The 72,089-nt window shown below is 39.3% G+C and overlaps 1 protein-coding gene and 5 long non-coding RNA genes across 9 annotated transcripts in view; 2 read left to right on the top strand and 4 right to left on the bottom strand.

Moving 5' to 3' along the window:
* LOC145436499 (solute carrier family 23 member 1-like) overlaps positions 1 to 124 on the bottom strand; it is an 11,727-nt gene extending 11,603 nt beyond the window's left edge. Inside the window, exon 1 of the mRNA XM_080313861.1 lies at positions 93 to 124. The gene's annotated coding sequence lies outside the window, so the exon portion shown is untranslated. The remainder of the gene's footprint in view (positions 1 to 92) is intronic.
* An 11,319-nt stretch (positions 125 to 11,443) lies between these two features.
* LOC145435837 (uncharacterized) lies at positions 11,444 to 15,078 on the top strand. The gene is made up of 5 exons (XR_013914061.1): positions 11,444 to 11,838; positions 12,075 to 12,235; positions 12,294 to 12,393; positions 12,653 to 12,800; positions 14,744 to 15,078. It is a non-coding gene; the product is annotated as an uncharacterized LOC145435837 (long non-coding RNA).
* Positions 15,079 to 48,950: 33,872 nt separating this feature from the next.
* LOC145435836 (uncharacterized) lies at positions 48,951 to 52,746 on the bottom strand. Of its 2 annotated transcripts, XR_013914059.1 has the most exons (5): positions 51,987 to 52,746; positions 51,872 to 51,928; positions 51,587 to 51,814; positions 49,138 to 49,236; positions 48,951 to 49,062 (listed from the first exon to the last, which is right to left on the bottom strand). It is a non-coding gene; the product is annotated as an uncharacterized LOC145435836 (long non-coding RNA). The 2 variants fall into 2 exon arrangements; XR_013914060.1 differs by having other exon boundaries at positions 51,587 to 51,928; positions 51,989 to 52,176.
* Positions 52,747 to 55,860: 3,114 nt separating this feature from the next.
* On the bottom strand, positions 55,861 to 56,743 carry LOC145435843 (uncharacterized). The gene is made up of 2 exons (XR_013914064.1): positions 56,585 to 56,743; positions 55,861 to 56,108 (listed from the first exon to the last, which is right to left on the bottom strand). It is a non-coding gene; the product is annotated as an uncharacterized LOC145435843 (long non-coding RNA).
* A 5,084-nt stretch (positions 56,744 to 61,827) lies between these two features.
* On the top strand, positions 61,828 to 67,690 carry LOC145435835 (uncharacterized). Of its 3 annotated transcripts, XR_013914058.1 has the most exons (6): positions 61,828 to 62,062; positions 63,197 to 63,251; positions 63,529 to 63,584; positions 63,932 to 64,634; positions 65,193 to 65,970; positions 66,339 to 67,690. It is a non-coding gene; the product is annotated as an uncharacterized LOC145435835 (long non-coding RNA). The 3 variants fall into 3 exon arrangements; XR_013914056.1 differs by lacking the exon at positions 61,828 to 62,062 and having other exon boundaries at positions 62,069 to 63,251; XR_013914057.1 differs by lacking the exons at positions 61,828 to 62,062; positions 63,529 to 63,584 and having other exon boundaries at positions 62,069 to 63,251.
* A 2,179-nt stretch (positions 67,691 to 69,869) lies between these two features.
* On the bottom strand, positions 69,870 to 71,124 carry LOC145435834 (uncharacterized). Its single transcript, XR_013914055.1, has 3 exons — positions 71,027 to 71,124; positions 70,536 to 70,690; positions 69,870 to 70,159 (listed from the first exon to the last, which is right to left on the bottom strand). It is a non-coding gene; the product is annotated as an uncharacterized LOC145435834 (long non-coding RNA).
* Positions 71,125 to 72,089: the final 965 nt, after the last annotated feature.

The following is a 72,089-nucleotide window of genomic DNA, read 5'->3' as shown; positions in this document are numbered from 1 at the left end:
CATACGCTATTTATGGAATGTTTCCTAAATCGTCATGACCTCGAGCTTGTTTTCGGAATCATCCAGCCAGTAGTACTGCCAGATTCACTTACAAGACCGCCACGCCCCATTGCGCCGAGGCGTTTTTCGCAGGGATTTCTAAAACTTCGGGATGAGTCACTCTCTCGAATTCACTCGCGCCGCCGCCCGAGAGGCGTGTCACTTGATCAGTCTTTACGAGCTCTTGAGATGGTCGGTCGCTCCTTAGCAGATGCGGCTGTGTTTATTCTACGAGGTATTTTGCCTAGATTTAGATTAGTGTGAAGTATGTGGACTATGATATGGTGAGTGAGAAGTGATGATCGATCATATATTCATAATCTAGTGTGTAGGCATTAGCAGTTGATACACTATGGTGATATAGTATTGCATAAATTACTCCAGGTACACGCCATATTTGGTCCAAATGTTATGATATATTTGGAGTTCTCAGCAGTTCTATAGCTTTCTCTTGTTTGTATTTGAAGCTTGTCCAGTATGTTTGCTAGTTTTCTATAGCTTTCTATGGCTTTCTAGTTTTCTACAGCTTTCTCTTGGTTGTATTTGAAGCTTGAATGCATATTTACATGTTTAGATGAAGGCGGGTGTTTGTTTGAAATACGGCTACCTGTCCATTCGCTACCTTCATGTGGTTTCATATTTTCACTTGATTATTATTCTGAATTTAGTAATTTAGGGACAATGACTATTAGTCTTTATTAGGATGGGTTATACATGTTGCGTTCCTGAATGCCGCACTGGATATAGGGCTAATAGGAAAACTGCTGCCACTGCTCAAGTTTCCAAGTTGCCTCTGTTCAAGTTTCCACGTGATGAGAAATTGAAGGAGAAGTGGATCAGGGCAATACCGAGGCAGAACTGGACACTTTCGGTGAACCACAGGGTTTGCTCAAAACATTTTACTCGGGACCATTTCATAACGAGTACCGTCGACCAGAAAGAGCGCCGGGTTTAGTAGTAGGATGAGCTGGCTTTGTTACGCACCAATCACAGAGCGCCACGTCATCCTAATGGCCACGCCTACAGTACGCCCAAAGTCACGTCACCTTAATTACCACGCCTATATGACACCCATTGCCACACCCAAATATTCTGATGTTTTGTGAATTTCAATACCGATTTTCCATGTGTATTTAGCAATATGTATTGAATAACTTGCTTCCGGGAAATAAATAACATTCATTATACGTTAGATGGTTAAATTCCGAGACTTTATAATAACTCGCTTTCGAAAAATAAATATAATTCAGATTATACATAAGTTTCGAAAACTATGGTGTCTATGCAAGACTACATTCGCCAGATATTCCATTATGTGTATTTTCCCAGATATTCTATTATGTATATTTGGATTAATGAACGTGTTAGATATGTTTTCGGCCATATAACTTTACCAAAGGCCCATTGCTTTCAGACTATCTATGTTCACGAGAACACTACAGCAATACACTCATAAACGATGAATGCAATACGTCAAAACGTAAACATTCAATTATAATATAGTTTATTGAGTTTTACTCAGTCACGCATTCAATGAAAGCATAGTAGAATTCGGAATCACACGCGATAGAAATTTCGAAAGTCGCTTCCGCGAGTTCCATTCTTGTATCCAGATATCAATAACCAGCTATTCAACGCGATTTGGAGCGCAGACAGATCGTGGTTTCGATTGCCGAGGTCTCCGCATTTCACGACCTAATATGAACGCGCACTGACCCTGAATAGGTCAAACGGTAATTTCACCTTTTCGCAATTTATGCAGCTATTCGCGCAGACTTTGCCGCATTTGCTGTATCTGAAGTAGAGTTTCAGCGTCGTTATTCGCTATAAGCCGAGAAATGCACCTTCGCGCAATTTATATAGCCAAACGCATTAACTTTACTGCATCTGAAGTAGAATTTCAGCGTCGTTATTTGTTATAAGCCGAGAAATGTACCTTCGCGCAATTTTTACAGGCGGTCTCACACACTTTGCTGCGTCTGAAGTAAAATTTCAGCGTCGTTGTTTGCTATAAGCCGGGAAATTAGAGTCGCTGCTTCGCACCATTTTACAGGCAGTCTCACACACTTTGCTGCATCTGAGCTTCATACTAATACATGCATAATTTTTGCATGACGAGAATACGGGTAATACGGTCAATAAACGCCGGAGGCGAGTCATTTAAACCTTGTTGCTAGATAATACCGCATTCGGCTACGACAAAGTTGCCCTGCAACAAAAAATAGAAGCCCTAATGATCATGCAGAGGAAAGTTCAATTATACATCGAATTATTCGAATAGACTATCTACATTGTGTAGGTATGAAGTGAAATAGAACGGAGTTTACGCAAAAGTTGCTATTGATCATAGACCAAGCTTGCTTTCAGAGCTGGAAACTAAATGCATATGAAAATTTACCTAGGTTTTCCCTACACGCATCAAATGTAGGCCTACTCAAGTGTTTATGAGGTGGCGAATAGTTCGAAGGTTGTTGGCATGCAATGACGTCACATAGAATTGTGGAGTTTTCTGTAAACTATAATCCAGTGATCTATTTTCAATCACTATATTTTTCATTAATCAAAACTAAGTACTGTTAGTAGGCAAACCCTAGGAAAGTATCCTCTGATAAAAGCAGGAGTAATTTGTTATCCGTGAAATAAATAGATGGTGCGCAATATGAGCGGCGCTGCGATGACTGACAAATACTTTGAATTAATGTATAGAAGTGGCGATTTCGAACTACGTAAAAAGTTAGTCCAGCTCACGCATCTTCCATTTTCAAAAGTCAAAACACGACGTTTTTTGTAAAATGAATACTAATTTTAAATAAAAAATAAGAAAAAAAGAGCGAAAAATTACATTTTATCCCGGAACGCAACAAGAAAAATCGTATGAATTTGTAAACTACTTATTCATAACACAATATTAATTCTACTTGTACACTTTTTCACATTTTATAACACTTTTAGTAGTACTTAACAGCTTCAGTTTTAAATAAAATTCAGATTATAAACTAATCGAAAATTCGGTAGCCAATTTCGCGTAGGCTATGCATACAAATGAGGAACGTTACATCAACGCGTGTTAACTAGTTGTATTATGTAGCTTGCAATTCATGCAAGTAAGTTGGACAAATTCGTCGCATGAACACGACTCTAACGGACATAAAGAAATGAAAATTTTGTAAAGTAGATATTTTTCGGTATGCTAAATTCGGCTACGCGGTGCTAGTCTTCTTGACCGCATGAAATAGGATGTTTTAGCTTCAACCTCAACGCATTAGCACACCGAATTTAAATATAGGCGATAAATAATATACAGTAGCTCCAATTTTAATGAAAAAATAAACATAAAAAAGCGCGAAAAATTGCATTTATCCTGGAACGCACCAAGAAAAACCGTATGAATTTGTAAAGTAGTTAGAAAACTACACTATTCCGCTACACTAAAGACTTTGACAATCCGGATTTTGTATGGTGTATACTAATTTTACATTGCGGAGTATTCATTATTATGTAGCTTGTAACTCATGCAAGTAAGTCGGACAAATTCGTCGCATGAACACGACTCTAATGGACATGACGAAATGCAAATTTTGTCAAGTAGATCTTTTTCAGTATGCTAAATTTGATGTTGTTCCATACCGAATAGCACTCGTCAATGTTATACAAGCATACCCCTAGTTTCAACACTTTTACAACGATTCTTCTTGCTTCCTATAACATCCCACTCGAAGCCCTCGTTATTAGGCTATGATCTCAGCCTGAGCCATGTCTTGAAGCCTACGGGACTCTGCAAATTGTTTCGATTTAATCTGCTCGTTTTAATTTAACGAAGCCCATTTCACTCAATGTATCGATGCCTACGGTACTCTACAAAATGTTCTGATTAATTCTTCCTATGTTAATTTACCATAAGAAAGACAATTTGACTCCTAAAGTCCGAAATACTTGTTCGCTTGAGCTAAGCCGCAGCGCCTGGAGTGGAATTTTATAGTTCTTATAAAAAGTTGTTTGTACACAATATATGTTTAAGGTAAGTCCTACGCATTTATGATTTCGTCCGAGTTTGTATGAAAAAAATGAAGATAAGCAGTAGCCTAAAATTCTAAGCTAATGGTGGAAAACAGGCAGTTTACATATACGAGATCACGATTTTCATCAAAATTAAGATTTTTAGGCTGAAAAATGTCAAAATTGTCAGAATGTCAGATTTTATCGGTCAAATTCTTCGGTTTTTAGATTCAAATAAAATCACCCTAGGAAAACATCACGTATTCGTTGAAGAAGTTCATATCAACATATTCCAACATATTCTATTCTATGGCAGATTAGTAATCTATATAGACCAGAAATGGCCAACCTTTTCGGCTAAAGGGCCACATGCAATTGACGAACGAGTGCGCGGTCCACTAGCCACGCCAAGCGGGTAAAAATTTCGAAGTTTATGAATAAACAAGGTCAATAATATTATTACTTGAGTATTGCGGGTCTATTATATAACGCCCGCTAGGCTCAGTTTGCAAGGACACGACTATTCGGCATCTGGCCACATTGATATCGAAGATCTCCGATAATATGCGAAAATCATTTTGTGCCTACATTTCACCATTGACGATCTTTATGCGAGCGCAAACGCGAAAAGACTTTCTCCCGTAATTGCGAATACAGTTAGGGCCGAGGCCAATTCTTCTACTCAGTAACGATTCTCTACTCAGCAACGAATTCGATACTCAACTCGCGTCAAAAAGTATACTCACACTCAAATACGTCAGAATCGGCACTCAAATCTAAGTCACCGCATCACCAGACTTAAGTGTCAATTTTCACGGTCGAGCAGCCAACTGCAGGCAACACCCGCCGAATACAGGAGTACCGGTACTGTCGTATATAGGTAAAACGCTATTTCGTGATGTGGGGCCGGGATCGGGATGTTGGGTGAAGGAGTGATATCGCACTTCAGTGGATTTTGTTCAATATAATTTTATTATACAATTTTCCCGTCAACTGCGTTTTGAAATTTATAGACACAGAAATGACGACATACGATATTGCGATCGTCGAGCAAAACCGACAAGTTTTGAGCTGCTGCTAGCTCTCGAATTTAACGCTGCTGGTACTTTACGCATGCTCTTCCCACAATAAAATAGATGAAGGATCTTGAACAGACCCCCATTAACCTCAGCTGATAGAGTTCCTGATAATATCAGTGTTGGGATGGAGTCGCTATACCTCCAAGCCAATTTAGACGATAGCAGCAATAAGCTATTGAAAACAAGAAATCATTATTCCAGGGAGAAAATGTCGGTTGGGTCTGGGTATATGGGAAAGTTCAAAAAAGCTTCACTTCGAAAGAAATCCTGGAAATGCGTTAATTTTTCAATTTGTTTTCACGATATTGATGGATTCTTTTGTTCTTTCAGGCCTGCACTTGCGTGTTCGCCTGCTGTGAAACTTATCTTTATAAATTCAAATGGGTTTGTAGCGTCTTGCAAATATACTTCTGTGGGGCATAGGAACGTTCCGGGTATCTACAAGGATTTATATATTTCGAGCGGGTCATCTTCAGAGAGTGTGAATCAGCTGAGGGCTTGAGGCTATTCATTGCATGGAGATAAATCACTGAGAGTTGCGTCCACTTTGTAGGTCAGTGACGAAATAATGCCGACAGCGTCGTGTTGTCATGACAAAATCGTTCACGCGTCCGCGGTTGCAGGCGAAAAAAATCTGGCAACGGTATTTCGGAAAATGACGTCTGAAAATCGATACTCCACTAAGTGACAAGAATTGACGCGCACTTAAGTTTGAGTATCGATCTGCACTTAGTTGAGTAGAGAATCGCACTTAAGTACTGCTTTGTTGAGGAGAGGAATTGGCCTCGGCCCTTAGACTCAATCGGATAAATTAGGCGTTTTTTTTCGTTTTCAGTAGGGATAGGCTACCAAGCAAGAAATCGTGCGACAATTAAACACGCGAAGCGTGAAGAAAAATTTCGCTGCTATTTTAGTTTATTGTAATGTACGACGATTTACTGAAAATGTGACTGGACCCTGGATCTGTCAATGCGTCGGAACTGATATTTTAGTCATCAACATCCCAAGTGTCGCAGCCAGAATTGTAATTTTTTGTTGGCATTGTAAGTTCACAATCTAAGCCAGGGGTTCTCAACTTCCGTAGTATAGCGGGCCGCATTTCAACAGTAAATGACGCTGCGGGCCGCAGAACATTATTACCATGTATTTTTGGGCTATACTATTAAATTTGGGCTTCTGTAGCGCGCCTATCCACCAATCGTATACTGGCATTGAGGACATTTTGATTGACGGCGTTCGTAAGTTTGCAGTTGCTGTATTTCTGTGAGAATAAGTATCTTCCAGCGGCGCAAGTAACTCCCTTCACGGAGCGTGCATTGCATTCGTTACAAAGTCGTTATATGTTCCTTCAAACTCTTCCACCAGAGAACCGAACTCTCTGTTTCAATGCGTGAGCGAGCAAACACAGGAATAACAGTGTAAATATCGCCCAAAGTCTGACTTGAGGATACCACAAATGTGACAGTGCGCGTCAAAATTTTCATAGAAAAATATTGGACCATCTTGATCCTGATTGACAACATGAATTCTCTTTTGCCGTATTTGTCACACAATTTTACAGAGCAAACTTGTCCTTCCATGTCTTGCATTCGACAAAATGCAACATATTGGCTTGGTGTACACATCCTTATAATATGTTAACTGGCTCAACTTTATTAGGTCCATCATTTACATAGTTAAGCGAAGACATTCCCCAACATGATATACTATAATCGACTGGTTACCGTATGCACTCTGAAGCTATATGGTAAGTGCTAAACGATACTGGTGGATTGCTGCCTCCACACGGTACCATACTGCAGTTAAATGCAGCACACCAACTATACACACCCCGTAGGCGCGTATATGAATCGGAAACACTTTTCCCGATGAAAACTGATGTGAAATGCATCCTCTACTAACTGGACAAATCCGATCAATAACCGTCAGCCGGTAATAAACTCTACACTCAGTTTCGCCAACTTTGCTGGCCGCGCAGTGATCTCTGAGGGAAGTGGCTTCCCGGCACTGAAAGTTTTTTAAACCAATCGTAACGCATACGGCAATCACGTGAGCAGTGAAGTAGAACTTCCGTTTTTTCAACCAATCACGTCGGATCGTGAAATAGTGTGAGTCGTGAACTGAAATTTTACCGTCGTTCTGCAACCAATCACGACACGACGGATACTGAAATCGAGTACCGTGAACTCAAATTTTCATGTTTTCCAAACACGGATTCGGAAATCGTGTGAGCCGTGAACTGAAATTATACCTCAGTTTTTCAACCAATCACGACCAATACTCAAATGATTTTTTTATTTTATAGATAACTAACCTACGCATAGATTCGCACCACCCATCATCACCCTTGCTCGCCGTGAGGAAATGACTACTGGAGTGCTCAGCAATCTGAACGCAGCATGATCGCTTATCCAATAGCTGAAGACCCGAACGCTCAAATTAAATAAAGTTGATCATATTTGAAAGCTACCGTCGCGCTGATTCTGAAAATATACATTAAAATTTCATTAGGACAATGGAACTAGCCCGAAATAGCCTTCAAAATCTGAAAATCGGCATCGTGCAGCGATGCAGCACAATCACCATAACAACGGCCTTTTCGTTGTTGCGATTGTACAGAACAATGCCGATTTGCAGACTTTTAGGGTGCATTTCGAGGGGGTTCCATTGCCCCGATAAGATTTTAATGTATATTTTCGGAATCAATGCGACAGTAGCTTATAAATAAGCTCAACTTTATTTAATTTGAGTGCTCGGATCGTCAGCGATAGGATTAGCAATTATGTTGCGTTCCGATTGGTGCAGTAAAATCCGAATCTGATCCAACTGTATCAACATTGCGCAGAATCCGCGTCCCTGACACTACTTCCGTGTCCGTCTGGTGCTCATCATAGTTATCTTTGGTTTTTATATATCCAACCAATATATTTGGTAGTTGCATGGTCTTAACATAGAATGTAAAAAACATGTTGCGTTTCAGTTTTGAACTTGATTGCGAATATTCGGAACAATGCCGAATTTCATACTTTGGGGTGTATTTCGAAGGCGTTCCATTGCCCTGATTAGATTTTAATGCATATTTTCGGAATCAGTGCGACAGCAGCTTTCAAATCAGAGCAACGTTATTCCAAACTGAAACGCAACATGTTTTTTACATAACATGTTACGTTTCAGTTTTGAACTTGATTAATTGGAAAACACGTCGTGTTTTCGGTTTTAAACTTGTTTATTTCAAAAACACGTCGGCGTTTTCCGTCGTTTAACGTGTTATTGGAAAAAACATGCAAAAAACACGTTAAATACACGGTTTATTTTTTACAGTGTATTGTACTTATGTCACATAGAGCTCAGATACTATCGATGAAATTCACATAAAATCATGCGTAGTTGATCGCGCGAAATGTACTTCTAAATTCTGTTATGCGCTTAGTTACTAACTCTGAAAGCAAGCAAAGTTTGTGGTATTTGATAAACATGGAAATTCGTGCACTTTGCGTTTAGGTTATGTTGAAAACATGAGTTACTTAACAACATTTCGACTCATAGGTGTGGATAATTTAAAATACATAGTATTAAAGTCATTAATGCATCGGTCGCAATTCTGCTCGAATACAAGTACAAATAGAGATTTCAAAGTAAGTAAGTGGTTACGTTCGTAGATTAACCCCACGTCTACGTAACGATTTTTCAGTAAGTAGTTATGTTTCTAGGCTACTTTTACTTCTATTTAACGGGTTTTCATACAAATCTGCTTACTTTTATTACTTTATATTTTGTGAAGTAGAAAGTAGTTTAAGGTTATGTTTGTATAACCGTGACGAGTGCTTTTGTCACACTCGGTTACCATCTTTAAATCATGGCTTTCTCAATGACGTTGACTAAATTTACTGCTTCAGAACGCGCTAATTAGACCTTGTCGTTATGACGCTGAGGTTCACGTACAGGCATCGAAAGTGTATGTATAATTAAAGCCCTGCGAATCGCACGCCTGTGGCTATAGTTCGTTCGATTATTTTCGTCTTGGGATTCACGTATATGCTACTATAAGCTGTTACGACGTCGGAACGCGCACATGCGAGTGATTTGTTTCCGTAGCTTCGAACTTGAGAATCGCTTGCCTGCGTCTAATGAAAATAAGTCGTAAAATGTGGAACCCGCAGAGACCGTAACTTGTAGGCCTACACATAAAATCAAGTTTAAAAAATATGGACGGATGACATTAGTCCTAAATACACATAATAAAATATCGGAGAAAAGTATCGAGATCGAACGCAAGAACTAGGATCGCGGCGGTGGAGTCTTGCATTGACATCATAGTTTTCGAAATTCATGTGTATAATCTGAATGTTATTTATATCCATGAAAGCAAGTTATTATGAAGTTTCGGAATTTAATCATCTAACGTAATCATCATAAAACTGCGACTATAGTTCAACGTTGATGAGTATTATCTGAGAGGTCATGTTATCCGCTAAAATACAAAGTAAAAATACACATAATAAAATTATTCGGTGAATATAGCCACTTATCAAGTCGTCCTAAATACACATAGAATATCTCGTGAACATCTGTCGATTTAATTACCCTTATTCTAGTGACATGAAAATGACTGAATCGTATGAAATATGGTGACTACAAGAATCGAACCTACAACCTAGATAGTCGCCTAATTCCTCTGTGATGATGTCATGAAATCTAGTTCAACGTTAAGTGTATTATGCGAGAATTCATATTCTCAAAATCAGCTCAGTACGCATATTCTACGCAATAGATGTCGCATTAGTCCTAAATACACATAATAGAATGTCGGAGGAAAGTTTCGGTAGTGTAGCGGCGAGAGATGCTCATAAATACACACGGCGATAGTCTACCGGTGCACGATGAACGTAAATAGCCTCAGGTCGGGGATTGGCCTGCAACAAACAATTGCCATCCCAGCAAACACCCAATTGTCGTGGGCTATCCGAGTTGGGTCCGAGAAGTGTCTGAGTGTCCGCTTGGACATGCGGGGGCATATACTAGGCTATCCAGATTTGGTACTGTCCTTCTCGGATATCCAAGAACATACCTCCGAACCAACATTTAGGAGTGTCCACTGAAATTCCAAGTCGAATGTCCGATGGATATTACATTCTGACAGTGTGCGGATATTTACACGTTGTTTCAGCTAAAAAGCCAACATCTCAAGTTCCTGTGCTGATAAGTGCACATATTTCATCCTTTCAAAATATTTCAAGAATATAGTTTGAAAGAAAATCGTCACTTGACTTGATTCTTCAGCGACGTGGTGGCGTATAACCGCATTATGCATGTTGGCATTGAATGGTCAATATATTCCATGTCGGGCCTTCATTTCAAGCTTTTAGGCGTTACGATTTCTATGCCTTTTCAGCTGTCGCGTTACTGTTTGTTCCTGCGGTGAACATTCGCAATTCCGAAAGATATGTGACGAACCTTTCGCGTGCTTCACGTCGTCAGATACGTTTATAGCGTTTTTCGCTAAAATGGGCTCAACCGGTCGGCAGAAATGGCGTCTGCGCACAATGAATCTGTATTTCGTTTATGACTTGATCGGGATTATATATTAGGCTTGATCGGAATTATATGCTGGTATTGAGGAGTTGATGGTTCTTTCGAACTTTTATTTCGAGCATGTCATAAACTATACCGTACTGTACCGTCATATAAGGTGTTTTACCGAAGTTCCTGCGTTGAACATCACTGAACATTGTTAACGATCGTCTCGTTGTGGCCTTCGTGGATGAGATCATTAGCGTTTTTCCCTACATGCGCATTGTCTCAGTGCACACAGTCACGTGACTCAAATTTTCGTCTGGCAAGTTCGAACTTGCTGTCAGCGGCGAGAGAAGCATTAGGGAATCTGCTTTGCGTCACTTACCTCGTTGGTTGCTTATAACTACTGGCTCTAGTTAGCGTAGTGAGTCAATGATACGGTTAGTGTTATAGTCGTACTGTGTATATAGCGTAAAGCGCTACACACAAATATAATTATCTATCTATCTAGTCAGAAGTGGCTTATGCCCCCAGCGAGAATGCGCTTGGTTGGTTATTGAATCCTTATATTATAGCAATGACGCATGTTCGGTGTTGTTTAGAGTTCATTTCATACTGTTGTATATAGTACGTCCTATTATTGCTATCAAACTTGATTTCTCGATCAACATGAGGTAAGAGCTACTGTTCTGTGGTTTAGAACTAGGAATGGATATGATGGTAGCATTTTGACAGGATTTGATCGAGTTGAACATACCTACTCATAATCGTGCTCGCTAATATTGCAGATATTAATGCATGGATTTGGAATTGTATTATTAAAGTACTGATATTCAATTCTAGCCAGCCCTATTACAGTTATATCTACAAGAGAAATTCACGTAAAAAATATATCAAGTAGATTGGGTGAAGAGAAAATGATCTCTAGCTAAAGCAAGAGTGGATAATGGCGGGAGCATTTCGGCCAAGATTGCTGTTCCTGGTTGAATATCGGATCCATCACCACTCGCTGTATATCGCAATAAAAGACATGAAAAACGATTGTAAGAGGAACGTAAAGTTGCTGATGCAGAAACTATACAGTCTGCCAACCAGCCCCAAATATCCAATGAAAACCACGGAACAGAACTGGAGTAATGCTTATTGAAGATACGGTATCATTCCGCAACCATTTGAGGGTGTTGTAAAACTGGAAAGCTTCGTTCGAGAGGTATGGAAAATGATTAGGATATAATTCAGACTTCTGTCTTGTGTGATATAAGTAGAATAAATATCTTGTGGGCGTTTGCTATTTATCGTTTCCTTGATCGTCCTAGTAATAATTTCTTATAACTTGCTTTTCATAAAAAAATATCCTTGGTATTCTGATGTAGGTAAACGTCGTTATAGCCTATAGAGTTTTATGGCACATTCATGAAGATGTGTCAACTTTTAATTATTTTTCAGGTATCAGCAATGAATCCCCTCAGGGAGTCCACCATGAATGACTATGTAAGAAGAATGCTCTAGCCTATAGAGTTTCAACCGATAAAGTTTGGTGCGAATTCTCATTGAAGGGCTGAACTGGGAAGAGAGCTGTGCACTGAGTTTATACATGATCATATATTGTAGGTTGAACTAGTTTGTTGTCTATTATGTTTTGTTTAATGCTATCTTTCTATTTAGGTGCTTGTTGCAATATTCATACAACTGTTTCGGAAAAGGGCTACGACATTGCATCTGTGTTGCGCCATGCACATGTAAAAACAAAAATCGACAGACCAAGGTAGATGCAATATTGATTGTCTGATGCATACGCATAGAGGATAATGGTTATATTGCGTAACCATACTCATATATTTACCCGTGTTTTACCTGTGTGTTGGTTTATTTCGTTTTCGTGGTCGTTAATTTTAGTGTGAAAAGTAGTTTATTCATAAAGTATATCACCATAATTCAGACTGTACAGATACAGTAGGCCCTAAGCCTTTCCACATGGGTTTTATGACATTGTCGTAATGTTAAAACTTGTCATATCTTTCCAGGCAAAACCAATGACTCCCGTTGTTGTCGCATTCACAAGGAAAATTGTACCGAAGAGTTGCAACTGATTGAGTTTGGAGCGAATACTCTCCGAAAGCCAGAAAGGAAAAGAAAAGAGCTCTGTGTAAACTGAGTCTATACCAAATCATCGTAAGTTGAACATGTGAATATGTCAAGCTGTCTCTAAATTGTTCAACACAATCTCTAATTTAGGGGCTTGCTGTAATATTCATTGGTGGGCTGAGATTATGGGTAGTGTGGAACCCTGCTATGATGCACTGGTTCTTGGTGTATCTATTTTGTCAATGCCGCCAATGCGGAATACTACTCCAGTTGATAAGCATTAGAATTATAGCTACACAATTTTCCCAACTTTTATAATAAGAGCATAAACACTTCCCCTTAATTAGGTGAGGATTAGATTACCGCAGGGCCGGCCAACCCGTGGCCCGCATGTGGCCCGCGAGAAGGTTTTGAGTGGCCCGCGAGGTAATTTCCGAAATTTCTAATATCATCAAAAACGGATTGCACAGATTGTGAACTTGCAAGGCCAACCAAATATCTGATTAGTCAGGCCGCAACACTTGAGATGTGATGACTAAACTATCAGTTTCGACTCATTGACAGATCCATCAACCATTCATATATTGGTATATCTTCGTACACTACAATATAGCAGAATAATTTGCGATAGATTTATCAAAGGTAAAAATTTTCTACAAGCTTAGCGCAATATGTTGTCACTCGATTTCTTGTTCTTAATATTGTTGCATTTTTGTGAAAATTGAAGAACACCCAATGACCAAGTATCAGATTGAGTCGAACTATATTAGCGATCATGAGACAAAGTGTCGTTCAACATATGCGACCTTGCGTTTGCGCTCGCAGTAAGACCGTCCACTAGACCTAGGCACGAAATGATTGACGCATGTTGGTCGCAGCTTTCGATATCGATATGTCCATGCGCTGAATAGCCCAGTCCTCGCAAACTTAGCTCAGGGATACACAGCAGGCCCGCAATATAGTCAAGTGACAATATTATTGACCTATGAACTTCCAAAAATTTTCGCGCTTCGCGCGGATAGTGGCCCGCGCAAAAGTTCGTCAATCGAATGTGGCCCTTTGGCTGAAAAGGTTGGCCAGCCCTGGATTACCGGTACCACCATTTTGCTAAAATTTTGTCCTTATTAGGGGGGTAGAAACGAACCCCCCCCCCCATTTCAAGTGTTGCGTGCTGCCAATTCGTGAGAATCGACTGCGCAGCGGCACGAGACCTCCCACTGATACTGTTATTCATTTGAATGTGAAATCTGGTCATTGATAAATTTGCACACGACGTCACCACAGGCTTGAACATCCCATCAGCAATAAGGCCACAATCAAAGTGTCGAGTCTCTGCCTGCTTGCTGCACCTGCCGTTGTGCACAGTCGATTGCCACCATTGACAACACTTGAAATAATGATGGGGGGGGCTGAACCTTCGAACCGCCGGGATACGCACCTGCTAGTCAAGTAGCATAATGTAATAGTCTCTTGAGGCAGACTTGACCGACTAGAACTAGATGATTCCAGTTGTCCAATTACAGATTAATTGGAGCGAAATGCGGCTGATCTAATTCTAATCTAACTTTGGAAATGTTTCTGTGCCCTTATTTTAATTCTAATCCAATTCCGTTTGCGAATCAGATTTGGACAATATGGTGTAACTATAATTGTCGTTGTTATTTTAATGCTAGTCAAGTAAAGTAGTTGGCAGCTATTCCCTGGTATACAGCCGTTTGCTGTTCGAGTGTTTGCAATGAGACCCTTCCCTAGGGTTCTCCCGCTGCAGTAGAAAGACCGGCAAGTAGTTTATTACAACTCATTCGCTTCTAGTTGTGACACTTTTCGTGTCTTGAATGCTTTGTATTGAGTGATTTCTATCCACAGTTCTAACAAAGTCACAGATTCTGTTATATTCATGGTCTTTGCCATATGCACATCATGTCATATTAAGTAATCTGTAATGTTTGCATCAAGGTATTCCGAATATGCTAGCATTTTGAAGGATTATTTCATGTTTGCTGGAATTAATTTCTCGGTAAATATTTCAGAAAGAAAATGCAAAGAAACTGAATATCTTGTCTCAACGTTGCACTCGAGATGGCAAAGATACTTGGTAAAGGCGTTCATCATCATCAATCCGACTCGTCTACCTGTATGAAGTTGAAGATGTTACCAGCGAGAGGAATTGTTGTCTGCAAGTGTGCATATGTGTAGTGTGCAGCGGGTATTGCCTCGTTTTCACTCTCATCGACCAACTTTCTTTATTTTGATTGATTAATGATATTGTCAATGACTGTGTGGTGTTACAGTTAGCTTTCTGCTGTTTTCAGTTTTTTTTTGATGTTGATATTTTTATGCTAATATAAGTTTCGGAAACGAAAAATCAATCTTGTAAGTTGGTGCGTCTAGTTAGATCCTGGTGATGGTAGGGGTAGCTGAGGCAGAAGCGCACTGCCCAGGTATGTCTTGCCAGTGCCAGATAAATTCGTTCCAACTTTCTCCCTCCACTGGCCCGGGAATGATTTACCAGACGGTCACTGACCAGTGAGTGAACGTCGGGGGGATTCAACACCTCCAGTCCGAGTGAACAGTGTAGGGGATAGGTCAGGGACTTTTGATCGTACGTCCGTGGGCTATATGTGGACCATCAAATGTTTGCTGGGATAACACTACTATCCCTGATTAGTGATTATTAATAAACTGCAGATTAGCAGTTCCGGCCAACCACAATCCTGGCTACGGAACCAGCAAGTGTGGGGAATAGCGGAAGGAATTTTTCATAGGCACAGACTGATATATTTCGAATACGTGCGAGGTCGTGGTCGCGACAAAGCCGTATGAAGCGTCGCCGAACCGATTCGCACAGGTTGTCACCACGTCGGTGGATGCGATGGTGGACGATACTCAGCCATACATCTACGTGCATGGTGATTCTGCATACGTGGATTCCGAGGTGGGGGTTCTGCCTATGTGTCGCTCCTGGTTGTAGGTCATGGACACGGTTGCTGGTTATACAGCCGTTTCTCAGACGTCGGCAATTTGCACTGCGATATCTCAGAAAATACTTAATTTTAGAAGGTGTGATGTATATTATTATAATCAGCATAAATACTCTTCAAAATGAGCCAAAGTTGTTTTGGTCAATATAGTTGACCTTCAACATGGGAAGCATGTCTACCACGTGGTGCTAAGATTAGGACTATTCAGTGCCAGAATCAATACTGAAGGTTCTATCCAACATACGGTAACAGTTTTTGGCTACAGCTTTGTCGCAAGTGTTCTATGTGGCAACTCTCCTCTCGGGAAGTCACATGCAGGCCTAACCTTCTTTTGTCTTGCGATATATCCTGGCACGGAAATCGTCAGTGTCGAAATGCCGATGATATGCAACCGCAGAGGGATTGTTCAGAACTGACCGACTTTCAAAAAGTCATGCTTTTCAGTTCATTTCTTAGGCCTTAGATCTTAAAATCGTATTCTAGATACATTTATTTGTAACTCATTCATTGGACCTGTATGCATGTTGAGCTGGAAGAATATTGGCTGAAAATGGGGAATTCGCCTAAAATCACAGTGCTGCGATTTACGTAGCCTACTAAAATTCCATATATGTCAGAGTTTTATCGGCGGTTGTGATTCGGGATAACACAAAACCTCACAGTAGATATTATTCTGAGTTCAAGGCACTATTTTCATGTTGCACACTGCCTTAAAAATCCTCAAAACTATCTAAAACTGAGCATCATTCGACACAATTCACCACGTAAAAGAATATAACTCTAAAGGCCCCATCCAATCGCACAGCGACTGAGTAGCTATTTCGAACGTGTGGTTAGTAGTGCGGAGCGGATCGACGAATCCTCTGATCCGACTCCGATTCTGTGGTTCAATTCTCTGGTCCGACTCCAATCCGACTCCGAAGCCGGATTCATAAAATGAGCAATATCCGGTCCGGAAAACTCCGCTAATAATCATCTGTCAGTTCCTACTTCTATTCAACTACAGAAACAATGGATTATGCGATAAGGGCAAAGGTTATATTGCCAAAAAACAGCCTGACATTAAAACCTCATATGTCGTTATTGCAAATTGATGAACATCATCACAATAAGTTTCAAGTTCACAGGTTGGTATTGAATATTGATTGAAACAAAACAAACAAGAAATTGTAAACTCAACCAAGCCCAGCCTTTAGCTGAAGTAATTTTACCAACTTGGACTTAGCAAGCGGTTCATTTCCATGAACTGTTCTATGTAACTTTGGATTCCAGGGTTAAAGAGGACATGGCTGACCTTTTCTTTGTAACAGCATCGCCACATTTACTATATAGTCGCTCACTAGCAGCATTAGATGATGCTATTGAAGCAGAAGTCAATGTCAATCGTTGTAAGAAGCGAAATATTCTTTTGACTGACTGAAATTCCAGATTTTCAGTTCTTCGTTTTTGATATTTTTTTTATCTTCATTTTTTATATCTGGAGATCTTGCTTCTTTATGCAAGAAGACCAGATAGCCGGTGTACCATGGCTCTTTCCCTTTCAGTCAGGGATTTCACTATCAGTCCACGTCTATGTGGTGAACGCAATCATTCCATATTCGTCGATAGCCTAATTCAAATTGCTGGAATTACTATTTTATTCTCTGCAGCATCACTCCTCTTCCAACAGCATTATCTGGATGACATGATGGTATAAAATCCTTCAAAATATATGATTTGGCCGTTTCAAGTAATTGGATCTTGGCATTATTTTGCAACGAAGTAGCAGATCTTTTGGTTTCTCTCAAATTATGACATCAAACATTGCCCTTATGCGCTCTCTTTGGATAAATGCATTCATCTTAATATGGGTGCATAAATGTGATGTGCCAATGAGCTTCTCTTGTTTGACTGTGTCACCACACTCATTTCTGACTCCTGACACGACAGATCCAGATTAGTTTCCCTCACAAGTGCGATTGATCATGGTAACATTGTTTCGTATTCCACTTTCATTGCCCTTGATGTATCGACTTTCGGTTTGTCTTCTGCATAAGGAGCTTTAATTGCTGTCTTCGACAATACATGCCACTTCACTGAACAACGAGACTAGAATATTGGAGAGAAAATGCCTAGTCAGAATTGACTGTGCATAAATACGGTGGTTCCGTGAATTTATAAATATGGCTCGTTTCTTTCGCACTGGCTTGGCAGTTACTGACGTGTGGTCGGTAGTTATTCAGTTACAAAATTCATACTTATTAATAAAGATTCTGTCCGTATCAAAAAAGTACTGATGCAGCTCCGATCTGGTCCGCCAAATTTGAACTAATCCAGCCGGATATGCAATCCGGCTCCGGTACATGCTCCGCACTAGAGGGTAGAGCCCATTCTTGTGTTTAACAGAAGATCATGATAGCCATAATATTTCCTAAACTTCGATGATGCTGGTTCATCATATTACTAACGTTTGATTGTAGGCTATAACAAGAGTCAGTCGAAGAGCCTTTTATGAACAGATATATGTCTTTCCACGATGAATCATGGTATCTCAGGAGGGCCTTGATTCCTCTGTGCCTTACTTGCTTCCATGATCGCTCGTCATTGGACTACCTCTACTTAAACACTTGTTTAGGCGAAACTCTTCACTTGTTCTAATTTGTAGTTTTAAGAAGTCCGGGCGTATTGTAGTGTTAGCATCAGTTAAAAATCTTTACGGGTCAAGTTGTTCTAATAACCGTGCTAAATTTAACCAGCTCTGTTTACGATGAGCAATACTGAAATTCTCTGACAGCCCCTTCTGTTTTTCCACGAAATGAAACTATTGCCAATGTGCCAATTGAAATTGTACTATCCAGCCATTACAACCACTTTAACTTCCATGTCAGGGATTGTATAACTTAGGTATTGTTCGTTCCTATCTCAAACGATAGTTCGTTCGATTTACTTAATTTGGCTGTAAGAATTTGGGCTTGTCGACTAGCTTGCCAACTGGAATTGAGACTACCACGTCCCTTCTTTGCCTCCTATATTCCAAGCCTACCCCAGTAGTATAGTCGATCGGTCGCATGACGCAATGGGGTTCTTATGGGCGGGGTGGTGAGCGGCTGGGAAACCGGGGGTGGTGAGCGGCTCTTATTTCTTATGGCGGGGGTCGTGAGTGGCTGGAAAACCGGGGGTGGTGAGCGGCACTTATTTATTATGGCGGGGGTGGTGAGCGGCTCTCGCCTTTTTTGCTATAGGTGGTGGCGGTGATTCGCCTGTCGTGTATTCTTACGGGCTCTGTGGTGATTCGCCATGTGTTCTTATGGGTGCGGTCGCATGCGGCTATTGCGTCTCATGGGTGCGGTCGTGATTCGTACTTTCGGGTATAGGCTGCGGCGGTGACTCGTATTGAAAACTCGGGGTCGTGATTCGTACTTTCGGGTATAGGCTCCGGTCGCATGATAGCGTTATGGAGATAGGGATCGGCGCATGCTAACGTTTTCGGATATAGGCGGTGGCGACAAGTCGTACTCTCGGGTATTTAGTTTGCCACAGAGCCGGCGTAGACGGCGATTCGAATATCAACAATAGTCGCGTTCGCAAACTAACACTTCAAAAAGATGTGAAATATTTGTAAAATCCTACAGTCGCTCACAAGATACCACTTCCGGCATATCGATCTATCACTCAATACACAACCGAAGTAGAATTCTAATTGAATGCGTAAATTTATCACCTCGACATCAAAATTCGAAAACAACAACTTGATGCTTTATGTTCTCAATCTAATTTCATGATAAGTGTAATAAGTGCCGAATAACAGATACACCACCGGCGAGACTTGAATACCAACAAATTGTCACTTATTTCCGACGGGAAAATTTACTAAACCGCAGTACATTGTGCGATTTTGAAAAACAGATGTTTGCGCTTGCGTTTTGATATGTGTGACGCACTAACTACGTCCGTTTTGGCAACGCGATCTGTTGTGAGGATTTCGAGCGCGCACTATCGTATCGATTATTACACTAATCCAGTCAGCACTATTACATTCAGGAGTATTCAGTATTCAACAGCGACACGAAAAGCGACCAACAAATAACCGCGCTCGTAAATTAACACATAAAAAAGTGTAAAATAGACTGCAAATCCCGCGATCGCTAACAAGATAATGTCTCGGGTATAACCATTTTAGTGACTTAGTGTTAAAGACATACCGATCGCTCACAAGATAATATTTCGTTAATTAGTTTGTCACAGAGCCGTCGCAGACGGTGATTCGAAAACCAACAATTTGACACTTTCTGGTGGTCGCTATATGTTTTGACACTTCGAACAGCGGCTGACTTTAGTTGCGCGATAAGAATGATGAGAATATTCAATCAATGTATCAATTTGTCAATTCACAATGAAACTCACTACACAGTTCAACTTGATTCGTATCTGAATGTGTTAATTCGGTACAATTCTAATTATTTTGAGAAATCTTTTCGTGATCTTTTGACTCGACCGTAACCTGAATATTACTGACGCCGACTTTCAGCCACGCCGTTTTCACACCTTTAGAATCAATACCAACTATAATTCTACAAGAATCAAGAATCACAAGTATGTGCATTATACAGTTATTGTCTTTATTAACTTGAAATCAAACTCTTAACAAAAACACGTATCTTATCACTCGTCAACTCTATCATGAAAATCGTCGAGTCCTTATCATCAAAAATGTTATAGCGCGGCGTCGGAATCCATTCGTGGGATGTACTAAAGGTAAATCCAGATAATCCAAAATGAAATATTTGGACTTTGACATAGTCTGAATCGAAATATATTGACAAACATGACTACCAACTTTGATCCAGTCACATTTCAAGATCATACTTTGAAACAATCCTTGAAACTTACAACTCTATTCACGACTGAGTTTTCCGTTTATCAAATAGAGTTGCAGTAAATACTATCGCGATATTTTAATGTGTTACTACACACAATAGAATCAATCAATGAAATAGCGCCTGTTGTAAATATTTCTAACTTGACAACCACTTGTGCATACCGCGATCGACTTGTGACGCGATGAGTTAAATCGGAATATTTCAATCTATTTGTCGAAACCTTGAACAAACTAGCAGGTTATTTTTTGGTGCAATCGAGTGAACGGAAATAGTATTACGTCTCAACATTTTAACATTTTCCCATACACAAAAGAGTAAAATACAAAAAACCTTGTCAAGTCAATCCGTTTGTAACTTACTCAACCAAAGCAAAAAGTATTCTTATGAAAAGTAGATAAGACTACGCGAGTAATCACCACAATCCAAAATCCATAGCAAGTTCGGTTGAAGTCATATACCGCCAAATCGTCTTTTTATTTGTTCAACTGTAAAAGCCGTTACTATTCTGTAAGATAAAGTAATTACTACTCGGTATATTTTACAAAACCAAAGTAAATACTACTCGGTGTGTGGTTTGAGATTAACATATTACATTTGAGTATACCGAATTTGAATGTCTGATCAACGTAGTTGAGAATTCATTTCTTACAATCAAACGCCGGTGTTACATTGAAAGGTATCATACTGTAAACATAAGGATTGACACATTGATTTGATATATGAGATTTTGTAATGTTCGACCACGACTTGATTATTAAATTATTCACGATAATTAGACCCGGTGTTGTGGTAAAGGTTATTAAAAATATCACTTTTGGCATCGAGTACCAGTCGAAGTGGGTGAACAATACTTAATCCTTTCAGTGACTCGCTGTTGTACATGCTAAATGTAAAACATTACGAGGTTAAACTCTAAGACTTTGATCAGCACAAGAGCAATTTGGAATATCTTTACTGGCTGCAACCTATTCTACTAGACAAAACTCGCAGCATTAATGAAATCAAAATATGTGCTACACTGAAATCTACAAAATGTGTTTGTATTGTTGCTAGTAGCGATCATGCATTATCATTTGAATCTTCTAAAGTAATTGTAATGATAAAACCAAACTACTCAAAGTCATTACCAACACAAAAAAACGATTTCTATGATATTCGTCAAACGCATCATACCTCAGTATGCAGAAATTATTTGTAGAGTGCATACCAACAAAGAAATCAGGAACACAACCAACACCGAAAATGATAAACGCGTTTCGTGCTACTATTGATACAAGTTCATTTCTATCAGGCGAAATAAACGCCATCACAAAACTCAGAGCATGCAAAGCTCTTGATTGATATGAATTTCGATTTGTGTCTTATGATACCAGCAAGCATTTTAGAATTATTATGATTCGTTAAACCAAAGTCGTATGTCCGATTATTAATTGATTGGAAACTTGATCACGTACCTCGATCATTACAGAAGATTATAACACCATTGTCCGACAATCTTTTACAAGAGGATCGAAACCAAGTAACCCAAGGTCGTTGCCGTCGCATAAACAATTTGTACGACGTTTGATAAATGTACCCTATACTTTGGTGTACTAGAAATATTTGTAAAACACACTCTGGTAAAGAAATCGAAAAGATATCCTACACCTAAATCCGATTAAACCATTTTGCACTTTTTGTTCGTCAGTAGTATCCATTTGATTTTTTTCATTTCCTCTCGTCAAAGTAGATGTAATCATAGTCGCTAAAGAACTTACTTGGATGTGTTTGAATTCTAGACATAGATATGATTTACTCGACGCAAGACCCAAGAACAACCGTAGTTTACAACCGTGCACACATATCCAAAATATCGCACACTCCGCTATTCCTAAAGTACAAACACCCGATACAAAATATTACTAGTTGTGTTGTTGCGGCATCATCTTCACAATATCACCATTTTGTTTGTGTCAATTAGTTACTTTGTATGTTACCCCACAACTCTTACAAAAGTACGAAGGATATTAACATCGCAATAAGTAATTAACTTTACTCGATATTCTCGCATTACGAAACTAAAGAATGGTTTGTTAGACTCTACAAACTGTTTCGATATCACAGACCTTTATTGTCTGAATGGGTGTTCATGTATCTTAATAATCAAATAGTTCAACACAGAACTAGTACTAACAGAAACATCAGAGTTGTTTACACAAAAGTTTGTATATGTGCAAAGTATGCGAATACCGTGTGTAAGTCCAGCACAATTGCGGTATCCATCCGAGTTTAGTTAACACAAATTTATTACAACGGAGTCATGTAAACTTTCGTGAAAGAAAAGCATACTCACTCCTAGAGGGTTATGTCAATGCCATAGCAGTTCCCCAACAACAAAGTACATATGTTTTCTAGTCACGGTCCTTACATCTTTCACATAGATCAATCTACTTTGCTAACGAAAAGTGCTGAGTCATCACATGATCGCTCTCATAACAAAACAGCTAGTAGATATTATCATTCAAAATATTCCTAACCCTTTACACACCAGTAACAAATCATACAACGAATATGGTTTGTGGGTCGAATTGTTGTTCAGTGTCAAGTCTACCTGTTGAAACGTACATTAAAACAACACAGTCACAATTAAATTAAAACCACGAATCTATTTTCATTTCCTCGCAAACTGTCACATACAGAAAAATAAATTTAATTTTCCAAAACATACTTGTAACCAATCGCTTTCATTAAACACACAACACCACAATAGTATTTACTTTCTACAACATAGACATTCCGGTGTAGTCAAGAAATATTTTTAATAATCAAAATCATCGACTTCCGTTTACGGTGTTAGTGTGTGCATGTCATACATGTCCGTATTAAAATGGACACGACACGACTGACTGTAAGGAGATAGAAGTCTATCGCATAGATTTACATGTGGTCTTCGCTACGGTTTCAAAAAACGAATCATCTATTTTGCATTGATCTAGTCCGAGCAAGTTAGTTAATGGCCATGATTGTGTTTGTCATATGCAAATGATAGGGTTACTGTCAAATCTACATACAACAATCTTCTGACGATCATAATAGCAATTTCATTTTCCGCCCCTTCATAATTGTACAATAGGGCTGTTCAAAAATAACCTTTTTTCCTGAATCTTGCTGGTTACTTGATTAAATCGTTAGGTTGCCTTAAAAAACGACGCACACCAAATTTGAATTCATTCCAACCAATATTCGCGGATTTCGTAGAGTTTGAAAATTTTGAATTTGCCTAGAAATGCAAAAAAAAAATTTTATCAAATTTTTTTGCCAACCCCATGAAATTGTTGCGCTGTCTTCAAAAACGATGCAAAACAAATTTGACTCAATTCGAAGCCGTAGAAGTGGAGTTATTTCAGTTTTTCTTTGATAATTCTGGGATTATCCTTGATTGGTGGATCATCCCAGAATTATCATCAAAAACTTGAATAACTCCGCTTCTGCAGCTTGGAATTTAGTCAAATTTGTTTTCCATCGTTTTTGAAGACAGCGCAACGATTTCATAGGGTTGAAAGGAAAATTTGAAAAAAATTTTTTTTTGCATTTCTGGGCAAATTCAAAATTTTTAAACTCTACGAAATCCGCGAATATTGGTTGGAATGAATTCAAATTTGGTGTGCGTCGTTTTTTAAGGCAACCTAACGATTTAATCAAGTAACCAGCAAGATTCAGGAAAAAAGGTTAATTTTGAACAGCCCTATTGTACAACTCGGTAACTACGTTTAACAAGACCAATCACACTACCAGCGTTGAACACAAGATACCTACCCAAGTAAAAATATCATTCTGGTTTGGACAACTGACGTTTACCTGTGTAAAATTATCATTTTCACTTGGAGGTCCACCGTTACCTAACTAAAATATCATTGTCCTTTGGAGATTTATCGTTTACCCAGTGTAACAATCCCCTTTTCACTTGGAAATATATTTTTGGCCCGGATAACAAACCCCTTTTCACTTGGAAATATATTTTTTCTCTTGGTAACAAACCTTTTTCACTTGGAAATATATTTTTTCTCTGGGTAACAAACCTTTTTCACTTGAAAATCTATTTTTTCTCTTGGTAACAAACCTTTTTCACTTGGAAATATATTTTTTCTCTGGGTAACAAACCTTTTTCACTTGGAAATATATTTTTTCTCTGGGTAACAAACCTGTTTCACTTGGGAATATATTTTTTCCCTGAGCAACAAACCATTTTCACTTGGTGGGTCGTCGTTTACCTTAGTAAAAATATCATTTTCCTTTGGAGATCCGACGTTTACCAGTGTAACAATACATTTTCTCTTGGTCATCTAGCTTTTCCTAGAGTAACAAAACCATTTTCATTTTGAAATCTGACAAACACACCTGACAATTTGGTATTTGTTGTATTGACGATACCTTGAAATAGATTACAACGAACAGTGACGGAAATATACACGGACTACCGGTTTCAGAGTATACTCTCATCAGTCGTATCACATCAATATCATTGGTTAACCACATACAATATGCTCTTGTACACCGAAATGCATGTTTTGGAAAATTGGACAATAGGCTTCGATAGTTCTGTGATGTCCGGGTTCGTGCTTTGGATTTTCCAGAGTCAAAATGTCTGAATAAAACACCTCCTCGACGATGGTTGGTATGTGGATAACGGTGTTCGGAAAACGGTTGGATTTATGTCGCCCATCGCGATAACAACTCGAGGTCGAGTTTTCCCCCCGCATGTTTACTATATTGTGTCTTTATTGGTCAATGTATGTCTCGACATTCAGTTTGAAATCGGAAACCCTGATAAAGTATGTAACCGGATCCGGATATCAATTCTGAATCGCTAAACCAATGAACAATATTCAAAGTAAACATGTTACACCCTGTGTTTCCACGAAAAAATACCATCCAGACATACGTCGCGCTTGTTTACCCACAACAGTATACGCGTAAATGGAGGTGTGTGACATTGCATGCAATGTGTTGGTATACAAACATCGGGGAGTAAGCCTTCGATCCACAGACATTATCATAGCCGGTAGTTTTGATGTAGATCGAATGTCATCAAGCACACCCGATAACAATGTCATCGCGATGGGTGACATAAATCCAACCGTTTTCTGAACACCGTTATCCACATACCAACCATCGTCGAGGAGGTGTTTTATTCAGACATTTTGACTCTGGAAAATCCAAAGCACGAACCCGGACATCACAGAACTATCGAAGCCTATTGTCCAATTTTCCAAAACATGCATTTCGGTGTACAAGAGCATATTGTATGTGGTTAACCAATGATATTGATGTGATACGACTGATGAGGGTATACTCTGAAACCGGTAGTCCGTGTATATTTCCGTCACTGTTCGTTGTAATCTATTTCAAGGTATCGTCAATACAACAAATACCAAATTGTCAGGTGTGTTTGTCAGATTTCAAAATGAAAATGGTTTTGTTACTCCAGGAAGAGCTAGATGACCAAGAGAAAATGTATTGTTACACTGGTAAACGTCGGATCTCCAAAGGAAAATGATATTTTTACTAAGGTAAACGACGACCCACCAAGTGAAAATGGTTTGTTGCTCAGGGAAAAAATATATTCCCAAGTGAAAAAGGTTTGTTACCCAGAGAAAAAATATATTTCCAACTGAAAAAGGTTTGTTACCCAGAGAAAAAATATATTTCCAAGTGAAAAAGGTTTGTTACCAAGAGAAAAAATAGATTTCCAAGTGAAAAAGGTTTGTTACCCAGAGAAAAAATATATTTCCAAGTGAAAAAGGTTTGTTACCAAGAGAAAAAATAGATTTCCAAGTGAAAAGGGGTTTGTTATCCGGGCCAAAAATATATTTCCAAGTGAAAAGGGGATTGTTACACTATGTAAACGATAAATCTCCAAAGGACAATGGTATTTTAGTTAGGTAACGGTGGACCTCCAAGTGAAAATGATAATTTTACACAGGTAAACGTCAGTTGTCCAAACCAGAATGATATTTTTACTTGGGTAGGTATCTTGTGTTCAACGCTGGTAGTGTGATTGGTCTTGTTAAACGTAGTTACCGAGTTGTACAATTATGAAGGGGCGGAAAATGAAATTGCTATTATGATCGTCAGAAGATTGTTGTATGTAGATTTGACAGTAACCCTATCATTTGCATATGACAAACACAATCATGGCCATTAACTAACTTGCTCGGACTAGATCAATGCAAAATAGATGATTCGTTTTTTGAAACCGTAGCGAAGACCACATGTAAATCTATGCGATAGACTTCTATCTCCTTACAGTCAGTCGTGTCGTGTCCATTTTAATACGGACTCACATGTATGACATGCACACACTAAAGGCTGTATCAGACGAGGCGATGCCGGCGATGTCGGCCGATAATTTCTTTACCATCATGTGAGAGATCGTTGCACTTGATTAGTTTCAGAAGGCGTTGACCCGTTACATTTAAACCTGCTCGGGGATGATTGACATCTGCGAATCGGTTTTGTTGTTGTTGTACAGATCAGGTACACTGTACGACGTAGGCTATATACTACCGTATTATGATCAGTGATGGGCGAATAGTGATTTCTGAGAATCCGAATCCATCCGACAGCTCAAAGCTCTGATGAGCAATCCTTCCGAATACGAACAATCTCATCCAAATACCTATGCAAATCCGAAAAATCTTTTCCATAATCCAGAAAATCCGAACAGAATAAATATTCCGAAGAATCCCAATTGTGCAGCGGAGCTAGATACATTTAGGGCCTAGAGTTGGCTGGTTTATATTTGCTTGGACCTTTGACAAAACAACTTTAGAGTGCTACCAGTCCTATAACAAGGGGTACACTGTCCGTTTTGGTTGTCGAGCTGACGATTTTTTTCCTTCGACTTGAAGTCAAAAGTCACGTCTGGTCAAAATTATCCGGAAACAAAGTTACAACTAGCCGAAAATATTCGAAACTAATTCTGCAATATGGTTATGATGTCTGTCCAATGTGTTCATGCCGCAATGTCTTACGAATGAAACCTTCTCTGAAACATGGTAGTATGGTATTTGTAAGGGTAGGTCAAAAATGTTGCAGGTTGCGCGAGTTTTGACTGCCATGATAGCTGTAGAAGAATATGCGCGTGCTGATGCTACTCGAAGGTGGTGGGTGCATCCGATTTTGCAACGCCGGCTTATACTGGATAAGTGGAGCGGCTCAATAATTTAGTACTACATTGCAGTAATTCGGTTCGCAATGCCTCGCCAGAAGGTCCGTCTGCCAAACGGCTTGAGCAAAAGTGACGCTATTCAAGTCTCGACACTGGTTTATATATGGATACGCATGAGCGCATCTCCCACTTCTCTCATCGCCGGCGATGTCGCCGAGTTAATTGACACTGTCAATTAAAATCGGCGGCGATTCGGCCGATGGCAGCGATGATAAAACAAACACTAACGCTCCGCCGACATCGCCTCATCTGATACAGCCTTAACACCGTAAACAGAAGTCGATGATTTTGATTATTAAAAATATTTCTTGACTACACCGGAATGTCTATGTTGTAGAAAGTAAATACTATTATGGTGTTGTGTGTTTAATGAAAGCGATTGGTTACAAGTATGTTTTGGGAAATTAAATTTATTTTTCTGTATGTGACAGTTTGCGAGGAAATGAAAATAGATTCGTGGTTTTAATTTAATTGTGACTGTGTTGTTTTAATGTACGTTTCAACAGGTAGACTTGACACTGAACAACAATTCGACCCACAAACCATATTCGTTGTATGATTTGTTACTGGTGTGTAAAGGGTTAGGAATATTTTGAATGATAATATCTACTAGCTGTTTTGTTGTGAGAGCGATCATGTGATGACTCAGCACTTTTCGTTAGCAAAGTAGATTGATCTATGTGAAAGATGTAAGGACCGTGACTAGAAAACATATGTACTTTGTTGTTGGGGAACTGCTATGGCATTGACATAACCCTCTAGGAGTGAGTATGCTTTTCTTTCACGAAAGTTTACGTGACTCCGTTGTAATAATTTTGTGTTAACTAAACTCGGATGGATACCGCAATTGTGCTGGACTTACACACGGTATTCGCATACTGTGCACATATACAAACTTTTGTGTAAACAACTCTGATGTTTCTGTTAGTACTAGTTCTGTGTTGAACTATTTGATTATTAAGATACATGAACACCCATTCAGACAATAAAGGTCTTGTGATATCGAAACAGTTTGTAGAGTCTAACAAACCATTCTTTAGTTTCGTAATGCGAGAATATCGAGTAAAGTTAATTACTTAGTGCGATGTTAATATCCTTCGTACTTTTGTAAGAGTTGTGGGGTAACATACAAAGTAACTAATTGACACAAACAAAATGGTGATATTGTGAAGATGATGCCGCAACAGCACAACAAGTAATATTTTGTATCGGGTGTTTGTACTTTAGGAATAGCGGAGTGTGCGATATTTTGGATATGTGTGCACGGTTGTAAACTACGGTTGTTCTTGGGTCTTGCGTCGAGTAAATCATAACTATGTGTAGAATTCAAACACATCCAAGTAAGTTCTTTAGCGACTATGATTACATCTACTTTGACGAGAGGAAATGGAAAAATTCAAATGGATACTACTGACGAACTAAAAGTGCAAAATGGTTTTATCGGATTTAGGTGTAGGATATCTTTTCGATTTCTTTACCAGAGTGTGTTTTACAAATATTTCTAGTACACCAAAGTATAGGGTACATTTATCAAACGTCGTACAAATTGTTTATGCGACGGCAACGACTTTGGGTTACTTGGTTTCGATCCTTTTGTAAAAGATTGTCGGACAATGGTGTTATAATCTTCTGTAATGATCGAGGTACGTGATCAAGTTTCCAATCAATTAATAATCGGACATAAGACTTTGGTTTAACGAATCATAATATTTCTAAAATGCTTGCTGGTATCATAAGACACAAATCGAAATTCATATCAATCAAGAGCTTTGCATGCTCTGAGTTTTGTGATGGCGTTTATTTCGCCTGATAGAAATGAACTTGTATCAATAGTAGCACGAAACGCGTTTATCATTTTCGGTGTTGGTTGTGTTCCTGATTTCTTTGTTGGTATGCACTCTACAAATAATTTCTGCATACTGAGGTATGATGCGTTTGACGAATATCATAGAAATCGATTTTTTGTGTTGGTAATGACTTTGAGTAGTTTGGTTTTATCATTACAATTACTTTAGAAGATTCAAATGATAATGCATGATCGCTACTAGCAACAATACAAACACATTTTGTAGATTTCAGTGTAGCACATATTTTGATTTTATTAATGCTGCGAGTTTTGTCTAGTAGAATAGGTTGCAGCCAGTAAAGATATTCCAAATTGCTCTTGTGCTGATCAAAGTCTTAGAGTTTAACCTCGTAATGTTTTACATTTAGCACGTACAACAGCGAGTCACTGAAAGGATTAAGTATTGTTCACCCACTTCGACTGGTACTCGATGCCAAAAGTGATATTTTCTAATAACCTTTACCACAACACCGGGTCTAATTATCGTGAATAATTTAATAATCAAGTCGTGGTCGAACATTACAAAATCTCATATATCAAATCAATGTGTCAATCCTTATGTTTACAGTATGATACCTTTCAATGTAACACCGGCGTTTGATTGTAAGAAATGAATTCTCAACTACGTTGGTCAGACATTCAAATCCGGTATACTCAAATGTAATATGTTAATCTCAAACCACACACCGAGTAGTATTTACTTTGGTTTATAAAATATACCGAGTAGTAATTACTTTATCTTACAGAATAGTAACGGCTTTTACAGTTGAACAAATAAAAAGACGATTTGGCGGTATATGACTACAACCGAACTTGCTATGGATTTTGGATTGTGGTGATTACTCGCGTAGTCTTGTCTACTTTTCATAAGGATACTTTTTGCTTAGGTTGGGTAAGTTACAAACGGATTGACTTGACAAGGTTTTTTGTATTTTACTCTTTTGTGTATGGGAAGATGTTAAAATGTTGAGACGTAATACTATTTCCGTTCACTCGATTGCACCAAAAAATAACCTGCTAGTTTGTTCAAGGTTTCGACAAATAGATTGAAATATTCCGATTTAACTCATCGCGTCACAAGTCGATCGCGGTATGCACAAGTGGTTGTCAAGTTAGAAATATTTACAACAGGCGCTATTTCATTGATTGATTCTATTGTGTGTAGTAACACATTAAAATATCGCGATAGTATTTACTGAAACTCTATTTGATAAACGGAAAACTCAGTCGTGAATAGAGTTGTAAGTTTCAAGGATTGTTTCAAAGTATGATCTTGAAATGTGACTGGATCAAAGTTGGTAGTCATGTTTGTCAATATATTTCGATTCAGACTATGTCAAAGTCTAAATATTTCATTTTGGATTATCTGGATTTACCTTTAGTACATCCCACGAAAGGATTCCGACGCCGCGCTATAACATTTTTGATGATAAGGACTCGAGGATTTTCATGATAGAGTTGACGAGTGATAAGATGCGTGTTTTTGTTAAGAGTTTGATTTCAAGTTAATAAAGACAATAACTGTATAATGCACATACTTGTGATTCTTGATTCTTGTAGAATTATAGTTGGTATTGATTCTATAGGTGTGAAAACGGCGTGGCTGAAAGTCGGCGTCAGTAATATTCAGGTTTCGGTCGAGTCAAAAGATCACGAAAAGATTTCTCAAAATAATTAGAATTGTACCGAATTAACACATTCAGATACGAATCAACTTGAACTGTGTAGTGAGTTTCATTGTGAGTTGACAAATTGATACATTGATTGAATATTCTCATAATTCTTATCGCGCAACTAAAGTCAGCCGCTGATCGAAGTGTCAAATTATATAGCGACCACCAGAAAGTGTCAAATTGTTGGTTTTCGAATCACCGTCTGCGACGGCTCTGTGACAAACTAATTAACGAAATATTATCTTGTGAGCGATCGGTATGTCTTTAACACCAAGTCACTAAAATGGTTATACCCGAGACATTATATTGTTAGCGATCGCGGGATTTGCAGTCTATTTTACACTTTTTTAAGTGTTAATTTACGAGCGCGGTTATTTGTTGGTCGCTTTTCGTGTCGCTGTTGAATACTGAATACTCCTGAATGTAATAGTGCTGACTGGATTAGTGTAATAATCGATACGATAGTGCGCGCTCGAAATCCTCACAACAGATCGCGTTTCCAAAACGGACGTAGTTAGTGGGTCACACATATCAAAACGCAAGCGCAAACATCTGTTTTTCAAAATCGCACAATGTACTGCGGTTTAGTGAATTTTCCCGTCGGAAATAAGTGACAATTTGTTGGTATTCAAGTCTCGCCGGTGGTGTATCTGTTATTCGGCACTTATTACACTTATCATGAAATTAGAGTGAGAACATAAAGCATCAAGTAGTTGTTTTCGAATTTGATGTCGAGGTGATAAATTTACGCATTCAATTAGAATTCAACTTCGGTTGTGTATTGAGTGATAGATCGATATGCCGGAAGTGGTATCTTGTGAGCGACTGTAGGATTTTACAAATATTTCACATCTTTTTGAAGTGTTAGTTTGCGAACGCGACTATTGTTGATATTCGAAACGCCGTCTACGCCGGCTCTGTGGCAAACTAAATACCCGAGAGTACGACTTGTCGCCACCGCCTATATCCGAAAACGTTAGCATGCGCCGATCCCTATCTCCATAACGCTATCATGCGACCGGAGCCTATACCCGAAAGTACGAATCACGAACCCGAGTTTTCAATACGAGTCACCGCCGCAGCCTATACCCGAAAGTCCAAATCACGACCGCACCCATAAGACGCAATAGCCGGATGCGACCGCACCCATAAGAACACATGGCGAATCACCACAGAGCCCGTAAGAATACACGACAGGCGAATCACCGCCACCACCTATAGCAAAAAAGGCGAGAGTCGCTCACCACCCCCGCCATAAGAAATAAGTGCCGCTCACCACCCCCGGTTTTCCAGCCACTCACGACCCCCGCCATAAGAAATAAGAGCCGCTCACCACCCCCGCCATAAGACGCAATAGCCGCTCACCACCCCCGCCATAAGAAATAAGAGCCGCTCACCACCCCCGGTTTCCCAGCCGCTCACCACCCCGCCCATAAGAACCCCATTGCGTCATGCGACCGATCGACTATACTACTCACCCCTGAGACCCGGTCAGATGTAACTGAAACAATTACAGAATAGAATAACAAATTTACTACATAGAAAGATCACGTCAACGTCGAGGCAATAGTCACAATAGAGGTTGACAACAGTTTACTCTCTAGGCTCTAAACTTACAATCTAAATCAATAAAATACAGTCACCTGAATGATGGCCTGATATTATACAACACTTACACAATACAAATATTGCCCTTTGGTATCCCTAAATATATCCTAATTTCAATCACTGATTTATATTACAAGCAACAAAAGAATAAACTTTGACCCGTGACTATCAGGAAACGGGAAAAAATCTCCCCAGCGAGGTCACTATTGAGCTGTGAGGCTCACAATCATGTGATCATTTCTCGTAGGGATGGTGTGAACGCGAGGTTCACGTTCGTGTTCTGTGTGTGAACCTCGGAAATTTAGAGGTTCGCGTTCACAACAGAACCTCGGTAGGTTCTGCACTGTGAACCTTTTTCATAGATTACAATTTTCACTTCATTGTAACATCTTTGGTTCAAATTTACTATATTTCAACTGCGGGCCACTCTATGTATGGCGCTGGCATCATTAAAAATCAACACTAAACGAACATGCACCTTGATAATCTCAAAGGTTTTACTTGCTTTGTTACAATAGTTTGCTCGAAATATCCAGCTTTCCGTTTGTTGATATTTAGTGACACTCTGCTGTGAGCTTGAGCCGCAATCACACAACATCACGAGCCGAATACGTGGTCAGCGAATGATGCTTATTCAACCAATCAATGAGATTGATATCGTTTTCTGATGCAAAAAATCTAGCAGGCGTACGGGGTCAATCTTAAATTCATATCTTTACTGTATCATTAAAACCAAATCCGTGCGATTGAGGTGTTGGCTACTGCTGTCAGGGTTGTAATGACTCGAGTCATGACTCGACTCGAGTCCGACTCGAGTCACGACTTTCTGATGACTCGACTTGACTCGAGTCATTTTCTCAAAATACGGAAATGACTCGACTCGACTCGAGTCAATTGGTGTATTGACTCGACTTGGACTCGAGTCATTGCGCATGACTCCAACCAAGTCATATGACTCGAGACTCAGACGGCCAAGACCGACTTTTCATTGTAATTTCGAAGAATACTAAAGTAACCACACTATTGGGATTTCGTCTATTGGTACTGGTACTTGAAAATGCGACCAGAAACTGCTATAAGTGAGGAAGATTACTATATTGTAATTGCGAACCATTCGATATCACCAAACAGACTTACAAAAAGTCGGTTAACAAGACTTTAACTGGAAACTGTGCATAGTCAACAAAATGACTTGGACTCGACTCGAGTCATAATGCCATGACTCGGACTCGACCCTCTGCTCAATGACTTGGACTCGGACTTGACTCGGTGGTAAATTGAAAATGACTCGACTTGACTCGAGTCAAAACTATAAAAGTGAGATTGACTTGTGACTCGGAGCCTTGTGACTTGGTTACAACCCTGACTGCTGTAGAACTTGTTAATGGGGTAATATCTGTAGCAAGTATAAAAACCCGTTTTACACTCTGCTCAATATCAATGTAGTAATACCCAGACGCCGAATACATTATCCGGTCTGGCCTAGACCTTCAAGGCGTAAGCTTATATTTCTTCGTAAGTCCTCGTCGAAATTGTTGGCAAAGCGACGGAAGATATTGATTTTATGGGAGTATTATATCCTTTGATTGCCTCAGTTGATACATTTAGCGGTGTTTAAAACACCAATATTTACTTCAGCATTGTGGCCTTATGTGGCCCGAGTCGTCGCTAGGTATCGTGTAAATTGATATAGGTTATCGCTTCATTGAAAGATAGAGATGAAATTAGCAAAATGACGTCCCGTGACGTCACGAGGTTCACGTTCGTGTTCACACAGAACCTTTCAAACAGGTTCGCGTTCACACGAACCTGAACCTTCCAGAGGTTCACACCATCCCTAATTTCTCGTGTTACAGATCGTACGAAACGAAGGTTCGGTTTATCGTCACTGCGAATCGTCGTCACAATTCACTTTTCAAAATTATTTGCTTCAAGGAATTCACAAATTTGCAGTTTTCAACTTCTACTTAAAATAGTTATCGAGTATATGGAAAATACTTCTACCTTCAATTAGTGAACTTTAGCGACAATTCTGATACTTGTATTTAGGCATCATAAATAGTTGTTTTTACCTACTCCAAATATTAAATACAATTCTGAAAAAAAATGCGAAAGTGTTCGCTTCAGCATCCAAGTGGAAGTGTACGAGAACGCATATCCAACGAAGGATGAGACTACTTAGCTGAAATTGTCTCGCATAGATGTACAAACCGAAAGATTGGGGCATGGTTACATCATCTTCTCGGGACCAAAAACTATATTTATTTATAAACCAGTGATGCATTCACATAATACGGAAATCATTACAGAAATTGGCATGTCAAAAACCTTACGTCTACAATGTGAAACTCTACGTCGACAATATAATGCTTGCAGTTTTTTTATTACTAGCACAGCAGGCTCGTTTTCGATTAAATGTTCGAGACTATAACTTGAGTTCGTTGAGGTTACACCCAATTAATTACTCATCTCTGATTATTTTACAGGCGTGATCATAGTCATTGATATTGAATAACAAATACCAATCTAGGGATGGTGGGAGCGTGAGGTTCACGTTCGGGGTCTAAGTGTGAATATCAGAAATTTAAAGGTTCAAGTTCTCAAACGAACCTTGGTAGGTTCTGCACTGAGAACCTTTTCCTATATTACAATTTTCATTTATTTATAACATCTCTGGTCGAAATTGATTGCATTTCAACTGCGAGCCACTCTAACAATGGTGCTGGCAGCATTTTAAAAAAAAACACGAAACGAGCATATGAGCCTTGACAATCTCAAAATTTTTATTTGCTTTGTTACAAAAGCCTGTTCGAAATATCCAACTTCCCTTAAGTGAATATTTAGTGACTATCTGCTGTGAGCTTGACTTGCAATCACATAACATCAAGAGCGAAATATACTACATATACGTAGTCAGGGAATGATGCATATTTAAGCAATTACGGAAATTGATATCGTTGTCTGATGTAAAAAATCTAGCTGGCGTACGGGTCAATCTTGATTTCATAGGTTTACTGTGTCATAAAAACCAAATCCGCGTGACTGTGGAGGTCGCTACTGCTGTATAACTTGTTAATTGGGTGATATTGGTGGCAAGTATAGAAACCCGTTTTGTACGCTGCTAAATATCCACGTACCAATACTCGAACGCGGCATACATTGTCCGGTCTGGCCTGGGCCGTTAAGGCGTAAGCTTATATTCCATTGCAAGTCCTCGTCGAAATTGCTGGCAAAGTGACGGAAGAGATTGATTTTATGATTTTTTTAGCATTGTGGCATTTTGTGGCCCGAGTCGTCGCTGGGTATCGTGTACAGTACATCAATATCCCGAGCGAGATAGTGTAATGGTTGTGCGTCCGGCTTCTCGATCGGTAGGTCGTGGGTTCGATCCCCGGCCGGGTCAGACCAAAGACTCGAAAACTGGTATCCGCGGCTATCCTGCTAGGCGCTCAGCAATCACGGATAGCATGGAGGAGAAAAAACCGGGGGTGCAGACTAGATGACCATACTATAAAGGCCGTATCGCATCTCCGTCGCCAAAGCATCTCGATGGTGCAGGCGAAAAAGAATACCATATCTCTCTCTCTCTCTATCCCTTCGCTGATATGTAGTGTTGGAACGAGGAATATGACGTCACGTGACGTCATGAGGCTCACGTTTACACAAAACCTTTCAAAAAGGTTCGCGTTCACACATACCGGAACCTTTCAGAGGTTCACACCATCCCTACAACAATTCATTACGCATTAGCCAATCGGATAATAGAAGTATGCCAAACAATATTATATATACAAGGCCCTTGTGAAAATATATATATATTGTATGCTATGCAGCAATCATATTTCAATTATTACGTGAGTAACGATCAGAAAACCAACATTCATGCATTTTAGATGAATATTCTACTGACATCGTCTTTTTGTAGTGAATTGCAATGAGATATCGTCATCACTCGTGTTTTACTTTGCATGGAACTCTTTCTCTGAGAGCACTGCTGTCAATTTGTGCAAGTGTCCGTCATCCCGAAGGGTCGCAAGAAGAGTGTCATCGTCAAGCGCTTTATCCGATTCAGGACCTCGAATGTATTCAACTTTTTTCTCAGTATTTTCCAGCATATCAGCGATTACGTCATAAATTGTTTGATCCAGTCCATATCTACCCTTGAATTTCGCTGAGCGATCCGAGTATTTAATGAAAATCCACACCTTGTTGGACTGAATTTCGGCTTCTGTAATCATATATTCAATTAGTATACAATTTGCAGCGGTGACTTTTGAAGTGAGATCATTCGGAGACCCAGTAGGCACAGTTGGTTTACGCGCATTTTCAAGGATTATCAATCAGCGAATAAACTTAAAAATCGGTGTACCCATTATTAGGATTATACCGTACAGATGGATCAATCACTAAAACTCTGGATTCGTGACAAAAGTCCCCTAATACTTCGTTTTGAAGCAAACAAATAATTTCGTGATTAGCAGAGAAGAATCTTCGCATATTTATACCAGAGGTCAATCCAGTCAATAAGAAAGCGTTTCAATGCTTTTCAGGCATACTTCATTTTACTTGCACGCTTCTGAAGCCCCTCCTGTATTTATCTAGTTTTATTTTTAAATATTTTTATTGAACAGCTTCATGGAGGTACAGAGATTCAATGTACCATTGAATAGTAAGTATATCCATATTGGAAGGAATCCAAATATTTCCGGCTGACACTCGTCAGGAGTAATCGTCAGAAACTAGCAGATAATTCAAAAGGACATCGTATATCAACAATCGTATCACTAAATATGACGTCACCAGCATGAAATTTGGACTATTTGTAGCTGGTACACGAAAAATACAACGAGGGAACAACAAAATCAGTTTCCTACAACACAGCGTTCTGGTTGTGAGAAACGATATCTGCTAATAGATATGTTTTATTTGTTGAATTTCCTGCTAAAAAATATCTCCGTGCTTCGCTCAATTTCCTGTTGGCAGTTTTTCGTTTCGTAGGTCACTGTGATGGTTACTATAGCAAATAAGCATTCCACGCAGAATACAAAAATGATTCGAGTCAAGTCGAGTCACCAAAATCGCGACTGGAGTCAAGTCGTGGCTCGAGTCATTACAACCCTGTATTTTGGAACAGTGCATATGTAAGAATAAGCGTAATACATATTGATTTGTTTTGTATGATGTACATTGAATGATCATCGTTTATAACCAAGGTGCAGTGATGAAATCGCTGAAGCATATTCAATGTTATCAGCTAGTGTCTAGCTGGGGAAAGATGCCCTCAACTGTTGCATCAATTTAAATGAGCAATCATATTGTAGTCTAGTTCCTTAATTTTATATAGGGTGCAATTCATATACATTCATGCTATCAAGAACATTGTCTAGTCAATTTATTTTAGTGTTTTGTATTTGTTATTTTAAAAAGCAAAAAAAATTGCATCTGGGATGTTGCAGTTGCTCCAGTTCAGTGCATGTCGTAATCTATGTTGTCATTCAAATGCGCCAACCGTACTTAGATATATATACAGCTCCTAGAGTAGGCAAAGTAGTCAAGAAAGCTTTTCAAATTGTAGTAAGCTTAGCGACGTAAAGGTCTACACAAAAACCAATAGAAATATTACTTTTAACTTTTAGAAGCAACCTACAGCTACTTGAGTTACATGTAGAATTGTCTGACTTCAAATGTAGTCGAATAAGTAGGTAAGTAAAATTGTGAAAATAGTCATAATTAGGGCAAGATTTTGTTGCACTTAAAATCGCGAGAAAGTTGATTTTTTACAAAATTTACAGTAGGAAGTGGCATTTATTAATTTTTGGAAATACAAGGGTATGAGATAATCGAAAGGTTTCGCTGTAAAATACAACAGTCGCAGATTTGGTTGTATCAGCTTGTTTTGTTTCAATCTCCTGTATGCAAGCGACTACGCTTTAGTCCTGTAGAATTTGGTCTAAAAATGGGTCAACCTAGAAAAAATTCTTATAAAGACGTATTATATACTGATGGAAAGATAATTTTACCAGCTTTTCTTGGGGAAAAAAAGTTATGACCAAAAACGTTCCAAAGGATAAAAATTCAAATTAGGGAAAATATTAACATAAAAATATGAACAAAAGGCTATAAACTAATGAATTATCAACAGAAAAGCAGGATATATATGCAAAAGGAATATATGAAAATAAAAATATAATTATGTATCTGTTTCAGGGGGTAAGAGAGAGAGAGAGAGAGAGAGAGAGAGAGAGAGAGAGAGAATCTTTATTGGTATACATTACATATCAACATAACACTACACAAATGTAACAGTGAAATGTGACATGCAAGGTAGACGGGAGGCTCGATATGACATAGTCTTCAGAGCCGAGCCACCCGGGACAGGAGCAATTTTCTAAGTCGATAACTAATAAATAAAAAATGAAATTAAAATAAATTAACGAACGAAAGGAAAAATAAGACACAGTATCATGGACCAATTTGAAATACAATACAAATACAATTCAGTGGTAGTTAGAGATAAGAGAATGAAAACATTGTTTTTTAAATGCACAAGAGTCTAAATTGCGAAGATTAGGTGGCAGCTTATTCCAAACATTGACACCAATAAAACTGATCGAATTTTGTACTAGACTGGTAGAGTGGTGTTGCACAGACAGAGACAAGTTAGAAGAAAATCTGGTATGATGTTGGTGGGTATCTGAAGGTATCTTGAACAGATTATCAAAATATAGTGGCAGTTCACCCTGATGATAGCTATGCATAAATTTCATTACCTCAAATTTGAAAATGTCTTCCACTTTCAAGATTCTAATGCTACGATACATGCTATTACAATTTAAGAGTGAGAGTGAGCAAGACAGGGGGATGGGGGGAGGGGGGATGACGCAAGTAGATCTATCGTAGTTCGTTATAACTTGATTATGTTATTGTTTACTTACTATGGTCTGTTTCATTTACCTTGCTTGTTTTTTCTAGATAGTGCTTAGTCAAAAAGAAACAGCAATTTGTGTTAAGTGTGTGTGTTGTATGTGGGGTTAATGGTGCTTAACTACTAAGGTCTTGTCCACCAGACCACGTCGAAAATATTATATCCGCAAAAATTAGATTAATCTGGTGGCTAATACGAATTCAATAACAGTCTGAATTGTATATGGACTGGATAATAGGGCCCGTACTGTCATGTCGACATGGTTCCTTCTCCTTCTTGTTCCTTCTTCTCCTTCTTGTGTTAAGTGTAGAAACGGCTATCGGACTGGTGATTCACTGTGTCATTCGGGAGCTTATTTCTGATACCACACACCCTTTAAACTAGGGTTGCATTTAAAACAAAAATCAGTTAAAAACAAACCTGTTTAAAACAAGGCCTAATTTGAAACATGTTTTTTTATTATTTTTCGTTTTTAAGCCATGATATCACGAATATTCAATTGTGACGTCATAATGGATTGAAATTGAACATCGATGATATAGGGTAAATCGAGCCCCTTTGACAAAATATATGTACTACAACTTTCGAACCGACTATTTTGCGGGTTCCACTTCCCACCATCCCATAACCATATACGTCGGCTAAATTTGGTAGTAATTGTCCGTGTGCTCATACAACATGTTTTTGGAAAGTATTTACACAATTATGGCATAATTTTATAACTTGAAAACTTGAAAAAATACAATTTTGTATTTCAAAACACCGTTTGTTTTAAATGCAACCCTACTTTTGACACTATAATTGGTCATGCTTTGAAACTGATTGTGAAACGCTGATCGCAACTTTTCAGAAAAATTAAGGAAATGGCCATATTACGTACATCCACACATCATGCCGGCTCTACTAGTAACAAACTAATATATGATATTATTCAGTTGTGCGCAGATCTCGACAGAAAAGGATTGGAGACAAATTTGATATGGATCCCTGGCCACATGGGAGTTGGGCAAAATGAAACGGCTGACGAACTAGCAAGAGCGGCTGCATCCACGGATCACGCAGATGACATTGGAGAACCGGTCGAACTGTCTGTTCCAGAAGTGAAAACGCTCATAGCATCCGTATGCCGCGAGAAATGGATTGAAGACTTCAACTCGTCACATGACCGGTCGGCATATTACCAAAATACACGCACCCATCACAGAAATTCCTGCGCCGCTGAATTTTTCACGAAGGCACTCCTCGATAATCCTGAGGTTGAAATCGGGTCAGTGTCGGCTGAATTCGCATCTTTATCGTATAAAGTGCCACGAAGATGGCCTGTGCCGCACGTGCATGGCCGAAGAGACCGTCGAACACTTTCTGATTGTGTGCCCAGTATATGCTTCTCAGAGACAATATTTGAAGAGTGCGGCGAGACGGAACCATGTCGACATGACAGTACGGGCCCTATTATCCAGTCCATATACAATTCAGACTGTTATTGAATTCGAATTAGCCACCCGATTAATCTAATTTTTGCGGATATAATATTTTCGACGTGGTCTGGTGCACAAGACCTTAGTAGTTAATCACCATTAACCCCACATACAACAACACATCATGCCGTAATTTATTGATAAACCATGCGAGATCCAAGAAACGTCTGTGGTGGCTTTATCGAAAATTGGTATTTCTTCACTGGCAAATAATTTTTCTCTGAGAAATGGTATTTGACCTGTGGGGTTCAGATTGCAATGGTAGAATAATTAGACACGAGCCACTTAGGCAGCTATGGATAATTCGATAGGCTTATATTTATTTCGAAGTTCACGGTCAACATAAGGGCAATCCTTTTCAGCTAAGGTTTTCCCGCAGGAGATATATTGGCACACTTTCAGAGTACCATATTAGTAAATATACTTCGTATGTTTTCGTGCATCGCGGCGTGGTAATGGTCGACGCCGAAATGCCTATTTTTATTTTCTATAAATCATGCTTTTTTCTGGGGGAAGGGTACTCAATAATCAAAAATTCGGCAACATGAAATCGCGACCAGCGCGAAAAAAATTGAAAAGAGTTGCATAAATTTGCGATAAGTGATGTATAAATAATTTATGTACATTTACCGACATTCTTTCGGATCCCCTTCGAGATCTCGACCCCATATTGGACGATTTGGGGTGCGGCAGTCACGGTCCTGGTAAGAGGTCAAAGTCCGGTCGCTGTTTTCCGGTTGAGATTTTACTATTGGAAATATTTTGCGCTTCAATCGCATATGTATATATTAATAGCATGTGGTATATTCGTAGACAAATCAAGGCTGTTATAATAGCCATCGGGGAAGGGTTCATGCTGTGCTTCGAACCAGATGTACGCAATCCGAATTCCCATCTGTGATTGGCAGGCAATGCGGGAAAATAATTGTATTGAGTTTTGTTTTAGTGCTTTGTGTGACTCGTAAATCAACTGGGAATGTCATGGATACATCTGCCCACATTGAATTTGGTACTGCACCAAGTTACTAATTTTAACACGAATGTATTCCAAACAAAGCTCCGCTTCGCGACGATGTTGGCTGCCTATGATTTCATAAATGTAGTAGCCTTAACAGCCCCTAAAGCGCGGTAACTGAATATATTTTCGAATATTCTACCAATGGGTATTGTGTCATTATAAACATTTTGCGTTAGCCGAGAAGATACATGTCGCGATTTCGTATGTAGCCACCTCCGACTGACTGTCGAAAGTATGCGACCACCCTCCCCCGACCAAATATATATTTCTGCCACTTGAAGTAGTTTTCACCTGTCTTAAAAATCACTACTTACACTGCTACGTGAGTAGAAAATATAGGGAGTTACTTGTGCTACTTGAGTAGCAACGCCAATCACTTCTACAAACTCTAGTTCAGTGGTTCTCAACCGGGGGTCCGCGGACCCCTGGGGGTCCGTGAAGCATTTTCAGGGGGTTCACGAAGCGAAGTGGATTTACAAAATAGTTGATAATCTAATTTATATTTTTTAAATTAGGAAAATCCCGAGGCAGTTTTGCTTCATTACAGTAGAACTCACATCAACAGGATGGCCGTCTGAGATGGATTATCCTGCTGTGTGGACTCATTTTAGTTGCTAAATTGCCAATAGCCCACTGATACAAATATTTGGCTGTGTCGAGGTGTTTTGCTGGGCATTGTGTAAAAATTAAGGGTTGGATAAGTAAAGTCAATCACGGAGACTTTGAAATGTTCGCAAAAATTCGTTTTCTCCTGAGATATAGGCCTACATACCATTTCCATAATAACTTCAAGATGAGCTGTTAGTTATAAATTAACAGGCTTGACGTTATATGTTCAATATTAAAAATAGCTTGTCAATTTTGGTGTCATCATTGTTCCGATCATACCCAGATGTGTCGTCAGAAGCGTTTTGCCTTATCATTACATTCGCCACCACCTTTATTTGTCTAAATGGATTTTTAGCACTCGTTGATATGAAATCGAAGCCGCAGATTTTAAAGACACGACCACGTATTTGAAAAAAAGAAGTTGAATAATTAGCTTTGAAATAATAAAAGTCAACCCGATTTCTACATAAATATAATGAGCTGTTATTTTCAAGAAAAGTAATTTTGTTACTGTTTAACACTAGCCTACAGTTATTATTAGTACAATACAGATGACGATTGTGCGATAATTTAGCTAAATTTGAACTAAAACTTCGGGGGGGGGGTCCAAAAGGGGTCCGCGAATTCAAAAAGGTTGAGAATCACTGCTCAAGTTTATAGTAAAATATTACGGAAAATCAAAAACCATCAAAAATGAAAAGCTTTTTGCATATAGAATTGTCGTTTAATATTGCAAAACACAAACAAAGAGCCTCGATACCACTTAAAAACATCTCTGCCTCTGTTCCAATATGGTATTTGGTGTGTGTTTTTGAGTTTGTTTACCAGTGTAATTTTATGGGTCGAAAAGAGCTTCTGATTGAACGATGATAGAGAATCACTGCATTCAAGATCACCGAAAACTCACTCATTCTGTGTTACAACAACGCATGTTTCATGATAGATGATTTCAATAACAATATTTGAATTTTTGCTATTGTATGCTAACCGTGATGTCACTAACGAAAGCTGAAATTAGATTAATTTATGAAAATGCGAAAAATTGATACGGAAAAATCTGACGTGATGGAGAAATTATTAGCACAGAATCGGATTCAGCAACCATAAATTAGCCTAAATCAATCATTCAAATTTTTGACGCTAATTTTTTTTCGAAATTTGTAAACCAGTGTTATCTCCGTCTCGGTCAACTTTTGCTCCCTTAACGTATGATAAATACCACTTAAATCAAGTTATGTTTCTTTGTTTTGCTGTTCGATTGTTAGTTTGCTTTACTCGGGATGATATTCCAATTTATGGTGTTGCATTCTGATACTAAGGTATCGTATTTTAGCTTATAATTGTATTTTAAGGTTAGGCAAAATAGTGCTTTATCCCCTGACACGTATTTGGTCATAACTTTTTTTCCCCAAGGTAAAAAAAGTGACGAAACCCATCATTGAAAAGCTGATAAAATTATCTTTCCAACGGTATATAATACGTCTTTATAGGAATTTTTTCTAGGTTGACCGAAAATTCGACAGGACTACTTCCACTTTTCTGTTCTTTAGGTTTCAAGCCTACATGACAGCATTCCGCTGTCACCCCTGCAGAACAGTCAAATTCGATTCTTCCCTTGTTTACGAACAGCCTGGCGAGATCGGCAAAAATTACATTCTTGCCGGAACGCAGCAAAAAATAACCCAATGCGGAAATGATTTTTCCCAAATAGCCAAACAGCAAAGCGATAACCCATAAAACAAGTCAAATGCTGCACTTTTAATTACCTAGGTCTGCAAACGAGGTCCAAGACATTACAGAAATTATAATTTTAGAGGGTCTCGTCTGGGTAAAGGAGGAGACGGAAATGGTCTCAAATTTAAAGGATGGCGAATAAATAAAGTGATCTATTTACGTGTAGCTCAGACATTGTCGTGCTTGGCTGGGATTGTCGAACTTCTAGATTGTGAGCCATTGAGTCATCGAAACCATTAAGATGCAACTAATCCATCAATTACCTTGTTCTTGAGCAAATTGAAGGGAGAACCATGCTAGAAATAGTCGGATAAAATGTTTTTGAAATCACGCTTTTGCCTTCTGCGCAACGCTTGATAAAAGTTGAGGAAAAATAGAACCAATTGCAAAATGATGCAATATAACATTCCTACAAACACTTTAAAGCATCACGCTACATACATTCTGAGTATTTTGGCAGCTGCTTGAAGCTGTAGAAAGTTGTAAAATATGCGATACTTGCATGGACTGTAGAAAGCTGTAAATTGAGCTATAATGAAGGAGCAGAGAGCTTGATTCATATTAATGTACCAATAAGGTATCAATTTTCGACAGCATAAGCATTTGTTCGCGTCATGGGGTGTAAATGATAGCATTGCTATGGAAATGCGATACTTATGTTTTGCTTACTCGAACACCCAGTTTCGAAAAATGTTATGACATTGTGCCATCCCCCATATTATATAGGGCCCGCAGTTCAGTCGAAGAGCAATACTGAAAAGTAGAACCAGATACGGTGTTGATGTTAACACTTTGGGCGATTAGTATACGTCTGGGATGACCATCCATTTCGATCCACAGGCCACATAAGATTAACGAATCAATGCGCTGGCCACTCGAATGTGGATGAACTTTCTTAGTCGTCCAATAGAAGGGAGCCGAATTAGGTAACCGTGAAAACAAGAGTTATAATACAACACATCAAAATCAATAACAATCGTGTCATAAAAATTAGTGTGCAGTGATGTCCTCGTCGCGCGAGGTGCGAGGTTGTTTCAAAGTTATTGACTGAATTCTGTCAATAATAATGTTACTTGCTTATATTGCGGGTTGCCTGCTTGCCTCTGAACACCTCTGGGCTCATTCGGCATTTGACTTTTATTATTTCAAAGCTAATTATTCAACTTCTTTTTTTCAAATACGTGGTCGTGTCTTTAAAATCTGCGGCTTCGATTTCATATCAACGAGTGCTAAAAATCCATTTAGACAAATAAAGGTGGTGGCGAATGTAATGATAACGCAAAACGCTTCTGACGACACATCTGGGTATGATCGGAACAATGATGACACCAAAATTGACAAGCTATTTTTAATATTGAACATATAACGTCAAGCCTGTTAATTTATAACTAACAGCTCATCTTGAAGTTATTATGGAAATGGTATGTAGGCCTATATCTCAGGAGAAAACGAATTTTTGCGAACATTTCAAAGTCTCCGTGATTGACTTTACTCATCCAACCCTTAATTTTTACACAATGCCCAGCAAAACACCTCTACACAGCCAAATATTTGTATCTGTGGGCTATTGGCAATTTAGCAACTAAAATGAGTCCACACAGCAGGATATTTCATCTCAGACGGCCATCCTGTTGATGTGAGTTCTACTGTAATGAAGCAAAACTGCCTCGGGATTTTCCTAATTTGAAAAATATAAATTAGATTATCAACTATTTTGTAAATCCACTTCGCTTCGTGAACCCCCTGAAAATGCTTCACGGACCCCCAGGGGTCCGCGGACCCCCGGTTGAGAACCACTGAACTAGAGTTTGTAGAAGTGATTGGCGTTGCTACTCAAGTAGTACAAGTAACTCCCTATATTTTCTACTCACGTAGCAGTGTAAGTAGTAATTTTTAAGACAGGTGAAAACTACTTCAAGTGGCAGAAATATATATTTGGTCGGGGGAGGGTGGTCGCATACTTTCGACAGTCAGTCGGAGGTGGCTACACACGACATCGCGACATGTATCTTCTCGGCTAACGCAAAATGTTTATAATGACACAATACCCATTGGTAGAATATTCGAAAATATATTCAGTTACCGCGCTTTAGGGGCTGTTAAGGCTACTACATTTATGAAATCATAGGCAGCCAACATCGTCGCGAAGCGGACCTTTGTTTGGAATACATTCGTGTTAAAATTAGTAACTTGGTGCAGTACCAAATTCAATGTGGGCAGATGTATCCATGACATTCCCAGTTGATTTACGAGTCACACAAAGCACTAAAACAAAACTCAATACAAATATTTTCCCGCATTGCCTGCCAATCACAGATGGGAATTCGGATTGCGTACATCTGGTTCGAAGCACAGCATGAACCCTTCCCCGATGGCTATTATAACAGCCTTGATTTGTCTACGAATATACCACATGCTATTAATATATACCAGGGATATCTAGACTACACTGTAAATATTTTAGTGTCTTTAAAAGCATAAAAGATATCACGTTTCATATTCAAAAAGATATCACAATAAAATGTGCTTGATGCTGTGTATATTGTGTTTTGAGATTTATGTGCTATATATATAGTGCTTCATGATTCAAGCGCTATCTGAGCTGTGCTACGGCTTGATATGGATTACTAAATAATCTGGCGTACTCGACGACTTATCCTGTTCGAAACCAGCAATATATGAACATTTTATTATAAACGAAACAAGTGATGTGCATGCTTTCAAGAAAACATGTTATCAAAAAAATGCACTTGTAGACATTAAACAAAATTTACAAATCTTGCACATATACCTGAATGTATAGCATAGAGGTCAAGATTGAAGAACAAACTTGTAAATTAACGGGCTAAGCAGCACTGAACTATTTGACAATACTTCCATTATGTCATGTCAAGTCATGCCAGACGTAGAACTTCAGAGGTGCAAATAAGTTATAGTACTTATTGATATCTAGATGTCATGGCCAAAGTGGCAACAAGTATAGACAAAAGATAAGGGACACCGAACCATCAAGTTCCTGGGATACTTTCCATACTAGATTGCTTGTACAAGCCAGCACTAGCACTTCAATAAGTACGAGGTGGTGCAAATTCAAAAGTATTGACTGCCTTCACATTTAGATGCCAAGCTAAAAGTAGGAACTAGCATAACGAAAAGATAAGCGACACTGCTGGAATATTTGCAATGTCAGATTACTTCAACATTATATGACAAGACATGAGTAGAATTGCCAACTTCAAATGCGAATGGACCAACAAATGATTGTAAAACCTAATGGAATGCTAACAAAGGTCTTCTGCTGCAGCAGACTGTTTGGTGGATACATATTGATTATTCTTGTCACCGACAACGACATACTGCACGAACTCCAGGAGCTGGAATTCTTTGGGCTAAGACAGGTCCCAATATAGATATATCGACTTTCCATTAAATAAAAGGGCAAAAGAACATAAAGATAATCAGTTTTGGGCCCTTGTTAAGCGCCTCCAGCGCGGACGATCGTGAGCGTCTTCGGGCGACAGCCCGCGTTGCGCTAGCTCGTTCTCTATTGTCGAGCGCCATGTGGTTCTATTCCAGCCACCTCTGCGCCATGGCTCCGTCGGAATGTGGTTGATGATGGCGGCAACTTGTTGCTCGTCTTGATGCCACACTAGATGACCGATTAGGCGGAAGCGTCGTTCAGCAGCCAGCAAACGGCATGGGACCGTTTTTGTGAGTTTGCGCAGTGCATTGGTGGATATGTGCTCCGGGTGGTGGATGCCGAGTGCGTAGCGGCGGAGTACATCGTAGTTGGCGTTGAGCGTCTTAGCCAGCTTTTCTGTCAGCGTGAGTGCTTCTATTCCGTAGAGCCTGCTCGACAGTGGCACGAAAAATGCGGGTCTTGAGCTGAGGTGAGGCACTTGAGTGGAAGAGGCAATGTAGCCGTCTTGTTGCGCCCCAGGCCTTTGCTCGTTTGGCTATCAGCCAGAATCCATCCCTGTATCTTTTCATTTCCATGCTTTGAAACCAACAAATGTGGAGCTTTGGACGTTTTGCTGTTAATGCGAATGTCATCGGCCTGAAATGTAGGCATTTTTTTTTATTGTAACTACTCCAAACCATTTCGAGGGCCAGGGGTTTACCGCCCCTGGTCTGCACAGTCATCTGTGTTAACAGAAGGTGCTACGAAACTCATTGACATTACAACAATAATGCTCACAATAAAAACCTTCTTAAGGTCATCATAGTTATCAAGCTATTGCGTGATTTTCAAATGATACATTCGTTATAAACTGAAATTTATATTAATCTTATAAACATGTACCTGTTGTACTGATAACGCAGATATTGCGGTCTTCTTTTTCGAGTTTATTCTCAGATCGGTAACTTGTGATTGTAATTGTTGCAGCTTCACTTCATTAGTATTGGACTGAAAACATTGAATAATTGAGGGGGTATTATCAATCAAATTTAATTCAGAATGGAATTGCGAGTCCGCATTTACCTAAAATATCTTATCCAATATGAGCATCATTCTTTCGTAGTATATTCTGATCTCTTCAACTGTGGTTGGTGCGATCAAATTCCAGTTATCTTCCCTTACCTGTAAGAGAATGTATGTGTCTAAAAGAATGATTAGAATATGATCAGATCTATGAATATATTCATACAACGGGGTTGTAATGACTCGATTCGAGTCGGACTCGAGTCACGATTTTCTGATGCCTCGACTTGACTCGAGTCAATATGTGTATCGCCTCGACTTGGACTCGAGTCATTACGCATGACTCGAACCAAGTCATATCACTAGAGACTCCGACAGCCAAGAGCGACGTTTCCATGTAATCTCGAGAGTAGTACTGGTACTATTGGTACTGGTACTGGAAATATCAATTTCGAAAGCTTCGACCAACATGCGTCAATTATTTTGTGCCTAGGTTTCATAGTCGATGGTCTTTCTGCCAGCGCAAACGCTAGGTCGCATATGTAGAACGACACTGTGTCTCGTAATGGAGAATATAGTTGGACTCAATCTGATACATTAAGCGTTCTTTCATTTTCACAAAGGGGTACCAATATTAAAAACAAAAATCGAGTGACAACATGTTGCGCGAAGCGTGTAGAAAATATTTACTTTTGATAAATTTATCTCAAATTATTCTGCTTCATTGTAGTGTACGAAGATCTACCAAAGTGTGACTGGCTCATGGAAATGCCAATGCGTCGTAACTGATATTTTAGTCATCACATCTCAAGTGTTGCTTCCAGTCTAATCAAATTTTGGTTGGCCTTGCAAGTTCGCAATCTGTGCAATCCATTTTTCATAACATTAATAATTTCGGAAAATACCTCGCGGGCCACTCAAAACCGTCTCGCGGGCCACGGGTTGGCCGGCCCTGCTCTAAAAGAAGTCAAATAACACACCCTAAACCCCCTATAGGTCTGCAAACTTGACCCAAGGCGTTGCCACACTCTTGACGACTTCAACAAAATCAATAGCCTGTATAAGGCGACTCAGTGAAAGTGAAAATTTCGGCGGTCTCGCCTGGGCGTTCCCGAAATGGGAAACTATCTCAAATTTAGGCGACATGAGTTAATGAGGCGATCAATTTACATAATGTTGGACGCGGTCGTGCTTGGCAATGGTAGCTGAACTTCTTGCTTGCAAGCCATTGTGTCATAGATGACATTGAGATGCAGATAAACCATCAAATAGTGCCACTTTGTTATTTGAGCCAAATAGAATAGAACCATACTAGAAATAGTTTGTAGCATTTTTAAAGCACTCCTTCCCATTTTTCTCATTATTTGATCAAAGCGGCAGTGAAAATTGGTATGAAAACGAGAGAAAAGTTGCAATATAAAATCCCTCCAAGCATTATCTAGGAAGCTGTCGGAATCTGTAAAAAAACTTGCACTAGTGATCATTGATTCCGAACCGATAAACCAATATAGAGTTGAATATACCGGCAAGAAGGCGCTGCATCGCTCACATAAACGTAGAAATGTTGAACTACGTAGATAATTGCATAGCCTCAGTTTATATAGTTAACAGCAAAAATAGAGAAACGAATTGATAAGATGCAATACATTACCCATTTACAAATAGATATGATACAATTCGAGCATGCGCTAATGGTTGAGGACAATATAAACTATGTTCAATTTCAATAAAACAAGAGGTTTGGTAAAGGTATGAACAGAGAACAGAAATAGACATTTTTCTATTTTATTGGTTTACTACTAGAGTTTACGACAATGTAGCTGTAAGCTTCGATCAGTTATTTGTTTGCTGTCAATCTATTTGTGAGAGAACAATCGAGGCTAAGTGAAACGCTCGACCATTGAATGATTGGTTACTTTCAAGGGTTACACCAGCGTTTCGCGAACCATCCGAGCATATGCAAGATACAGCGATAAATATCGACATCGATTACTTGATGACTTGATATTAGCTAGTGAATTTTGCTCACGAGTCACGAGTCAATCCGCATTTCTGATACGCCGAGTCAAGTCAAGTCATTTTAGCAAAGTGACTCGAGTCAAGTCATGACTCTAGTCATCACAACACTGCAAGATACTATTAAAAGTGAGGAAAATTAGTATATCATAAATGCGAACCATGCGATATCACCAAACAGAGTTATAACAGTGGCTTTAACAAAACTTTATCTGGAAACTGAGCAGTCAACACAATGACTCAGACTCGGACTTTAGTCATAATTCCCATGACTCGGACTCGAACCTCTGCTTGATGACTTTGACTCGGTGGTGGCAATTGAAAATGACTCGACTGGACTCGAGTCAAAACTAAAAATGTGACATTGACTTGCGACTCGGAGCCTTGTGACTTGGTTACAACCCTGCCATACACATGCAGTGAAGAAACAGCCTTGGCACATAATCTCTATAACAAAGCAATAAGAAGTTGTGATAATTGCATGCATACTCACTAGTCTGATGTCGCCCATGGTAGGGAACGTTCCAAGAAATCTCTTTCTTCGTTAGCTGAGAACGCCGGAGTCCGTATTGATGCTTGAATAGAGACAAGCCTTTGTGCCAATTGCGGTCTACATAAGCTGTACGAGTGTATGTGATTCGAGCGCTTGCTGAACTTTGAAGCTGAATACCAGCAAGGGCATCGGAGCAATGAGTTCAGGGTCTTTGGGACTGCACGATGGCTGCAATATTGATGGAAATATAAGATAGAATCTTACTAGAATTATGCGGATAAATACCATAACATCCACATGGAGATCTGCATTGGTTGCTCCGGCATCTCCCCAAGATATGAGCTGCAGAAACAGACAGTTTAGCTAAATTCATAGCAAAATATTACAAAATAATGATTACACGGTATTGGCGTGGCTGAAGGTCCTATATCCTCCCGGACTGATGGCTCTATGGGTAGGGTGGTATCTGACTGCGCGACTGATTCTACATCAATACGGAGCGACTCATCCACAGGCATCGTGGTGTCCGACTCTGCGAGTGACGCTGATTCATCGCACGGATTGTTTGGGTCTGCGACTGAGAAAGATTCATGGCCTGTATTGTCTGGACCTCCATTAGTTGCTAGTTTCTTCACTAACTGTAACAACAAGATTTAGTTGCATGAACGGAGCTTCCATAGTTAATTAGCTCGTACTTCTTGCAGTCTTAACAGCTGCCAGACGGTATGTCATTTGGTACGTCATTTGCCAAAGGTCTTTATCACGAAGCTTGGTGAAAATATCCGAATCTATGTTATTCTCTGAGATATGAAATAATTTTGAACATAACATTAATTGACAGAGCTTGCATGTATAAATCAGACTTGACGTTTCAGCAAATGTTTTGCAAGCCGATCTGAACTCCCAACAAAGGGGCACAACCAATAACAAGACTGTCCGTTAGACATTTATCAAAAGTACACGCTAATAATAACCTAAGCTGCATAGTAACCATTCTAATAGATCACAATTGGCACCAGCATTCAACCAACTCCACACAAGATGTACTGAATATAACTGCACAAACTGTCTCGATTAGCTAGTCAGGGCACATTGCTGAAGCTATATTACTTATATACTTACCTTCCAATTTCTGGATGTGCTGCCATGCAATACCGTTACTAGCGAAGAAAGCTTTCAAATCCGCATGCTGATTCCTTGTCATCGCGATCACACCACATCGCAAAAGAGCGAGAAACGGCCGTAAAAAGAGGAAGTTTAAGAACAGCACTAAAGGTCACTCCCAGTCGTGGCGCTTTAGCACGATATTGTGCTGCCACAAGCGGCAGATTTGGCGATTGCGCTTTATCTCATTTACAGTGTAGGGATTGATAACTCTTTTTTGCCCATTACGTGATGAGGGCAAAAGTCCAATTATCTGTGAGGACTGCTGTCTGCACCTATGGACCCTTGTTGCCCACTATTACTCCTTCAAGTTAGATAACAAATTGTTGATGACATCATAGTGACCATGACGTCATAGTGACTATGACGTCACAAATACTTTTCTTTATTATAATATTCGTGAAATGGTATGCAATTAATTGATTATAAACGTAAGATAAACCGTTACAGGACATGCAATGCCACCAATTTTGATTGTGTCAATCCTTGGAAGCCTTTGACGTAAGCTTCCTAATTTTACGTAGTTTTTTTGCTGGCCGCTCAACAAGAGATGGTTTGCTGTTGAATCGCTCAAGTTCATTCTTCGCAAAGCAATTGAAAGCTGTCTGGACGATGGACTTGAAGTTTGCATGACCAGATTGACATCAGTTATTCAAAAGAGGACGCATTAGGCTTGACAAATGAACCACCTCGTGAGTTGCCTCCGTGAAAACAAATCTTTGGTTTTGACAACAAAACAAGGAGGATTCATCCGCTTTTTGTTTACAAAGTTATTATATATGTTTTTGAAATTATGAGTAAAATCAAAAATGAGAAACAGCTCTTCTCCACTCCTCACTGGGTGCTCGATACTCGGACGAAGCTGGCCACCACAAAGCTCAATGAAGAGTTTCCTGTTACAAACATGGTTATCTGTTGACACCGCTATCACTAGGAAGAATTCATCCAAAGCCTGCATGACAAATTCAAACCACTTGCGAAGGCGGTCTGTGTCCAATTTTTCAACTGGAATCAGGCAAGCGATATCTTTGTACTTGCTGAACAGAGACTGGACCGTAAATGCCAGTACAGTTTTTGCTGGTTTGCCTTCCTCAGTCAGACCCGCGAATGAGCCATTGGTGTACTCAATTCTTTGTGCCGTATACACCTCATCTATCATGAGGCATACGATACGATCGCGGGGTGTTAAGTCTTCCACAGTCATTTTCGATGATATTTGGCGAAGTCGACTCATCGAAGGCAAGGCAAAGAAATGCTTCAACTTCTTGTACAGTGCAGGACTAGTCAATCTCCACAGGAAAGCCAACATAAGAGTATCAGGTGAATATCGGCGACCTTTTGGGTGGATTTGAATCAATTTCAACTGTTCCACAATAAATCCTAACAAAGGTGTCATGCAGCCATCCTGTAGAGCTGTGGACTCTGCCGTAGCGACGAGATAATCTTCCAGGATAGACACAGCAAGACTAATGCTGCTCGAGTCATCACTTCCACTATACAGTTTCCTGCATACAGTAAGCACATTGGCTACCTGGCTGGTGCTTTGCACAAATTTGGTTGGAAGCACGTTCTCATACATCAATCTGGGAACTGGTTTGGAATTAACAAAAGCAAAGACTTCCAAATTCTCCTTTATGACAACGGATATGGCAAGTTTTGGTGGATTGATCATATTTTCTGATGTCTCTATCCAGTGAAATTGCAGCGAATCATCGGTGCACACAGAACTATATCCGGATGGTAGTGTCTCGCTCTTAATCTTCTCCTTCAGAGAAGCTAATGTTTCAATATTTTCAAGCAGAAAAATTTTCTTGTTACGGCTCTCAATTAGAGAATTTTGCATTTCACGTCTTGCAGAAGCACTTGATTTCGTAATCCGAGATTTAGGGCTCGATACACTCAAATACTCCGACAGATTCAGGAAAATACGAGGAACAACACCCGGTTTCAAACGCGATCTTGATAATTTCTGAAATTCGTGCATGTTTCGGCGGGTGCTGTTTGTATCACAGGTGTCTACCATGAAGTCATCAGGAGAGAAATGCTTCGCACACACCCTGGTGTATATTGTTACTATCCAATTTTTGCGTGGAATCGCTCTAATCCATTTCTGGCGTAAATGTTGCTCTTGTGGAAAAACAAACATGCGTTCACGTAAAACTGCTGAGCATTCCTCTACTGTAGAACTTTTTCTGGGTTTGTATCCAGTACGGCAATTTGGCACACAGCAGGTATATCCCATTCGTCAATCGTAGTGTCAGCGTCAGATAAATTCAAGTCTAAGATAATTAAATCCAGCAATTTATGGTGATAAAATGGAAATTATATGATAAAGGCGTGTAAGTCTATGACCCTGTAAGCCAGTGGTTCCCAACCTTTTTCCACCCACGTACCATTTTGAGGTTTTATGCAGAGCTCGCGTACCACCTATGTAAGTTACGCGCGTTTCCACCATTTATGACGTCATACTCACGTATTTGACCTATGCGAGGTGTATTAACAAATTCTATTAAACTAGGCCGGGGATGTCAAACATACGGCCCGTGGGCCGGATCCGGTCCGCCAGACGATTTTATCCGGCCCGCATAGCAATTCTGAGTACATTGAAAAAATATTATATTATCCATCACATCCACAGTAATAAACCAAATTACAACGTCCGCGTTGACAGTTAAATATCTTGTATTCATCACAACGCATACGCAGGGATAACGCCAGATTATGACTAAAACAGGGGTGGCCAACCTTTATGCCATTCACGGCCGCATTTCGACTACTTGTGTAGCCTATACACTGTAAAAAATAAAAACCTCGATTTACCGCGAAATGTTTGGAAGCACGGTAGCCAGACATTTCGTGGTAATCTAACATTACCGTTAGTCAATGTAAATTTAACTTACACTCGTCCGGTAATCTCACTTTACACGCCAGACTGTAATGTTACAGTCACCTCCGGTATATCTAATCTACATGTTCTCCTGTACATTTGCGATCGAGACTGTCATTTTACCGCCTACCTACCTACATGCTGTTCCTGTAAATCAGGATTACATACCAGCTTGTAAATTCACGTACATCCATACCTATCGCAAAGCAACCCGATGCAAAAATATCGCAACATTTTCTTCACATCCACAAAACGACATTGGAATAAACTGTATATTCATTCATGATATCACGATGAAGTGGTTATCGATGGAAAAATATTGCTGCTGGAGGTCTAATTCTTCTTTAGGAGACATGCAGTAACACGAGTGGTCTCAAGAAAACGTGAATTAATTCCACCACCGGCCAAACTTCCAATTGTTTCTTTTTCTCGTTCTCATTCCTTCTGTGTAAGTAGTATCTTGCAGTTCCACTAAAAAGAATTCGTGCGTAAGTAGCTATATAAAGCAAAGTTCCTAACCTGGACAGTGGACATGACATTATAAAGACGAAGACAAATAGGCTAACAGAAATATAACATGTTTTGAAGTACCGGTACTGGCACATTGTGTGATGACGGCTCCGCCTTTTACATGACATAGCAGAGATTCATGACTTTATCTCTGTATTGAAGCAAAAGGTTCCTAATTTAAGGTGGCATGTGTGGCAAACAAATCCAGCAGTGGATGAAAACATATCTATGCTATGGCCCGAAAATGACATTACCAAGCCAACAGTTTCAACTCCTCCGCAGCGGAGTATGTGGTCACTATATAAGTCGACAAATATCCCAAAATAGAACAGAGAATGCGGCGAATGAAATATATCAATCATGAAATCTAAGTCATCGAGGGCTGGTGTGCAGAGTCAGATATTCACGGTAACAAATACTATGTAGTACTGTATTACCTTTTAAGATGCGTATGCCATTCGGCATTCCTAGGAATCTTCAACGATCGTGTTCACTTTCTTCAAGCACAAGCTTCGCTCCACCCTTTGCTCAAATCTCACTAATGGCCACTGGCCAGACGACACTCGAACGATTTCGAAATAAATGGTATTCATCCGCTGACATATGACACCAATAATATTTACTGGCCACGTTATAATGTTTGATCTGGGTCGTTTTTTCCATACAGAAACATTTATCATTGCATATAGTCCCTTTTTTCATCTAATTTCGTATAAATTGATGTATATTCCATGTGTTGTTCACTACTTACTGTACTTACCTAACCAGACGCTGCTTGTGATGTCACAGTTGTGCGTTGGTTGTTTACTACGAATCTCAGAAAAAGCAGTCACCTAATGTAACCTATTACAGGTCGCCTTGTCCGCCATTAACAAATGGTTAGCTGAGCATGCGGTGCTGATATTCTAGTTTCCCCGAGCAATATTATACATCCTGAACTAATTTTCTAACTTATCAGCCTTATCCGTGACAACGAATGTAACCAGCGAGACTGGCCGTACAGCCATTGCCTTATAATATAATATGGCTACGGTGTATCACATTAGCTACGATCGTCAGTTATTTCTTGTACCCTACTAAGCTTAAATTGATACTAGGGCCAACAATTTCGGTATGACAGACCCCAGTCTCGCAAACGAGGTTCAATCAGGTCAAATCACCTCTATAGAATGATATATCAGTAACATCCAGTTCTACGTATACATTGGCTGCAGCGATTTTGAAGCTAATCAATTTTGCCAATAGCCCGGTAAACTGCAGTAACGAGTAACTGTCAGTAATTTTGCGAAGAAATTCTGGTAACTTACTTTACAGCTATATTAAGGTAATATTACATATCAAAATGTAATATGACAAGCTACGCACAGTAATTGGCTGCGACCGGTAATTTGTGGTAAAATTTACAGAGATTTCCCAGTAAATCTACCAGATTTTTTACAGTGTACGGCCGCATTCCAGGGCATGGTCGTAATGAACGAGTTGTACGCCAAATTCCCAGGTTAAAGTGTCTATGTCCATTTCTGGTGAACTCCGGACTAATATATTTAATGATTGGCTTACTATGCGCACCAAAACTCGTAGTGGTCACTGGTAATGTTAAGGAAGAAAGTGCTCATAGTCGCGCGAAGCGCGAAAAAAATTCAGATTCACCTATGAATTTCGTCATTGATATTAATAGTTTTACATATTACCATCAAACATTTATCCTTTCTCATCCCGTGTGATCAGATTCACTGGTATAAAGTTGATGTAGGGGTGTTTGCGAAAATTTAAAGCAAGTTATAAATTATGATGCATCTTCGGGTGGGCCAGTTGGTATTATAGTCACTTTGCAGCATGCTGTTATTTCTTGACCTCCCATAAGGATTGTTAGTTTAGTGAGGAGCACACGATTCCGAGCTGATATACCCATGTGAGGCGCATCATTTTCCACTGATGTTCGCATCTGTATTGTGGGGCTCTGATTGCAAAGGGTGCTACTTATTAAAATCGAAAAATGTAGTCGCATTGAATCGCGCGCAGCGCTAACAAAATTGTAAGATTAATTTAAATCTTTCAAGAAATCGGGAGTCAATTCGTAAATTCGAATTGCATGTCGACGGCCGCCAACACATACTGATTGAATTGCGTGTCTACAGCCGCACAAATTCCCTCTTACGCCCGCAGGTTGGCCGTCCCTGGACTAAAGCAAAGGGAACACTGAAATATGCCTACTTGTATCGCCGGAAATGCCATTGTTTTAGTGGTTCCTAACTGTATTCAACCGGACAAACATCGTATTTTCGCCAATTTCATTGCTCGCAAATAATGGTGTTGCGACTCGCTAGATTGAAACCCCTATACGATCCGTGTATTATCTATATATGCTTGATAATAAAGTATTCCAGCGAGAAGCAATGACACGAGGCAACATTTTGGATTCCGTTGACTGGTCCGGCCCGCGAGCGATTTCATGACTTCGATCCGGCCCGCGATGCAATTTGAGTTAGACACCCCTGAACTAGGCATAATCAGCCAGGGTTGATGGGATGTATTCACCCCCAGTCACAAGAAGAACAACATAATGAAATAACAACACACAACCAGGGCCGTAACAGCACTTCGTCAGGCCCCCCCCCAAAACGTTGGCCTTGGGCCCCCCCATAGGGTGATAAACCTAACTTCTAGGGGGCTTCGCCCCCCAGACCCCCATTTGGTCATCGCCTTTTTGACGCTATTTGACATCTCCATTGGGTGTCCGTTGGGTGAGACAGCTTTTCCCGCCTAGACGCGCGAAGCGCGAAAAATTTCAGTGAATCATGTTTTAATCGGGCAATATGATCGGGAATTACATATATATTGCTATAAATTTTGATCCTCTCTCTGCTCCCGTAATCAGATTTACCGGTAGAGCTGAGCGAGGTCTGTTTTAAAACGTAGGACCGACCAATAATAATTAGACATCTTCGGGCGTATACCCGTTGGCAGGAACGAAACAGCACTTCGTCAGCCCTGCCCCCTCCCCCCACACACAAAAACTTGGGTTTTGGGTTCTCATATGGTGATAAACCGACCCCTCATCACAGTGTTCGCTTTTGCCACGAAATTAGCTGCACTGTTTAGTGAGCCAGCTCGAAGCGCGAAAATTTTCGATAATTCATGATACAATCGGCCAAGATCGGGAATTGCATATATATTGCTATCAATATCTTGTTCTCTCTGCTCACGTTATCAGATTTACCGGAAACTGTAGGGCCCGTAAATAATAATTAAACATCTTCGGGCGGGCGGACCCGTTGGTATGACTTCGTTACATGATTTTATTTCGTGACCTCCTGTCTGCTATATCAAAAATATAGAATCGCTCAAACGTACTAAACTAAAAGACGCACACGATTTCAAATTGGTATTTCTTCACTGTCATATATTTTTTTCCTGCTGGATGGTATTTGTGTTCTGAGGTTCAGATTGCCAAGACAGGAACACATAGCGCCAGTCATTTAGGCGCCTATGGACAATTAAACCTATTATTTTGTATATATAACGAAGTTTTCGGTCTGCGTAAGGGCAGTCCGTTTCGGTCAAGCTTTTCGCGCTGCCGATCGTTCTGGCACACTACTTGGAGTCGCATGTAATAAGTCCTAAATCGTTATATATCTTAGTGCGTAGTGGCGTGTTAATGGCCAACGCCGATATGTCCATTTTAATAAATCTTGCGTGTTTTTTCTTGGGGGAAGAGTACCAAATAATCAAGATATTTGGCAACTTTAAATCGCGCACAGCGCGAAAAATTTTGGAAAAAATTGCATAAATTTTCAAAAAATACTCTATAATTTATGCTAATTCACGAAATAATTTGGGGCCCCCTTCGAGCTCGGCCCCCCCCCCAATTGGGGGGTTTGGGGTGCGGCAGTTACGGTGCTGCACACAACAAAAGTCAATTTATTTGATGCGATGGCTGTATTTTTTTTATTATCCACTAGCTTGTCGATGCGTGGCATACGTTTGCTTACAGCGCATCGAAAGTCATGTATGGGCGCAACAAGTCGGTTTCGTTTCTTCAACTTGATAGTCATCTGGGGATGAAAATCCAAGCTCGCATTCCCACGTATAAAGGAAATTAGCAGCTGGGGAATAGCGTGAGACGACGGCTTCAAAAAAACTTAAAATCAACCTCACCTGAACTAAGAACTCCCATCGGTCGAATAAAAAACAGAATCTACTCGCGTACCACCTGGAAGACCTTTGCGTACCACTAGTGGTACGCGTACCACAGGTTGGGAACCACTGCTGTAAGCCAATAAGCCTATAGACCCGTATTATGCCTATTGCCTATAGGCATGTAAGCCTACATGCCTGCAAGCCTACAGGCCGGTAAGCCTATAGGGCTAAAGCCTTGCACGCTGCTCAGCCGCCCACTCACCCAGCATATAGATCTGTCTGTCTGTCTATATACTGTGTAGCACCAGTGGCTATACGCCAAGACAAAACAAAACACGAGTACAAATCCGCCAGTCACTATCACTACTACTGAACGACTCGACTAGTTATTACTGGTACTTCTCGCGCGTGACAAACTTAACGACCTGAGTAGCCAATACTGGTACCAATCCAACGTTGAGACTATCAAAACTTATCCTCAGTTCACTTCAGTAAGATCTACGGCCAGTCCATCCCGTGCATCAACAGTAACGACGCAGTTAGCGATGAACGCAAACCCGCAATTACAATTAGAATTAGTACCGGCACTGCTCAAACGCGATCGTCATTGACCTTTCGCACGAGATTTATAAGACAGTTTGCCAGCTAACTTACGATGTACGATCGTCCCTAACTTATCTAGTAGATGCCTGGCGAACAGTATATATCCCGCAATTGACAAATAACAACGCACACAATTTGAACTGCGAGCGTAACGACATTCCTTCACCTAAACTCCTGTTGACAAGAATGCCCTCATTCCGTCAATTGAGTACGCGGTCACGTGACTAGTTACCAATCCCGTAGTCTAGATATCCCTGATATATACATATGCGATTGAAGCGCAAAATATTTCCAATAGTAAAATCTCAACCGGAAAACAGCGACCGGACTTTGACCTCTTACCAGGACCGTGACTGCCGCACCCCAAATCGTCCAATATGGGGTCGAGATCTCGAATGAGATCCGAAAGAATGTCGGTAAATGTACATAAATTATTTATACATCACTTATCGCCAATTTATGCAACTCTTTTCAATTTTTTCGCGCTGGTCGCGATTTCATGTTGCAGAATTTTTGATTATTGAGTACCCTTCCCCCAGAAAAAAAGCATGATTTATAGAAAATAAAAATAGGCATTTCGGCGTCGACCATTACCACGCCGCGATGCACGAAAACATACGAAGTATATTTGCTAATATTGTACTCTGAAAGTGTGCCAATATACACTGTAAATCCGCAAGGTCGTATTGAACACTTCATAACACTTTTTTCTGCGTACAGACACACTTTTTGGGCATATAAACGCATTGGGCCATTATCGTCGCAACGCTTCTGCGTATTTCTCCGTTTACATGTAACACTTCGCTAGTGCGGCTTATTCTCAAGAAAATTTATACCTGGTTATTTATCATCAATTTTGCATTCATAAACCATCGCTACGTTTAGAGATCACATTAAATCACGGTATATGTAAAATAATATTATGCTCACTTGACCCAACACTAAGTTTAAGGGTAATATTTCAATGAAATATACATATTTCCCTGTGACGCGGAGGGGTCACAACCTTCGTTACGGTAGAGCGCGCTCGATTTCAGTTTGGATTTGAATTGGTGGTTCGTCAGGCTTCAGGCAGAGAGTAGGGTACACGAAAAAACTTGGCGAAATGGATATATTGAAGCAGTTTCTGCTACCTGATGGCGTGAAGGATCATAACATCCATGTACTGTAAGGTATGGAAATGCGGTAAATGTTATTGAATGTATGTAATGTGAGAATAGTCATAAAATTAACTCGTTTTGACATTGCAGTAACGTCGTTTGTTTTAGATGTTTTAGCAGGCTACTGATATCCCTTATTCATATAAATGTTCTTTAGATGTTTTGCAGTATATGATTCGTCTGATATTATTGCTGGATGATCGAGCTTCGAATCTGATAATATACCAGGCTGCGACCAGGTCCAGTACTACGGTACTGATGGGAAGCTGCTATAAAAGTAACTTTTTTGACATATGGATAAAGGGATGTTCTCTCTATCCACACTGAAATATCACTATGTAGGCGATATTGTGGTCCATTGTGGACAAGTACTGCGATGTCAGCAATTGAATGCCGGTATGACAGTCATGCAACGGTTTTGATTGTTTTTCAACTGCAAGACATTTTACACTGTAGGCCTACTGTTTATTCCAAGTGGTAAGGTGTTAACTAAAGCGATTTTTTTTGAAATGTCAAAATAGGTCAGAATTTTGTCAAAATTGTACCGTCAGGTCAAAAATTGCCAAAATTCTTTACAAAATCAAAATTTTGTTGGCAACTTGCATTTCGTTTGTATCATAGATGATTGCACTGTCGGTGAACTTATCATTTTACAATTTACATCTTGTAGCCTACTTTATAGTCCTACCGTTGTAGACGGACCATCGTCTGCTCATTGTGAATCATAAACTGTCAAATGAAACAAATACTCAACGTAGCCTATTGCACTATCCTAACTGAAGCAAGACTGCGTGGGCATTGGTTCTTCTATTAGAAACCGTATGATGAATAATTGCGATGTAGACAACTTTGTCATAATGAGAGACAGAGAGTGCAGTGTACGCACAACTTCAGTGTTGCCGGCCAACAACTGCAGCTGGTGAACGTTCTTTCTTCATTCTTGCCAAGCTACTTAGTTAGGACAGACACTTTCTACCCGAAAATGTCGGAAAGTATCTTTCGTTGTATTAAAACAAATTTTTAATTATTTCTACCATAATACGAGATGTAACTAATACTAGAATTATTCATGGGTCCAGATTTCGATAAAATAAGTTCTTTTTCATGTAAAAATTTGTCAATTTTCATGCTAAAAGATTTTTTCAGGTCAAATTACTTCGGAAGAACAGACAGCTCCAGCCAGAAATAAAGATAAGTTCCGGTAATGCAATTCTAACACTATGTGAGAAACACCTAATTTAAGTACAAGGGGTCAAAATTAAGTTTTTCATCATCAAAATATGTGTGAATTTGAATTTTTTAGTCAAAATCTTACCTTTTTAGGTCCAAAAAATCGCCCCAATAATAGCACAGCCAAACAAACAATCTTTTCAACAAACCATGGATCACAAGGGGTAGTATTTGTTTTGCCCAATCCCCGAATTTGACTTTTCTGAGTTTATTGTGATACGGTAACTGAACTAAACTCTATTTTGCAGGTAGTATGTATTGAACTTGGCACCTTTTTGAAATGCATTTGCTGTGTGGAATACTGGTAAGCATCACGGTGTTTTGTAAGTGAACTGGTATATCCTTAGAGAATGAATTTGATTCTGTTGCAATCGGTTATCTTTGTGATAAAGATTTTTATGAATGTTTGCTGGTAAAATTTCAAAAAAATTGTTAACGATCCAGGAAGTATACTAACTGTGCCAGAGTAAAATTGGTGGTAACGTCATGTGCAACTTTCCATTCCATTACTCAATTATTCTATGAAATACACCCTTCTGTCACGCACAACTTATTGCAGAAAAAAAAACTGTATTCAGTATGATATCTGCGTGATTACTGAGCAGTTCATTTGTATTGCGAATTTTGGCAACAAATATTTCTTTTCAATAGTCTTGGATTGCTCCTCAAATTCGTTCAACTGATGTCCACTCTTTAAAAAGAGCCCCCTGGGTCTACCGTGCCTGCGCTATCAGACAATGTTGACAGTGACGTGAGGAGTCGTTCGTAACGGGTTTTGTGCCGGCACAGTCATCTTATGTGATACAGACCTTTGTCTCAAGAGCCCATGGATACATGTGATTATGTAAGCCTATTTTTTCATTTTGTATATCACCATTGATTATGTAATTTGCTGGTTTTTGCAGTCCTACTTTTCTCACGAACTATCTCGCAGAGTAGCTTACGGGTTATTCGATATGAGCTGAAAAAGGCTTCATCTGTGTACACTGTACCGTACAGTGTACCCTGAACTGTGTACACTGAACACTGAACAGAGATGTAGTTGAACGTAATGAGCTCGTGTAACTTGTACTTCAACTATTGCTTACTGAACTATAATGGGCTAGGTCAGTGGTTCTCAACCTGGGGGGCAGAGCACCTCTCCTGCGCTTCTGTAACCTATCTGTGTGAAATATTTATATTTACTTCTGCATCAAATTTACAATTTTCCTTTGTAATGTTTCGTATTTTCTAGGAGCAGCATTTGCATTAGACCCGTAAAAAAAAGATCCGCCATGGCACGCCACGAATCAGGGACTCATCAAGCCTGGGTTGCGGCTGATGGAAAGAATATGAAAAATGCCCTAATGTGCAGGTATAGTATGTATTGCAATTGGCAACATCTTGAAATGCATTTGTTGTTTAAAATACTGGTAAGCATCGCGGTATTTCGTAAGTAAACTGGCATTTCCTTAGATAATGAATTTGATTCTGCTGCATTTGGTTATTTTTATGAATGTTTGCTGGTAAAATTCCACTAAAATGATTAACAATCCAGGAAAGTATGCTACTCGTGCTGTAGTAAAATTGGTGGTACGGTCACATGCAACTTTCCATTACAATAATTATTTGTTCTATGAAAGACACCCTTTTGTCACATACAAATGTATCCAGTGTGATATCTGCGTAATACTGAATGCCGGTGACATCATATTTTGTGATACGATTTTTGATGTACTACGTTCTTTCGAGTTCTCTACTAGTTGCTGACGATTACCCTTGACGAGTCTCAGCCGAAAATATTCGGGCTCATTTCAATATGCATATACTATTCAATTTTATATTGAAGTTTTGCACCTCGAAGAAGCTGTTCGAATATTGAATAGTTCCCTTGTATTGCAAATTTTTGAAACAAGTATTTTCTTTTCAACAGTCTTGGATTGATCTTCAAATTCATCCAACTGGTGTCGACTCTTCGAAGAGACCCCCTGGTTCTACCGTGCCTGTGCTAACAGACAATGTTGATAGTGACGTGAGGAGTCATCTGAACGGATTTTGTGCCGGTGCAGTCATCTTTTGCGATAATACTTTTGCCTCAAGAACCCATGGAAACATGTGATTATGTAAGTCTATTTATTCATTTCATATATCACCATTGATCATGTAATGTGCTTGTTTTTGCAGTCCTAATTTTCTTGATAACTATCTATATATGCGATATGAGCTTAAGAGAGGCTTGATCTGTGTACATTGAACAGAGGTGTTCTTGAATGTAAAGAGCTGGGGTAACTTGTATTTAAACTACTGCTTACTGAACTATACTTGGAACATCAAATTGAGATCATTTCCCATGTCGTGCTAATTCCAAATAATTTCGCTAATTAAATTTCATCAGGAAGGAAGTATTTTGAAAGATTGAGAACAATTACAATTACTGCAATGAAGGAAAAGTATTCAACACCTTCGATAAGATGTCACAAAGTTTTTTGTACTAAAGACAATCAATGTGTCCTTTGTCTGATCAATTATTGTAATGGAAATCCAAACCCATAGGAATACCGATTCTACTATATTTATTTTCGGATCTTGTTTGCAATCAATTACATTTTCAGCAAAACGAGGCTGATGAAGTCAACTGTCTTCTTCTCCAAGCCAAATTGAGAGACAAGCTAATACAATCCAAGACCCAAGCGCATGTCTTATTGAAACAGGTATCGTAATCTTTCTGTTTTGTGGACCATACAAATTTACACAGACCGTTCGTAGACGTACATAGACGTTCTGCTAAAAATTTCATTCTGAGTTACAGTTCTGCATTTTCACTGTTGCCTGTGCGTCTGAATGTAAATGTAAATGTCAAAATGGCCGAATTGAAAAAAGCGCAGACCTAATTCAAGATATTTTTATTAGTCGTTATGCGAATTTTAGTCCTTCTCAGTGATAGGATTTCACATGTACCCGAGCGCCTTTCCTGCGCTTGTGTAACCTGCATGTGTGAAATATTTATATTTATTTCTGCATAAAATTTAGAATTTTCATTGACATATTCAAAACTTTGGAATTTAATCACATTTTCAAGGAGCACAACTTGGAGTCGACCAGTAGAAAAGAAGCAAACACCATGGCACGCCACGAATCAGAGATTGACCGATCCTGCATTGCAGCTGATGCCAAGAATATAAAACTGCTTCGGTGAAAATGAAGTATTCAGAAACATTGTTGACGTTTTGAGCTACTATGCATTGGATTGTCATACCCTGAAGGAGTGGTTCTCAAACAGGAGAAAGCATTTGAAGGGGCGTGAACCCGCTGTCAACTAAAATCTTTTTCGCACATGGCAGCTTCTACTTATTTCTCTGTGTATGGTCAGAATTTAATATTTGAATATTCTCTCATCAACAACTATTACCGTCACTGCCATCCAACTATCAGTTGGGATTTCTAGCGTTCTGGTTGCTTTTTTTAATTTCATGATACGACGATAAGGGGTGTGTGAAATTTTTTTGCTATCATAACGGGGCGTGTCCAAATATGTTCAAGAATCATTGCCCTAATGACTTCCAGATTTCATATTTTGCAGCAGACTGGCAAATAACAACAAAATCTTTTCTGTAAATCTGCAAAATTTGTATGGACTCAAAGAAACGATTTCTTTGTTATTTAAACAAAAGTGATTGGCATTAACCTGATATAAATCCTTGTAATGCAAGCCCAAGAATATTTTTGATGCCTGGTTAGCACTTAGCAGGCCCAATTTCATTAAGAGTAAAAAAATACTTTATTACTTGTTTATCGTGGTAGTGGTAGTGAAACTGATATATTCATTGTTTGTTTTTTTTACAATAAAATTAGAAATTTACAAGCCATAATTTGATCAATTATAAATATGTTTTACTGATTTGTGTTGATCATGTTTTCCGTTAACGGACGTAACCAATGAATTTAATTCCATGCCATTGTCACGAAAGTTAAAGATACTAAATGATATTTTGTTATCACTATCCCTAATTCGCTATGCATTCATTTTCATGATTGAACGAGTTGCATGATATTTGTAGTGAGTCTGCTCTTGATCATTTTTGATGTTCGTGATTTCATGGACTATTCCGGAAACGGTTTCAACTGCTGATGTGAATTTATGAAACCCTGTCACAGCAGCTATTGGAAATTTAAATGTTTGCACGTATTTAATCACCCAGGTTGGGTATTATAAGCGTCATCTATTCATGAAACAATAAAATCTGATTTTATTTTGAGCTCTGCGTTCCGGTGACTAGTCAACCAGCCACTTTGAGGCTGAACACTTTTTAGGTAAACACTTTTAATTTAAACACTTCGCAACACTTCTAGGCGTTCAATTTTTGGATCACGTTTCGTGTTCAATTTTCCGGGTTGAGCAACACTTCAGAATTTACAGTGTATCTCCTGCGAGAAAACCTTAGCTGAAAAGGATTGCCCTTATGTTGACCGTGAACTTCGAAATAAATATAAGCCTATCGAATTATCCATAGCTGCCTAAGTGGCTCGTGTCTAATTATTCTACCATTGCAATCTGAACCCCACAGGTCAAATACCATTTCTCAGAGAAAAATTATTTGCCAGTGAAGAAATACCAATTTTCGATAAAGCCACCACAGACGTTTCTTGGATCTCGCATGGTTTATCAATAAATTACGGCATGATGTGTTGTTGTATGTGGGGTTAATGGTGCTTAACTACTAAGGTCTTGTGCACCAGACCACGTCGAAAATATTATATCCGCAAAAATTAGATTAATCGGGTGGCTAATTCGAATTCAATAACAGTCTGAATAGACACTTACGTGACCTTTGACACGAACCAATCAGGTTGCAGCAGAACGTAAACAAAGAACAAGGCCGGGCAAGCTTACTATGAGCTCTTATGGGAAATGGTTGGAAAATGAAGGTTTTAAGCAAATTTACGTTGAATTGGCGATGACTGGCCTTAATAAATAGTAATAGCGTAGAGCTAGTATGTAGTTGCAGCTTTTAGTCTAGGATGAACATGAATGGTGGTAAGTACGCATCAGCGTGCTGTGTCCAAATGCATGGTTTTTTGACAACTTTTCGGATTAAGCGATGATTGTTGTATACTATACTATAGGATTGTTGTAATGCATATTTTGACGATTTCATAGGCTGCCGGTCTCGAGCGAAATTTTCAAGCATATCTCATGTTCAGAAATATATGCTATAAAATACAGCTGCTGCCACACATCACAATTTTGGTGTATTAATTATGAAACTTGAAAGCTATGGAGATTCTATCGAATTTCTGGATTTGAGTGGAACAGCATCTTCTTGTAACACCTCGGAGAAAACTACGAAATATTTCATGGAGCGCTACGTACACGACTTAGGGACAAAGATTGAGGAGACAATCCATGGAAGCAATATTCTAGTGAACAGCCAATGTTATCGCAACTTGCGGAAAAGTGAGATATCATACTCAATGGAAATACACGTTCTCAGAAAATCCATTATTGATTCGTCTTGCACATGTAAGACAGGGTAAGTAAAGCAAAATACATTTTTTCAGAGATTCCTGCAATAGATGTTGTAACCATGATTTATTTTCACATTAGGTTCTGATATATGCTCTCATGCATATATGCATTGATTAAGACAATCCAGGACCTGAAGCTACAAGGACTACATTGTGATTTGCATCAGCCTCAGTGAGCTCGATCGTGATTGACAATCAATTTCTCGACCGTACTCGCAACCGATCAACTCCTGCCTCAAGGTAGATTTTGGTGTATCTGGTGTCTTCAGTTTTATAACATTCCACCAAACACAAATAGTACATTTTCACCTGAAGAATTGTTCATTCAACAAATTGGGCCTCTAAATGAGCTTCAATGCACACCACTGGAGTATAGTATGAATAGACATGCACTGTTGGTACACATTGACCATGGCACCGCGCAATTACGATCCGTAGCATGCTATTAGGCATTACGATATTCACAATGGAACTGAATTTGCACAATTGCCGAATATGTTGCGTCGGTCATTTTTAATTTTCAATCTTGAAGTAGAGTAAGCAATTAGTCCATATTTGGTTAGTTGATACACAATGCTGCATAGTATGACACCAGACAAAATTTTATACTCCTTGATTCTTCCGATCAGCTGTTCAATATGAATACGTTGTCTCGCCATCTTTCTTGTTGTGGAACAGTCTGGCTCAGGCATTTGACGGTGTGCCAAATCATGTGCAGGAATATTTAAATCTAGATTCAATTTCTTGATTTCAGACTCAATGATGAATCCTTTTTCTGCCATGATAGCATTTCCTGGTTCACCATAGCTGAACTCCATCATTGTCTCACATTTCTTGTCGAATCCACATATTTCACTAATATTTCGATCTGAAATGGTCCCTGTGAACAGTTCCTGCACAAAAGTAAGTGCACCACAATCTATCAATCCTTTCAAAGTTGTATGTGATTTATTGACAGTCAATAATCATTCTAGTTTTGAGAAATCATGAATGAATGCAAATGGTGCCTTTTTAAGAACCACATATCTACATGGCCAAATCGAAATCTAATGAAGCAGTTATATACGGTTGACATAATAATGGTTTAATACTATGCTTACAGCAATGCTATAAATTTGACGTCAGTAGGATAAGTCGGGCAATCCAGAAAGAATTTAATGTAGTCTAGCATAAAATTTCAGCTTCTCCGCATCTTTTGACATTATGATGCTCCTCTGAGAACTAAACTTCACTAGCAATAATTGTCCGTCAATTTGTAATTTTCCTGGACGGGTTTCCTGTTTTGTGCTTCTACTTCTTCCAGAAATTTGATTTTCTTGCGTTTTATCCATCAAATTCCTCTTTCTGCAGCTTCATATAAGATATCCATCAAGCCTGCACAAAATATATAATATGTTTATTTTACAGAGCAACACTGCTGTGCAGGCACCTATCAAGGCGTACTCGTCCGACTAATGCAACGTATCAGCGCTACCAATTTCAACTATTCATCTCATTATTGAATATATTGCTCTCAACAATTTCAATCCATTACACACCATCAAGCAACAAAACTGGAGTGGAATAAAACGAGACACACTACAAGTCGATTGTGGCATCAAGTGTGACTGCATTTCAGATTGGACTCATTTTGAAACACAGAATTGTTTCATCTAAATTATGTCACGATTCCATATTTTTGGTGCAATAATAGATATGTCATTTTATTAATAAAATGAGAATTCAGATGACTACAAGGAAGTCCACATGCCTTTATCCAGATTTTACATTCTTCCATGCATGTTATTGGCTCTGGGAAAGGATACAAGCACACACCAGGAACGGTCAGGGTAGCCATCTCCAAGTTACACAGGCTATTAGCGCAGTGGTTATCCGGCATTTGTCCTGATTGATTCAATACATGAGCTAGAACAAAAAATGACGATTTCAGCTGGGAACGGATCATGTTGCCTAACATATATCATATTAATATGATCATTGAATATGCAGACAAGTGTCCAGTGTAACAGTAATTTGCCAGATAATGATGCAGACTGTAGACTGTACTATATACGATTTCATAAATAGAACGCTTATAACGCCAAGCCCACATAATGAATACCCCACATATCCTGACTCAAGATTAATCTAATACATGCTTTCGGTACGACAATCCCATTGTGTACGACTAAGGACTAAGGATAATACAGCAATAGTTGCTTCATCCGAAAAGTTGTCAGAAATCCATTCATTTGGACATACCATGCTGATGAGTGCTTGCCACCATTCATGTTTATTGTAGGTTAGAACACTGCAAATACATACTAGCTCTACGTTATTACCATTCACCAAAGCCAGCTATTCATAATTCAATGTAATTTTGCGACAAACCTTCATTTTTCAAACCTTTTCCATAAGCGCTCATAGTGAGATTGCCCGGCCTTGTTCTTTGTTTACGTCCTGCTGCAACCTGATTGGTTCGTGTCAAAGGTCACGTAAGTGTCTATTGTATATGGACTGGATAATAGGGCCCGTACTGTCATGTCGACATGGTTCCGTCTCGCCGCACTCTTCAAATATTGGGCCGTATGCACCAACATTGAACACGTTCAAGTCTGATCGTCTGTTCGCTCGAACATAACTCAAACGGAACATCAGTTCAAAATTTCTCGCGATGCACCATCAATATTTAAACGCCGTTCAGACGAACTGATGATCATTGAGACGAGCTAGCGTTCAGTAAATAGATGCTCAATTTGTACCCTGAAAAGCTACTCAAGGCCGACGGAATAGTAAACAAAACAAGTTTTTTGTGGAACTCAGCGGTCGCTAGCGCGATGTCTATTTCAATGATGAGCAGCTGAGCGCATTCAAAAAACTCCGGCTATATTTCTGTAACCATTTTCGAATCAAATACCATGGCTAGCTTTGCCATCATGCTTTCAGAGTTCCAAAATTTAGTCATGACTTTACTGGCGATGCCCTGCCAGGAGGTAAATTGAAGGACAGGGCGAAAATTTACAATATCCTGGCTTATGAATATATATTCGACACCACACTGTCTGTAAAAATCGAGGTTCCAATGGCGCTTTTCACCCGCTGTCTTCACCACGCACAACTTGTTCTGTGTGTTCACAGTGCGGAATGTCACCTTTGTTGTTTTATCCACATTCGAATCTAACCCGAACGGAATGAGTGTCCTGTGCTCCCTCAATTCCTTGGGAGTACCTTACTGTCACCTTGGAAATCATCAGTGCTCCCCTAATCAATTGCGCAAAACTTGCCCAGATTCCACCATTACTGTGTTCTCTCAATAGCCCGACAA

The sequence above is a fragment of the Botryllus schlosseri genome, chromosome 3, assembly GCF_051294905.1.
Source record: "Botryllus schlosseri isolate E-star chromosome 3, Bs_hap1, whole genome shotgun sequence".
Taxonomy (NCBI): Eukaryota; Metazoa; Chordata; class Ascidiacea; order Stolidobranchia; family Styelidae; genus Botryllus; species Botryllus schlosseri.
This window is presented reverse-complemented; position numbering and strand designations above follow the sequence as displayed.